The sequence below is a fragment of the Theobroma umbraticum genome, unplaced genomic scaffold, assembly GCF_002168275.2.
Source record: "Theobroma umbraticum cultivar Fairchild unplaced genomic scaffold, ASM216827v3 scaffold_204.0, whole genome shotgun sequence".
Lineage (NCBI taxonomy): Eukaryota > Viridiplantae > Streptophyta > Magnoliopsida > Malvales > Malvaceae > Theobroma > Theobroma umbraticum.
This window is the reverse complement of record NW_018397267.1, coordinates 4,733,957-4,803,172: the sequence shown is the minus strand read 5'-3', so window position 1 is coordinate 4,803,172 and position 69,216 is coordinate 4,733,957. Positions and strand designations below refer to the sequence as shown.

Below are 69,216 nucleotides of genomic sequence, written 5' to 3'. Positions count from 1 at the left end.
CCACAGATTATCAAGGGGAAGATTGGCAAGGACATCAATAGTGCCTGTAAGCTGGTTGTTTTGCAAATACCTGCATAAGGGTAGATAGAACATATGAGGAAAATCCACCAAATATACTTGTTCCGCAAAAGATTTTTCCGCTAGCACTTACATAGAGTTCATACTAGAAAGATTTTTAAAACTCTCAGGGAGATCTCCGGTAAGAGCATTGAAAGAGAGATCCCTGCAGCAAGGTATAGAGGTAACTGTTAACTTATTCATTTAGTTAAATAAGCTAAAAGACAGGCATCTATGAAAAGCTATGTAATGTGATTGGTGGCAGGAAGAACATCTTACAATGTGGAGAGGGAAGAAAGTGGTGCAAACATGTCATTCAATTGGTTCTGCAACTGGTTATGACCAAGATTTCTGCATTTCCAGAAATGGAAAAGAAAAAAGAAAAGGGTAGAAGGGTTTAAATTTCTATGGACCTTGTGTCAAGTAATTAATGATTGGAACGTTACTCACAGGTATTGAAGAGAAGGCATGTCATGGAAGACATAAGGGACGCTTCCAGTAAATTGATTAAATGCAAGGTTTCTGCATATAAAAGAACATTATATTATACATAAATCACTATAAAAATCAGAAATGAAACAGTAGCAGTAGGAAAGGAAACAAATGCACATATGAAGCATACAATTGCTGCAAGTTCGGAGGAAGATTATATGGTATTTCGCCTGCAATATTGTTATGGCTTATGTCCCTGCAGATTTTGTCAAATATCAGTATGAAGATAATCAAATGAATATAGAAAAAATCAACCCCCTATAAAAGATTATAGATTCTTACAGTTCCTTCAATGATGTCAAACTTTGAAGGTTGTAAATTGACCCAGAAAGTCCAAGATTCGACAGTTTACTGGTAAAAAGGACAATAGAAGAACATACTATAGTTAGCATCATCATGATGTAGGACAACACATCTCAAAGGAAATAGGGAATGAAGGAGATCACATTTCAGTGACACGTTGGCCGGAACAAGTAACACCTTTCCAGGACTGCCACATGGATCACCATTGCTAGAGGTCCATCCTGTTAGCTGCTGTGGTGAATTTAAACTGCTGAACATACCCACTAGAGCTGAAGCTGCATATCAAACATCCACAAATAGGATAAGTAACCCAGGGAAAATAGTAGATTATATTCACTAGCACGTTAGTGTGTGCTTCAATGCACATAATTTGTGTATTTAACAAATTTATCTTATTAGTATATAGATGTTTATCTATCCAGCAAGTGGCATAGCTGTTCCAAGAAGAATAAATTATTAATGAGTAAAATAATTAGTCAGAAACAATTTGGTTAGGAATATTGGATTCACAACAAAAGGGGGAAATTTGAAAAGGATCAATATTCAAGCAGAAAAATTGTATTTCTTTGAAGAATGTAAAAAAAGAAAAAAAACAGTGTGGCCAGGGAGGAAAGACCATTTTGCAATTAGACCATTTTGGGTCTAATTTACACTCACTATGCATATAGTCTACAAGGAGATAAAACCTTGTTAATCATTGTGATTCCAATAGGCAGACATGAGTGCCAGGAATTTTGAAGTTAATCTCTAAGGAAATCATTTCAATTGCTGATATAGGTTAGGCAAGTTATAGACTCCATTCAGGTAGTCTTAGCAAACATGAGTACTTGTCTCTCCTGACATACAAAAGCTATTCTCGGTCTTGATAATCCAGTCTTAACACAGAAACAATTGAGCTAATGCTATATCCAGGCATCATTGATTTGAAACCAGCTAAATGTCCAAGTTTGATCCTTCCATTCACTAACAACGCTGATAAATAAGAGCATAAGCCAACCATATTGAACGGCACCAAGCTGGAATTCCCACCGTATTAGACCTCATACTTGGGTTACTGCAGGATACCCTCCCATCTGATACTCCAATGTTATGAGCTGTGACTCCACAAGACGAACAACAAATCCTATTGATACCCAGGAAAAGCAGTGGGGAGAAAGATCGCACTTGGTCCAATTACCAGCATTCAGCGAAGACCTTAAATCACTACTTGAAAAGATTATAAATTTGTCCAGTAATCCATATCCTAGATATGAATTAAAATGACAACTAAAAAACCAAACTTTCCTCATCTTTGAACTTATCTCCATAATCTACAAGAACCCACCTCTGAAAAGCAAGGTCAAAACTTCATAACCAAAACTAAAAAAAGTTCAAAACTAGAAAGGGAATGCGATCAAGGAAGTCTATTTTAAGCCGCAAGCAGCTCAAAGCAGATAACATAACAGCAAGCCAACCAAAAAAGCGACACCAAAGATTACAGATTTGGCAAGAAAAAGGAAGCACATGCAGAATCCACAAATCTAAAACAGAATAACGCAGAAAAGCAAAGTAAGACTAACCATCTCCTTGATCTGTTGCACCATTGGCACATCTGGGCTTAAACCCCAAAATGCAGAGTGTGAACAGCAGCAAAACCAAACCTTTTCTCCAATTCTTCCTCATCTCTCTCCAAACTGGTCACCACCCAGAACCAGAACTGGCTTTGGTCTAAGACTGTCAAAGACCCTTTTTCTTATTCTTTCTTTTTTATAATAATATGATAAGTTTTTTGGTGGGACAAATTTTAGAGCTGTTTAGCCATAACCAAGTAAAAGCTGGCAGGCACGATTTGCCAGAAGAATCCAAAGCCACGGAAAAGCTTATATTTTTACATTGCCTATGGCTATAACATTATCATTAGCATTAATAGTGATATTTATATAGACATCACAAATTCCCATTTTTTGTATTTTTGTTTTTGTTTTTCCTTTCTGGTTTATAAGTGACTGACACTGTTAAAAAAAATGCAGAAAGGTAAAGAGATGCTTACGCTTTTGGTAGGTGTTCTGGCTTTGCTAAATACTCGTTCTTTCCCTTAAAATATTATCCAATACTAATAAAATAAGAGCCGTAACTTTCACAAGGCTTATGACACGCTTTTAGATTTGCCTTTGGGTTTTTTATTTTGTTTGATTGTCGTAATCATAATTATACAGATTTTGAAGGGGGTTAGAAAGTAGCAGTAGTTGGCCTCAAGGTTGTGGACCCATCTATATTTTATAAGGACCAGAAAAGAGAGACACAGAGAGATAATACATTGCTTTGAAGATTGAATGATTGCTAAACTTATTAAACAAACATTATTACTTTTAATAACAGTAAATGATTACAGTTGAAGGGGACAGTTAAACGCATAATTTATCTTATACCATACCATTATTTCTTGTTCTTGACAAAGTATTGTTCATCTGTTCACAAATTTTACATGGTTTTAGTTTTAGTTTTGTTATAGTGCTAGTCAACTACTTTGAAAGGCGTAAGTTTCGCCATAGGTTCTTGAATGATTAAGCTGGTTCCAGGATGACTAGAATGATGGCACAACAACTGTAGACATTTTTGGATTGTGTGAGAGTCACTGTCAGATTTAGGCATGGAGGTGGTAGAACAGAATCAGGATTGTTAGCCTTTGCAAATTGCACCGCACCCGTCCTTTCAATTTTTCTTTTTTATTCTTTAAATAATAACAATTTTTTGGTGGTATTAGAACTGTAAAACTAAAAAAATAATAAAAAACACTCAGAGTCGTTGAGCTAATAGGATTAAAAGAAAGTTGGGCAGGAATCATTAGTAGTATTTTTGTGTGGCAGACTTGTAAGGGAAGTTCATGGCTCCCACTAAAGCAAACAAACAATAAAAACCCCAAACAAAAGCTTTAGGTTGATATGGAATTATCAAGTAACAACACTAAAAATGTTAGGAGGACTTTGTGTGATTAATCTCAACCATTCATAGTTTGGTCTGTTAATGAAGTTACATTTCACTTGCCTTGTTTACACAAACTGCTTAATAAATATTATTTGCTCAACCTCACAATTTGGTGGGATTTCAAAGCTTGCATTAATTCCCTAATTTTTGTCACATGAACTTTAATTAGGTAATTAAAGGTGGGGACTGCTTGGTGTTTACATAGAGCTCAAAAAGTCAGACATAGGGCTCTCTTTTTTCTTCACACCCAAAGATGTCAAAAGCCATTTTCTGAAAGCTTTGGTGTTTGAAATCATTGTTAAATGGTATTACTGTACAATTTAATAATAAATTTTAAGTTTGAGGATTAAAACAGGGGAAAAAAGGGGAAAATGTTATTTTCAATATATATAATAATAACTAATTAAAGAAATATTATTGAAGAATACCACATGAAATACTTTCTTTGCTGGACTGAAAAACACGTTTAAATGTTGACTTTAATGAATAATGTCATTTTCAAAAGGTTTGTTGGAAAAATTGAAATGAAATGATTCCTTGAGCTTCAATATAACAAAAATTAAAGTGAACTAGCTTTGCTGTTCAAATCAACAAACTTGTACAAATTCTTGTAATGAAGGCAAGAGGTCAGTTTCTTCGAATGGGGCACCCCCGCCCGTTATTAAACAATGAAATGAAAACTAAGGTTGGACGAAATATAAACCCAAAAGAAAACAGGCAAAATTCCCGTTCAAAGAGATTGGACATGTGTTGATATTATATAAATAAATGGTTTTGTCAAAGATGCTGGCGCACTACGCCATGTGGCGTTAATTAATAGACCACATTTGTCTTTGAGATATGCTACGTTTGCAATTGAAACATTACTCTTACTTTGTGTCGGTGATCGGTGGCGTTATCTTTGTCCTTTTTTCCTTTTTCTTTTTTTAAAATTTGGTTACTTTCCTTTTTAATCCTCGTATTAAGCCAGTAATTATTTTCCGCATTTGAAAAGATATTATTACATAAATCAAAGAGAATAATATTGGGACTCCAAATATTTTTCCCATCCAATCAAAAAAAAAAAAAGAAAGAAATGAGGAAGCCCGGTGGCTATCTGTTTGTAGGTACTTGAATGCCAAATCAATAACAGAAATATATCATTTGTGTATTTTCACTATTTTGTTTACCGAATATTAGCTTTTAATCTAATTTTCTAAATAGACAATATTGCACACGATATTGTTAAAAAAGAAGTCCATTTCAAGATCCAATTATGGATTATATACGTTTGGGGAAATAAGGGGTTCAGCTCCTTTCTTTGTTTGAAAGGTATGAAATCCTTGGGCCGAGTCAATGCCAGCTTGAGCTTTGCTGTTTCTTGAAGATTGAGTCTAGTTTTGGGGCCCCAAAGTTTTGCTTCGTTCAAAGGGCAAGGCTGAAACTTTCAAACTGTTGGAGAAAAAAGGGGCCAAGCTCCAGTCAGGGAGCCCAATTTTACACCTTGCTTACGCACATAAGATTAGGATTTAGGAAGCTTCTTCTATTCTCAGCCATACATTTTCTCTTTTTCACCCCCTCCTTTTCAACACATAATTGCTTTTCCCGGTACAGAACGTACCTACGAGCTTCATTCTGGAAATTGGTTCCTTTAATATTGATAACGTACGTAATGCTTAGCTAACTCCCGTGTTCTTCTTTCATCCTAAAAGTTTAATTAGAATTAAGAAGATTATGAACTTGGCAGAGGTTTCCGTCTTTGAATCTCGAATCTTTAAAATTCAAAATTATTAAAATTCAGTTTCGAACTAAATTTGGGTTCAAAAAATTTTAAATTTTGTACATCTCGCTTCTTTACTTGGGATTAGAACATGAGTGCCAAAGACTGAGGTCTTGGTAAAACAAACATCAAACTAGATTTGTACTATTTCTAATGCAAATTAACAACTTACTGTTTTAAGGTTTTCCAATAAGTCTACGCATCTCCAACGATGACACCCTTTCTCTCAATACGTGCACAAGCAGTTTAATGGTGCAAGCTTTGAGAGTCATTCAAGAAATGATGCCAACTTGTAGATTGGTCATTTGGTCATTGTGTTCCATGCTAATGCTTACTTCTTCCTTACACTGTCGTTGGCTCAAGTTAGTTTCACGGTTTTTGTTTTAAGAAATCAGGATGTTATATTAAGAGAATAGAATGGAATTTGTGAAGTCCAGATTGATGCTAAGAATTTGTAAAAATCCATTATATGTAGAGATATATACTTATGAAATGTTCTTTTATACAAAATTTTAAAATCATTTTGAATTAAAACAAATAATATTTTATAAGTTGAGTGTAAGTTTTCGTGATTGATATCAAAATAATTTATTAAATTATCACGTTTCAAACTTAAAGATTTAAGATATGATAATATCATGTATTTATGAAATAATCTTATGACCATGTAAAGCAACAAATATCTTATCAAAACAAAAATCAAAATCTTCAAAATATCTTCAAATAATACATTTTACAAAAAAATTAAATTTCCTACACATTACAAATATTTCAAATTTACAAAATTTATAATTAATGTCAAAATACTCCTATCAAATCTCGCAAAAGTTTAAATACAGATATCAATCTTATTAAGACAAGCTTTGTCTATCTAATTTACAAAATTATAAAATATCAAAATCTGACACGTTAAAATCAAAGCAATAAATAAAGTATTTAAATCTTCTTATAGCTTTAAACATTTATTTATTTTTTGTTAACTGCTTTAAACCTTTAATTACATGACTAAATTCTCAAATTCTAGCCTTTTTTTTTTTGTTTCTTCTAAGCCTTTTCCATTTTTTTTCCCGATTCTTGTCTGTCAAAAGAAAGTAACGTACAATAGTGTAATAACTATGTGGCAGTTATTACAGAATTGCAGTCCACAAATTGTTGCCTAATTTGATATTGCCAGGTCGGAGCTAGGAAGAAATCTTGGGTGAAAAAACCCTATCACCCCATGCATAGCCTCATTAATTAAATTACCCATAGGTGCAAAATCAAGTTCTTCCATCTAAACGAACAAATATAGTATAAGACTAAAAAAAGCAAAAAATTTCTATAGGGAAAAATGCCTAGTGGTGTGCGCATGACATGAGCCTTTCTTTTTCTCCTATCAGAAAGAAATCCAATTCGTCTTCGTCCTATATAGATAAAGTCGAGAAAGGAATATGCACGGTGGGGTCAGCAAGTAAGGTTGGTAAAGGCCTAAGGCTCGAGCCATGCAGGTGGTGATGACGATTTTCAGATTCTAGGTGTACTTAACCGCAATCTGTTTTTCGGAATTTCTGATAGATTGACTGCAGACAAGAATTCAGTATTCATCGTTAGCGCTCTATCTTTAGCTACTTTAGTGTACACTCGCTTTCATTCTCACATGTATGAGGCTTGTGACTTAAGAATCGGGAATTAGAATTCTCTTTTACAGAAACTTTTCCGAGTTGTGCTAAAATTGCACACGTGACCAATCCTTAGCCCATTCTCCTGACAGGTTATAAATATAGCCGCTGTCCATGTGACAGATCAATTAATGTTCTTTCGTGTGTCTTACAGGAACAAACATCCTAAGATCTGAAGTTCCCAAAAACTGAAACAAAACACTTCGAGATTCAGTAAAGTGAAGAGAAAACACGATCATGGCTAGTAGCACCGAGTTCCGAGACACGAACGATGGTTCGCATGATGAGCTCAGGTACCTGATTGTAAGGCCAGAGAACGGTGGGATTTGGGACCTGATGAGGTACTTATTGTGGGGTGACATAGTGAGTGGGATAAGGTTCTTGGAAAGCTCAGACCAGGATTTGGTGGGTGGAGAAGCGGCTGACCACCGTTGGGTCATTTTGGTGTCCATCATAGCACGCAAGATCATTCACTTATTTAGCAAGCCCATGGAGTTCACTGGCTACGTGGTTGACTTCTTTCTCAATCTTATTTCTCAGAATGGCTCCATCTTTGGCTTATTACACAACCTTCTCCATGGTAATTCTCTTTCTAATGTGTCTTTGTTCCTTTCTCTTTCAGTAAGATACACTTGTAATATTGCTTACATATATATGTCATATTTGTAAGTAGATTGAAGCATGTAAGAAAGTGACAAATATTTTGTAATTAAGGTGGACTGCTGCATATGTGATTGAAGAAAAAATGGCATTTTCAGGATTCCAATTCTGAATTTGACACTGTTTTGCTATATATCAAACGCCCTAGACAGTTGAGATTGCCTTGATTTTGGTCATCATTTTTAAGATTAATAATTTAATATATCATAATTGCAAATTCTGTCAAACTTATGGCATTTATGGTTACTGAGATGACTGCGGGATGCAGGAGACGTAGTTATACCAAAGAGAGGCACCGAGACTTTTGTTAGTAGTATTGGACACTTAGATGAGCGAGTAGACCTCTACCAGGGCAAGAAGTTAGTGGAAGATTTGCATAATTCTGCTTCAGGGGAGGGAGTCAGAAAAGTTGAATTGGATGACCGAGCAACAATGGACCTATGGATGATGGCATCCAAGCTAGCATATGAGAATGCTGAAGTTATTAGGAATGTTGTGGTTCATCGTTGGAAGGCAAGCCACTCTATTCCTCTTCTCTGACCTCAATTTCAATTATGTTGTTCTGGTAATCGTCGATTCAATTATGAATTCTACCAACTTCTGGTGGCAACTAATGACTTTGCAATCAACACACCTGACATACGCAGACGCACTTCGTGGACTTCTACAACTGCTGGGATGGTAAGAGATGCATTCTGAATGTAAATTGTGTTAACCGGATTCTGTTGAGACTTGGAGATCTTTGCTTCACTTACCTATGGATATTTCCCTGTTTACTTGATTATTTTCTTTATGCTCCCTAGAGTCAAATTTGTTTGTTTTATAGGCCCCCTTACATTTAATCGTATATTAATTCCCTCTTTGATTGGCAATCATTTTTAGATTACCAAAAGGAGAAATCCACTCAAGTTTTTATGCTATGCGACAAGCCTAAGGATGCAAATCTAATATTGATCAGCTTTCGGGGCACAGAACCTTTTGATGCTGACGATTGGTGTACTGATTTTGACTACTCTTGGTATGAAATTCCAAAACTAGGAAAGATTCATATGGGATTTCTGGAGGCATTAGGTTTGGGCAACAGAGAAGATACTGCTACCTTTCATTATCTCCTTCAGAAGAAGAGGACAAAGCACACCTATTCAGAAGCTGCAGAAGTATACTCCTTAAACGCAGATGGCCACTCTGAAAGGTCTGCTGGTATTGGTGACAAGGACATCCTGCCAGAAATGGTGGAGATGACTGCATACTATTTGGTGAGACAAAAGCTCAAGAGCTTGCTTGAAGAGCACAAGAATGCAAAATATATAGTCACTGGGCATAGTTTAGGAGGGGCTCTAGCTATTTTGTTTCCAATAGTGCTGGTGCTACATGAGGAGATGAAGCTAGTCCAAAAGTTGTTGGGAGTATACACATTTGGACAGCCAAGGGTTGGGAACAGACAACTTGGGAGGTTCATGGAAGCTCATTTAGATCAACCGGTCCCCAAGTACTTCAGAGTGGTTTATTGTAATGACCTGGTGCCGAGGTTGCCTTATGATGATAAAACCTTCTTGTATAAGCATTTTGGGGTGTGCCTTTACTACAACAGCTGTTATCTTGAGCAGGTATTCACTTATCCCCACCTGTTTTACACCTTTTCTTAACATATTTAAATTATATCTTGTTCGCTTGATATTCTGTCAAGACAAATGGGTTTAGTATCAAATCCAGAATATCCCTTGCTTTTATATTGATCTGTTGATACGCTTCACATGTTTAATTAAATTGGTTAAACTGTTTAAACTGTTGGTTGAATCAAAGTCTTATTTAACACTGCAAACTACTGCTTCCTAATTCATATCATAATATCATTTATGTAGATATAAATTGAAGATATCATGAAATAGTCTTGTGTTGAGTTGTATTTACTGCTTGACATGACGGTGTAACCTTTTTCTGTGATAAATGCTTCATAACCTTCATCATATTGAGTTGGTTTCTTCTTTTGTTTGTTATTGTTTACAGATAATGGATGAGGAGCCAAATAAAAATGACTTTGGGATAACACATCTGATCATGGAACATCTCAATGCAGTTTGGGAGTTAATAAGAAGTTTGACGATGGGATTCACCCATGGGCCAAAGTATAAGGAAGGATGGTTCTCCATATTTCTCAGGATACTAGGATTGGCAATGCCCGGTATAGCAGCACATTGCCCTACAGATTATGTCAACTCTGTGAGGCTGGGAAAGTTGTGCACTATTCAGATGTCCTCCTACTAAGAATCTTCTCTTCCCGATGATTTTAGTGATGAGCCTCCAAGTATTCCAATCATAAAGTAATTAGTTCAACTGGTAATTGGTGTGATAATGTTGTGCTGTCTAGTAATTTATTTCTGTTCCTAAGTGAGGTTATTTTTTTCTGCAAGAAAGATTTTTTTTCTCTTGTTTGCATTTCAGGGTTTAGGGTTTAGGTTTTAAAGTTTAGGGTTTTTTCGTGTATCATTATTAGCATTGTACTTACAGTTTCTATCAGTATACTTGTCAACTATTGAGTTTGTTGCAAAAAAGATTTGATGTTCACTTCATATTCTTTGTTACTATAAAAATGTTTCACTACACAAATGAGTGCTAATGTGAGAATTATTGCATTAAACCTGCTGCTGTTAAACTAGGGCATCACCTCAGTTGAAAATTTAAAGTATTTGACGCTGATTAGATGAGATGAGCACTAAACCATATCAGAGTAGATGACATAAGTAGCCATATAAGAGCAGCATTTGCAGATTATGACTCAAGGTTACATCAGATAATGCTTAGTTCCAGCTCTGAACCATGAAGAATTAAAAAAAAAAAAACCTCATCAACGTCAAAATTCCACTGTGTCAGGCAGCTTATTATATTGGGATTGACTAAATATTGAAAAAATTTCTGGAAATGCAAAGAAAAATATTGAAATCTCTAGACAAGTAGTCCTGTTCTATATCAAAAAATTGCAACACATACTGAGAGATGACAGGAGTTGTTCACTTGAAAGGAGCCTGTTGATATGCATTGCCAGCCTTGGAAGCCAAAAGAACGAGTTCGCCATTCCGAAGAACCCTGATTCCATTTTAGTGACTCTTGAACAACAAATGCTGATTTCTTTTGGGATTATACGCAAAAATACTTATGTGAGCAACTGCTGATAGATTTACCTCCACAAGAAAACCGAGAAATACAATATTCACGTTGTTGTTTAGACAGTATGAGCTGATTGGATCATATTTAAATCCAATTTCTTGAGCCTCACAACCGATTCTATGTGACCTTTGAGAGTGTGTAGCTCCCCGAGTCTGCAAAAGTTCAAGGATCATATCATCGAGCTCAATTCAAAAGATGTTCATTGCTTACTTTTGCAGGTAATGCAGAAGAAATTCATATATCAATATAAGCGAATGCATCAAGGAAAAAATCGAAGTTACCTAGCTATTTCAGCACGCCGCCTGGCCTGCTCAGCTATCAAAGAAGATCTTGATTTTCTACCATTGAAATCCAAGTCTGCAGCCATCAAGCCCTGTAGACTCCTCTGAGAAAGAACCCATTGGGCTGCCCGGTCTTCTTTCCCATAGTCTTTCTTGGAAGTAAAAGCCGTCTGTTGCATATGGAGAGAATGAAAAGGTCTCTTCAAGAAGAGATTTTATACCCTAATAAGTGCCCAACAGGGAGCAGAACACTAACCTTTCTATCAAATAGGAGGTTCCAGGCTTCTCCACTCAAGGCGTAGCGAACTGTGAACTTGATAATATCGAGGGGTATGTAGAAAATTAAACTGTACAACCATATAACACCAGCCCATCCCCATCCAATGCCCCTAATATAAGCAAAGCTTATATGTGCATACACAGCAATCAAGGTAGCCACCTGAATTAGAAGAGAAAAAAAATTAATGGTTTAAAACTTCGCCGGCTTTGCCATTGTTTCTTAACAGACAAATTTTGCATAGAATTTTACCAGTTGAGCCACCACAAATGCGCACATCAAGAGAACACCAGGCCTCTCAAGGAATGACCAACTTTGACTGCGAGTAACAAAGATGAGAGCCTGGCTGATGATGCTAACTTGCAAATATACTGCAGAGGAAATTTTCTCACTACTGTCGGATATAGACTTCACATTGAAGTGAGTCTACAACAAAGCAGATTATCAGGAAACAGAATTATTTTCCCAAAACAACTGTAGTGGGAGAGAAAGAGGAAACAGGATTATAATAAGCTCCAATACCTCGAAGAACTCAGTGTCAACTACAATCCAGTAAAATAGGACGGTAACTAAAGCAAGATAGGTTCCAATGACAACGCCAGTTGCAAATATCTCATTAAGCTTCCAACTGTCAGGCCTTGGAGATGGCTTTACTCGATCTTTAGAAATAGTCATGATAGTTCCTGATTAAAAATCCAAAACAAACTTTTCATATTTATGAAGCCCTGATGTTCCTGATTAAAAATCAAAGCAAAGGTTGTCACAGATTGAAACGTTACCGTCATTGAGGATTGCAATTATCAAAACCATGAAAGGTGGGAAGTCATATTCCCATATCAGAGCAAGAAGCACAAAACCAAGCTGCAATGGTACAGTTATTTATGAACAACAGATGAGTATTTAAAACCTAAACATGCAAGCAGTAAGTCCAAAACGTAAACAGAACAGTTAGAAGTTTTTGAAAGTTATTTAACTTACCACAATACGAATAGTTATTGAGACAGCATATATCTGCACATTTCAAACAGTCTAGTCAGGTTTATCAATTTGAGAATCTAGGTACTAATAGAAGACAAACGTTTAACTTCTGACTTTTACTCCAAAATTAAGGTTTTAACAAGTTAGTGAAAACCAACAAGGCTAGGCTCTGCTTGGTAACTATCATTTAAGTGGAAGCGTATTGAAGTGTAAAAATTTGCAATGTGACAAGAGCCTTTGAGGTATTTTAGTTATAATATCTCTTTTCTTAAAGTCAGCCAGTGATAAGGCTATGCTTGATGATTGACTAGTACTTGCACTCTGGGTAAGTACGTTTCCTGTTGCCAGGATTTCATTAGTAAAGATATAAACGCTGTTTTTATTCAGAACAAAAGATTGATACTCTACCGTGTAGTTTTTCATCCTTTGGAATATAGCTCTGCTAGTCAAGACGGCACTGACTATCACACTTAAGCCAGGCTCAGTCAAGACGATATCTGCAGCACTCCTTGCAGCATCTGTAGCATCTGCCACTGCTATTCCAATGTCTGCCTTCTTCAAAGCAGGTGCATCATTCACACCATCTCCAGTCATTCCGACCACATGCTTCTTTTCTTGTAAAATCTTTACAATTTCATACTTGTGTTCTGAAAGTTGTATAGAAATATGAAGTCACGGGATGAAGCCATAAAAATAGGAATGACAGTAAACATACAAATACGTGTATCTCATCAATTTTTAAGCTACTGATCTAGTCATCACTTCACCAGCAAGTACCAGAGAGCACTTACTGCAATATTATTACTCAATCCTTAGAATTTATTTCTCTAAAACTGGTTTGCTAAATGTGATTGAATAAATATTCGTATATTTCTTGATACATACCGGGGAATACTCCAGCAAAGCCATCTGCCTTTTCAATAAGTTCATCCACTGGAAGAGCTTCATGCTCATCTTTATCACGACCCAACAATGATGAAGAAGGATACATGTTTGTCCCCATGCCAAGTCTTCTGCCTGTCTCTTTTGCAATTGCCAACTGATCACCTATATTAGCACATACAGAACAGATTAGCATTTTTCTACAACAATGCTGCTCCTTGAGTTAAAGGCATCTTGAGTTAGTCTATGAGTTCAGCCTCAGCCTGATTTAAATCAAGGAAGTGAGGTAAATTAAGTGTGGCATGCTAGAACTGCATTTGAAACAAACACATCACATTCCATTAGATGATAACATGGACTGATCTTTTTCTTTTCAATGCCCAAAATATTCTACTATGAATAATGTTTACGTCTTGCTCTTGAAATAAGAGGAGAATAACTTGTTATTCCAGGCAGCTTATAGAAGCTCATGAAAAACACAAACTCAAAACATGTGGAGTAAATGCTGCTAGACAAAGTAACTAGTCTAGTAATATTAGAAATTGATGATTTTAACCAAGCAAGCCCTTTTGAAATCATTAGTAATTCATCTGTACCTGTAATCATCTTTACACAAACTCCAAGGTTTAAGGCCCTACGAATGGTCTCAGCACTATCATGTCTTGGAGGATCAAATAAAGCCAGCAACCCACAAAAAGTCCAGGGACCTCCAGGGCTCTCCTTTGTTCTTTCTGGAACTTCCTGAGAAGATAATTATTCAAGTTAATAAACATGCTAGAAAAGAATTTGAATGATAAGTGGAAATTTAAATCCTTGTCCTATTTTTCTATGTCAGTACTGATATCATTGGTGACAAGTAGTTTCTGAACTAAATTTATTGGCTTAATGACAACCTCATCCAGAAAGATAATATACCTGAAAAGCAACTCCAAGAGCCCGCAAGCCCCTTTCAGCAAATTTGTCAATGATAGCATGCACTTTTCCAGCAATCTCATTTTTCTCTTGACAAAGACTTAGTATCTGATATTGAGGAGAACAAGAAGAAGAACAGAAGTAAATGTCCTGCTCTGTTGCAACTTCATTTACCATAACCAAATAGCTATAAGACAGCCCAAACTAGTTTGTTAAAGCAAAGCTACACCGAACTTGAGAAGAGTTAAAGGAACATAGGGGTAACACTTTCTTTCTTTCTTTTTTTTTTTTTGAAAATTATAGGGGAAACACTTAAAAGTGAAAAATAAAAAGAAAATCCAATTCTAATGACAGTAAAGTCGATTTTGTTGCCTCATAAAACTTTTAGTGCAAACTTAAGCCCAAGTTAATGTACCAGATACAAAATGTAAGGGCCAAGCATTTACAAGATTGATCAGCATTCATACTTTAGAATAAAAAACAGGGATATTTTTATTGCATGGTATTTGAAGGTGATTATGCAACAGAAATGATCCATCTCATAAATTTATGGTTGAATTTTATCTTGTTACTTCATATTTGGTTCTGGTTTGTTCATAGAAAATTTTTTAACGTGGTTCCCATATAAACTCAAATTAGGATTATCATCTAGCAAAAATTAGCAACCAGTTATCAAGGCATTGTGAGTCAACTCTCTTCATGCAGATGGGTACCTGTTCAGGAGCTCCTTTGCTGGCACGGTACCAATTACCATCAGGGTCAATGTACGTAATTGCAGTACGTTTGTCCACCGGATTAAACGGCAGAAAGTGGACTTCTTTGATATTTGCACGAGCCTGAAAATGCAAGGTTTCTTTCATTCTCTGAACATAAACATCAAAAAGAAAAAACAGAATAACAGAATTTTGAATTTTCTATATCTACCTCCTTTGGGTCTGAAAGCATGTTAATGATGGCTGCATCAATAGCATCCTGATTTTCCAGTCTTGATGCTCTTGCTGCAAGCAGAACAATCATGTCTTTGTCCATATCTTTGCAAAAAACCTGCACAAGACGTGAGCTTTGCTATTAGCCGTTATCTGAAATTGAGGCATTGCAAGAACAAAGGAGTACATACGCTTTTATAGAAAATAAAAAGCTACTAGTCATGTTGTGAATTATCAATACTGATATATCACTAAGTGTCATCTTATTTGCAAAAGTTTTGCAACATCATGGCTCTATTGGTATCGTCAAAAATGTTATTCGAATACACTCAATCATTTATTATTTCCTCTGTGATGCGTGGATAACTATAATCCACGGATATGAAGTCAGCTATTGTACCTCAACAAGGTTTCGATCAACAGTGAGGCGATTCAAGGTCAGAGTTCCAGTTTTGTCACTGCAGAGGACATCCATTCCTGCCATTTCTTCAATTGCAGTCATCCTTTTTGTAATGGCACCCTTAAAAAATGAACCAAAACAAGAGATTTGCAAAAAAGTCAGACTTGAGTATTCGAGTTTGTTGCTGTGCTATTTGATAAATGCTTTAGCTCATTTTTATAAGAAAATCATGGGCATTGAATTAGAGGCAAGTAAACAGAAACCATTCAAGAAAACCTTTAGGTACAATAACTACATTGCAGGCTTATAGCTATCAAGAGTTGCACCTGTTGAGAGAGTCGATGAGAACCAATTGCCAGGGTAACAGATAGTACAGTTGGCATAGCTATAGGGATTCCTCCAATCAGGAGAACAAGAAGGTTGTTGATTCCATCTCTGTATGGACGGTGCTGTATAGGGAACATTACAATTATTTCAAGAACCATCCCCACAGCAATAGAGCAGATGCAGAAATTCCCAATGGAAGTGAGGACCTGAAAAAATAATGATGCAAAGTGTATCAGATTATACTTCAATTCAGTTTCATTTATTGTTTTCATATAATTTTAGCCTGGCTAGTGCAGTCTTTCCTTAAATATGACAAAGTTCCAAATATCTTATCCACTATTATAGAGTTCCAACCACTGTACGGAAAATGAATGCTAAAGCTAAGATTCTAACCTATGCCCAAGAGTATAAAAATGCCACACATACAAGCAGAATCTATTCCTTACTAGAACTGTGAAGTTAATCTCATCAAGATTGATTTTAGGTAACAATTATGGTTAATTCATTAACAAAAGGCTGAAAAACATCCTGAGGAGTACCGATGGATCATTTGTGGAGGAAATTTTGGTAACAGTTAGAAATTGTTAAGCTGGAAATTATTACTGTCCTAGGATCACCTGCTGAAAGTGTCCAATAACTTCTGTGGAGTCGACTAAGTGTGCTGCTTTTCCAAAGAAAGAGTGAACACCAGTAGCTATAACCACAGCCTCAATCTCTCCATGCTTACAAGTTGAACCAGAAAATACTTCATCTCCTGTCCTCTTGGTGACTGGAAGTGATTCTCCAGTAAGGGCTGACTGCAAACACAAATTTTAGCCTGATCTCTTCATTGAAAAGAATAAATGCAAAAATCAAATAGTGATGTGATAAATATTAAAGGATAATAAAAGTGACGATAAAGCCTATCAGATGGCATGTTCTTTAATCTATAAAAAGCACATGCCTGATCAATTTTAAGAGGGTCTCCTTCAAGAAGGCGAGCGTCTGCAGGGATGATGTCCCCGAGTTTTATGCTAATTATATCTCCTGGTACTAAAATAGCTGCATCTCTCTCTTGCCACTGCCCATCTCTGAGAACCTGCATGAAAAGATTGTGCAAATTGACATATTGCTTTATGCTCAAAGGCATTAAAGAAATTTATAAAGTACCAGAAATAAGAGTTCTGTGAAAGGGTGCGTAGGCATTCCTCTCCAGAGGAGGTAATGACAAATTCTTGTATGAAAATAAAATTAATTCAGACAAATGTAAATTAAGGGCAGCAAAAAGAGAGGCATACCTTTGTTTTTGGAGCCAAATGAGCCATAAGTGCTGCTGCAGCATTTCCAGCATTGTTTTCCTCTATAAAACTAATTGTCGAATTGATAAGCAGAAGGCATATAATCCCTACAAAGTCCTGCCAGTCAGGACCCTCATCCTGAAATAAAGAAACAGATAAAGCCATCAGGATAACCATTAGATAACATAAGTAAACAGGAAAAAAGAACTTGAAATAGAAATTCAAGTTCTAAAAAGTGCTTGGTGAAAGATAAAACTTACTCCGCCATTAGCAAGGACAATTGCCATCACGGCTGCAGCTTCCATAACCCATGACAAAGGGTTCCACATAAAACTTAGAAACTTCAAAAACTTGTTTTCCTGCATCGGAATAGAAACTGGAAATTAGTCATCTACTCCAACTTGATAAATATGTAAATAAGCTGCTTTAGATACCAAAAATGGCTATTAAAAGGTATGTGGCCCAAAAAAGCCAAGAAGCTGGTATTTTCTATATGTTTCTCTTGCACTTTTTGGACTTGGGAAATGAAACAGTTTATGACTTTTGACATATCAGTAACAGAAACCTAGTCAATTTATGCTTATCAATGTTTACTGAACATTTGAGAGAATGAACTTTAGACGCCTTTAAAACTCCATTTGTTCAGGAAAGCTATCTTTGACTTGACTCTGTAATTTCCACTGTGCATTGTCCCAGTGCTTCTACAGAAATCAAATAAACTACCTCTGTATCCCAGCTCCATCCTATTAAAGATCTTTCCAATTTCATGACATGAATGGTTACTTTTCTAATTTGACAAGATCTTAATCTAGTGATAATTTTGGAGCACTAATACGCGACTAGATCTTACTCTAGTACTAGCTTTGGAGATTATAAAACGGAACAGAATCTCATGCCACTGCTGTTCTAGGGACTCCTCTACTTGCTTGAACTACTCATGAAATGATGAATTAATTGGAAATTCGGAACTATATATTTCCAAAATACTTGTGCTTACCGGCTTCTCTTCAAGCTTATTTGGACCAAAGATAAGCAATCTAGCTTCAGCATCCTCAGATGTAAGTCCCCCTCGGGATGTTCTCAGTTGCTCAAAAACTTCCTCTAGTGGTAAGCGTTCCTTTTAGAAACAGAGTGTTTGAAAAATGATTTAGTATCACACAATTCCAAATTCCAAAATACTGAAAATGCCATTTATCTGCTGTAGTACAGCTCACCAAATCAATCCCCTCCCTGTTGAAATTCCCGGGATCCAGCAAAGGTTTCTCAAGCTCTTCACTCATGATTCAAGCTGTAAAACAAGGAGCCAAGCCAAGATAGACCAAGATGTTATTCATCAGCATTACACATGCTTGAACTTAAATCTACCAATCGCTGCATATATATAATTAATTTCCATAAATAAAAAACCATATGAGATCAGGAATCATATCATTGCGGAAAAGTGAGGCAATATCATGTCCTCAAATTACCAGGTAAATTCTGTTCGGGAAACAAGTTTACCGCACTACTTGCACTTTGATAAGATTCCCAGCAATAAATTTATGCATAACCTTTCACTCAGACTGAGAATCAAACTATTCAAATTTCTACTTTCCAAATTCCAACGGAGTCATAAAAGTTACAACGCATTCAAACTCTATATGTTCTAAAAGAAAAACTACTACTATAACCTATAAGAAATTTTCAACTTTCAGTGCCCTATGTGAAGCTACTGGCCTGTCATGTGTTAATGACAGGAGTTTTGAAATAACAGTAATCAGATCGCATCGCATTAAGGAAAAACAACAGGAGAATTACGGATCAGAGTCTTAACTAAAGAAAAACTCATATACAACCAAATAGCTTTAAAATCAGTTTTGGCTATGAAGAACAAACAGAAGACATACTTTTATTGGAAAGAAGTGAGGGGTAATGCAGTAAAGCCTGCAAAGTGATGAGCTTCGCTTCCTCCTTTGCTTTGTTGAGGGGACTGCGAAGTGGGATAATAGAAGCTAAAGTCGACAAGTGAGGTGAGATGCTTAAAAAGGGACAGTAAGCCATGTTTGTTTGGCTGACCGGTGGTTGGCATATCTCACGAACAACACCTGATGCTAAATCTCGCGCCACCATCAGGTTTTTTTTTTTTTCTTCTTCTGAATAGGATTGGCAAGTGTTTCCAGTTCCTAGTTAGAAACCAAAAAAGCTGAAAACCGGGAAAAGAAAAAAAGACCGTTTGCTCAACTACCTTTCAAAACTTGCTCTTCCAAACCTAACGGTCACTAAGACCCCAAACCCAAAGCCCAAGCATGTTTGGACTTTAACCTTCTTACCTGTTATAACACATGGGTTTGGATAATAAAATGTACTGATTAATAATGGTTTTAGAGAGAGGAAAAATCTGATATGTGGACAGCTGGACATTGTAGAACATCTATCAATCAAATTAAGTAGTTGCAGATTTGGGAAGAGTTTCAAAAGGTCGGTCTCTCCTGCCTTGTGGGAATTCCCATGTTTATTTTATTCAAGTTTTCACGTTTTGGGCTTATCAGGGACTAGTGGGTTGGTGATGCGTGGCATGTGGTATTTGACTTCCGCAATATCAATCTTCCACAATGATTTTGAAACTTTTCGCATCACTATAGTTATGGTAAACATAGGGATTCTTGTTTTCTGAAATGAAATCGTTTAATTTATATTCATTTGAGTTAAATTTAAATAAAAAAAATATTTATATGATGTTTAATATAAACATGATAAAATTAATCTGGTGAAGCATAAAATCAAATAATAATGAATCAAATAACGTAACAAAGGAAGGCTGGTGCTTTGATTAGGAGGCTAAGCTAGTTAGATAGGTGTGATTGTGGTTTTAATATTGTTGTCACTATCATGGCCTATCAATTGAAAATTAATGAAAATAGATCCAAAAATTTAACTTACCATTCCAAATGGTTTGGTTGCAACAGAAAGTAGATGTGGGTAGGTCAAATTTTATCCAATCTCATGGAGATGTAGCTTCTTTTTCATTCATATGCATGAAGCAGTAACATGGAACGGGCTAAATAAATTTTGTTTCCAGCTATAAACTATTCAATATTTGACTGTTCTTGGACTCCAATAGACTTTAATAGCCATGTTACATCATTATATAAGTGATAATAAATCGTACATTAAGGTGGCGTTTGGTATCAGAAAAGTGAGAGTACATTCCTGCAATGTGTTCAATCAAATTACATTGCAGTGTTTGTTTTGCAACAGACCACTGTAATGTAAGATTACAATGCAATCACATTATAATTAAGGGATGTAATATGATTACAGTCCAAAACTAATGCAATCACATTACATTGTACTCTGCAATGTTCTTAAAGATAATTGTACCTTTTAACTTTATTATCTTATTAAAAATATCTTATATTATTATAATTAAAATAAAAAATATTAAAATAAAATATAAATAATAAGAATAAAATTAAAATAAAATAAAATATAAAAAATTAATTTATCATATGGTAAACAAATTATAAATATATAATATAAATAATTAAAGAAATAAAAATAAAATATAATAAAATATAATAATAAATAAAAAATAAATATATAATATAAAAAATAATATTTTAAAAGAAATGTATTATATAAAAAATTAATAAAAAAATTAAATATATTAAACTTATATTTTAATAACTAAAGTTAATTTTAAAAATTAATATTACATTCCCAACAAAGTATTGTAAACCAAACTCGCATATTATTTTTTTGTATTTTAATTATTATTTTACTTGCATATCAAACACTGTAATGTTATTTTTCTTATAATCACATTACTTGCAATCACATTACCTGTAATCATATTATATAGTAAAGTATCAAATGTCACATAATATTCATATTACGGCATGTTGAATCGTTTTATTTTGTATAACCTAAATCTTAAAATTTAAATTACGTCCTTTTCAAGTTAACTGATACATGTGCGACGTGGGCCAATTTAGTTCTTGCTTGGCCTTAAAAGTGGTAAGCCATAGTGGGCTCCCTCATGAGTCATGACTCAGCCTACCAAGATTGGAACGTTTCGACATGATAATTTCAAGCTCGAGCTTCTCAACTGTTTGATTCTAAGTTTATAGTCAAAAATAAAAAAGTTCATAGACTCTAGTTGTAACAGATTTTATGTTCATATGATTTTATTACATATTTATTTAGTTAGATCAACATGAAAATTACAAATTCTTTTGTGATTTGTGCTGCGTCAACACTCAACTGTGTATTTATTGATAATCAACCATTCCCAAATTATAACGAATGGGTAATAAATATATGCATGTATATTCCTTGCCAGTTTGAACAGAATCTCATAAGCCAAATACATAAAATGAATTTGCCCCGTGTTGTTTCCGATAGTACTTGTAGAGATCTTTCTAGATCTGATTCAGAGCCTTGTTTAGCTTGAATTCGCAAAACACAGTCATATGCTTGAAAAGAATGAAACATTTGGATCCTGGAAGAGCAAGATATCATTTGCTGAGTATATCTGGTATGCAAAGTATAATATCCAAGAGCAACTGACATGTTACCTCGTCACATGGAGTGCTTAATCTTTAACAGGGATAGTAAGGAAGAAGTTTACTCATGGAGATGATTGAACCTATCTAGCATCGAAGCCTTTATGCATGTTACTCTGCTCCGGACTGCTAATTTGTGAATTGGCGTTACCATCCAGGACAAGTTTACCCCGGTTGAGGGGATATTTTTTTGATTTTCTATGTTAGTGCTTTCTCTCCAAACAGTGTTAGTGGATGGTGATTTATATTTTATCTGGTTTCTTAAAAGCCGGCTCTCTCTCAAATCTCAAAGGGAGCACCTTCACTCATTTCATTATAAAAAGGGAAATGATAAGTATATTGATTTATTAGTTCTGTACGTCTACATTCTTCTGTATCATTATCTTACTTTGATGCATTTCCAAGTTGTAGCAAAACATCCAAAAGCGTACACCGTCGATAAAGATTGCGAGCAGAAATCTATGTAATTCTAACCAGATGTACTTATCCTTGTACTCGTTTTTAGAAGATTGAGAGATGATAGCTTTTGATTCACGCAAGCATACACATACATTGCACATAGATGATGAACTAGTGATCAACTTGTAAAGTAAGGCATTTGATAAAGAGCATGTTCCTCGTTTGAAGAGTTAACGCTACTCAGTTATCGCTTGATATTCTTTGTTTCTTCTGCATAGGAGCACTTTGTTAATTGTAAACATTGTATGCTATTCTTTATTAGAATCTAAGCAGAGCTTCAATTTCATACCACGTATGAGCAATAAGGATACCAATGGTCCAAAGCTCTCAGAGCTGATAAAGAACAAAACTTAACCCTGTTGCTAGCATAAAAAATGAAGACTTGAGATCAAGTCTCGGCCTTTTATTGAAGTTTTTCAACGTTTTTGTTCATTTATTATCTTATACTAGAAGCCTATAAAAATAATGTGTATTAAAAGCTTTAAAGAGGAAGTGCAGGAGATATCAGCAGTAGCATTTTATGGTGATGGTGACATAGGATGCATGTTCTGCATCAGGGACTTGAGCAAAGCATGTATGTCAATGGAGATAGAGGTGTCTCCATTGACTAGAAACACGATACATAGAAAAAATAAAGATTCCGTATCCAGATTTGTTGGAACGATCATATTCAATATACTTCGAAAATCTTAGCGATTAGGTTCAGCTGTAAGCATGCATTTCTGAATAGTCAACAGAGTAATGTTAGTCTGATGGTTTCCTCACAAAGTATGATCTTTTCCTTGAAGCAACCTTAGCTGTACAGTGTGTGGTTCAAGAAATTCACATAGTTTGTCTTATACCATGGAAATCGACAAGTGATAAGCAAGATAATGCAGAATCTTGGGATAACATCAATAATTTAATAAGCTCTAGGATAACAGAGTCAATAATAGATATATCCATGCAATAAATGAATACCGAAACTACTGAAGCACCAGCTTGCAGTTCAATTAGTTTTTATATAAGCTTTTGCTTTGGTATAGTCTTTGAACATTAGAGCAAAGGAGACGTAATCAAAGGTTGGTATATTTTCAATAGCTGAAACCATACGGGACACTGATAATTATATAACTTACTTCTTCAAAAAATAATTAGGAATGATTATGACTCAACCTCATTAATTAAGATTAAGATTTCTTGTAAGAGTAAAGTCGGTTTAGTGAAATTATTACTTGTCATGAGTTTCAATAATGGTGTTACTGTACTTGTTTATAAAAAAAATGGTGTTACTATACTCATTACTCAAATTTAATTATAAATAATAATTTTTTTTATATTAAATTTTAATTTTGTATTTTTATTTATAAATTACTTATAATTAATGTAATATTTGTTAAAATTTATTAATCATTTTAAATATGATTTTCAATTTCAATTTAGTAATTTCATTCTTATTAATAGTATAAATAAAAAAAATTAATTTTTTATCTTGAGTTTAAGTCGGATTGAGTTTGAAAATGGGTACCTTGTAGTTTATAATTAAATACTTGAATGCAGATTTTTTGTAAATATTAACAATGAGTTTGGATATTGCTTATAAAATTTAATTGAGATTAAATAGAATATCTTACCTTGGTTGCTATTCCTAAAAATAATATTGACATATTATATATAAAAAAAAAACAGTTGGTATTTTGATTCTTTAATTTCACACCCAACGAAATAACATCGGATGCTGACAGATTGATTTTCACCTCTTTCCTTCAGTGACAATTCCATTATTTGGAGGACAAAAAAATTGCTCAAGATTTTATTCCCTCGAGTGAGAAAACAATTCGTAAATTAAGTTGGGAGTATGAGCCACGGTGGAGAAAATCCAAGTAATCCAACCAAACCAACGTCCTACCTCAAAATTGAGGCCATTTTGCCGGGCCAGTGTTCCCATAAGCCATATCCATTGCCTTGTCTTCATTAAACAGCTCTCCACTTTTCATGCTGACCTTTGCCACTTCTCTAATCCACATTACTTAATTAATTGATTATCGATCTTCCTCATCGCTTCCAACCAATAAAGATTATTATAGAGGAGAAGGCAGAGAAGTAGTTATTTAGTTGTATGAGGCAATTATATTGAATAAGCAGTAAAAGCCTAAGGACCACGTTCACTCCCCTTTTGTATAGAAAACTATGCTGCATCTTCCATGCGAATGCAAATCCCTCAGTTTCTGAACCTGACCATGTTCACTTGCTTCCTTCATATTCCAGTTAACCTTTCTCGGATTTTGGGATTGTGATTGTATATATACTTCACCCTTAACCCACACGGCCCCAAGCTCTACGTTGAGCTTTTTTTCTTGTCTAGCTACTCTAGTAAAGTTTACTTTTGAGTTAGCCATGGCTGAGTTTCACTCCCAACAATACAACTGTGGAGTCAAGGCCTCGGCAAAGAGAAAGGGGCATGGCTTCTCCACCAAGTGTGCTTCCTTGGTTAAGCAGCAACGTGCTCGACTCTACATCCTGCTCCGCTGTGCCACTATGCTCCTTTGCTGGTACATTCATGGTGATGACTAGCAAGCCACATCCTCAAATAGTGTTTTCTTGATCAGTCCCATCTTCACCAGCGATGAATTTTATACTCTCCATTAATTGGGCTTCATCAATCATGCTAACCCTGTTTGGTTCTATGGGCTACGGTGTGGTATGTCTACAATTTTCTCCTAGTTTCCTTTTGTGTTTTTGACCTGATTGGAGCAATCCCGTTGGGTTTGAGGGGAACCGGAGAAGTTTATGGCCGCACTCTTGCTTTTTCATCAAGCTGACTCAAGCATGATCTTGGTGGAGTTGGTATATGACTCTTATGTAATAACAAAAGTTGTTTGCCTGTTTCAATTACGGTTAAATGTAAACTTTGTATTAGGCGTTTTAAAAGTATATCACTTTTTCTTTTTCCTTCACTTACACAACCCTTCGCAATTCATTTTGGGTAATTGGAGAAGTGCCATAAATTAAGCAATAGCCCTGAAGAAAGAATGGAGGAAACACTTACAGACTCACACAGGTAATGGTTGAGCTGTGTAATAATGTGTGTGATTGTCACTTAAGGATTACATGTAGTATGGCACGATCTGATAAATTCACGGAGGAGTCTGCTCAATTTGCCAGGAAATGACAGATGTTAGGCATCAAAGCATGAACAGGATTAGCGGGTGCCAGTTTTCAGATTGAAAATTATATTTTGCACAATGGGGGGACCAAAATGTCCTACGTAACTCTGCTACAATTAAGGCATAGTTTATGCATCTTGTGTCCTTAGCAATATATGTATAAACTTCTGTCTCCAAGATTTTCTATGCCTGTCCGAGGAGGGCATCAAGCAACCTACACAGTGAATAGTTTTCTCCGTTTAATCTTTTTCCATAATAGCTGTTTTTATGCAAGTGGAGTTCGAATATCAGGTGCAGTGGCCAGCTTTCGCATTCTAACAGTTGCCTACGAATGATGTGATGATAAGCTACTCTAGAAATTTGATGATATGTTTTTGAATATTTGTTTGTTTCATGCATCCACTTATTAATTATAAGAGGAGTGGAGCAGAGCAGACAAAATTGACAAAATGTAAGAAAGAGAAGAAAAGAAATCCTAGTACTAGGGTGGTCCAGAATTCAGATTGGCTTTATCCAAAACAAATATCTAAAGCCATAAGGAATTTACCATAAAATGGAAATCTATATTAGAATTGTTTTTGTGGTCTCAAATTGCAATTTGCTATGAGATACTGTTCTTACAAATAATCAGCACTTTCATCCTCTTCGGTTTACCAATGAGAAAGAAAAAGAAAGAAGAAACAGGATATTAATCAAATAATATGTCCTCTAGCAGATTGAATTCTTTATATCATAATTTACATTCTTTCCAAACTCACTTCATATAGCAGATTGGAGGAACATATATGAACTGTACCATTTCTTTATAACAGGGACCCTTTGCACTCGGTGTATATTATTTCAAACTTTGATGGCAGTGTGGGGACCTGGAAACTAGTTTCAATAGTTTCCAGTAGCCAGTTTAGCTCTCAATTCCTTTCTCAAAATTTTGCCTGATGGTGCCTTTGGAATGGCTTCAATGAAGAACACGCGACTAATTCTCTTGTAGAACACCACCTGCACCATTGCGGAGAATATAAGCACCATATCCAGGGTCATCAATCACCAAGGCAATATTAATAAATGTTTAATATTCCAACTTGACGTTTTAAACATTAGATGAGATTTCATTTGATCATTAAAAAAACTTACGAACTTGATCTAAAAGTTTTTATGTAAGTTCTGTCCCTCCAAAACTGGACCACTTTCACCATTCACAGTTATGAGCACCGCATTTAGCAAGAATGTTTTAAGTATATCTGTGTTTTTATTTCTTGCCAAAAATTAGCAAAACCTAAATTACCTGTTTGGAAATGTACTGCTTGATTTCATCCTCACAGAGTTGTGAATTGCCTGATCTGACAACAAATGCAACAGGAACTTCCCCAGCCGCTTCATCCTTCATGCTGCAAATTGCAGATAAATATTGTTAAGTAAGCCAGAAGACATCAAACCAAGAAAGTAATTATGAAACTATAAGCATGGATGGTTATTTCACTTACGCCACCACGGCAGCATCAATGATATCAGGGTGGGCAATGAGCATAGCTTCAAGCTCAGCAGGAGCAACCTGAAAACCTTTGTATTTGATCAATTCCTTCAATCGATCAACGATAAAGAGTTCATCATCATCATCAATGTAACCAATGTCTCCAGTATGTAACCAGCCTTCTTTGTCAATGGTCCTGGCCGTGGCCTCAGGGTCATTAAGATAGCCTGGAATATTCAGCAGACGTGGTTCATGAGTTTTTTTTTTTGCAAGAGTCGTGATAAATTCAAAATTGGGTGTAAACCATTTTTAGTGCAGAAAATGGAAAAGCATTTTTATTTTTACTAATTTACCTTTCATGATCTGATCTCCTCTAATGCAAATCTCTCCGGCCTGGTTTCTTGGTAGCGAGGAGCCGGTGTCCGGATCAACAATTTTCATCTCTGCGTTTCTCACCACAGTCCCACAAGCCCCGGATTTTATTTCAAATGGCTCCCTAGCAAATCCCAAGCACATTGCTAGAACTGGTCCCGCTTCCGTCATTCCGTATCCCTGTAAATGTACTTTGCAATTAAAAATAAGGTCCTTTACCTCGAACCGTCACATTCATATTCAATTAAAGTGCGTTAAAGTAGGCGTCGTCCAGTTGTTGGAAAAGCCCAAGATACCAAACTAAGCGGCAAGATATATAGGCAGCCGGCCTGCCTCCACCAGTTTAAAGCAAAAAAGAAATTATTAATGGAGCACTAAAGTTGATTAGATGTGTTGGACAAGAGACTTAGGTGATGATTGGCTAGGTTAAGCTTGATCCCGACATCGATTTTATCATGTTTAGTGGGGCTATAAAACATCAAACCTCGACCCCAGATTATTAATAGGATGAGGTGTCCTTGTCTATGAAAACTACTTAGGTGCCAGTATTTTCATTTCAATTTTCTTTGGAAGGAGGAGTTGGTGAAGGATTTATACAAAAAAGTAAACTTATGGGAGTACCATTTATTTTTTATTTTATCGTTTTCTTCGTATGGTAAGGCACAGAACATCAATCAGTGCAATCAAACTTCAGATGTAGATCATTATATATGACATATTATTAAGAATATTATTTATTGTTTTTTATATATACGCTTAAAAATGTGGAGGGTGCATCTTAAAACTTGAAGACTTGAGAAAGAAAAAAGTGTGTCATTCCTTTTTTGGAAAAAAAGAAGGAAACTTTAAGTTGTATGCCTAAAATTAATGTTCTCTCCCCCTCCCCCCTTAAAAGGAACATAAATTTTTCTTCTATATTTGTAAAGATGACTTAGTTATGAGAGTGTAAAATTTGAATTTGTGATCATAATAATATTTGTAATTAAACACAATTTCTAGCATTGATGATCACTTGATTCTCAACGGATGTGAAAAGATATTATTATAAGAATTTTATTAAATCAAAAAATGAAAAACAAGTTCTTTTAAAATCCGAGTCAATATAAGTATACATGCAAATGGAGATTAATATATCAAATGAATTTAACTTTCCAAAAAAAATTTATCAAATGAATTTGACTTGAAACCTTTGAAATGAAGATTTGTCAAAACTCTAGGTGGACCGAGTCTAACGAGTCTAACATGGTTGAAACCCAAAGACGTGTAAGAAAAATTTAACTCTCGTACCTGCCCAAGTTTGGCACCAGGAAACTTGGCTCTTACAGCATCCTCAAGCTCTTTACCCAACGGTGCCGCCCCGGACTTCAACATCCTTACAGAAGACAAGTCGTATTTTTCAGTTTCCGATGACTTAGCAATGGCCAAAACTATAGGTGGCACAATCGGAGCAATTGTCACTTTGTATTTTTGTATCAGCTCCAACAACAACCCGATTTCAAACTTCTGCATGATCAAAATTGCAGCCCCAACGCGTAGCCCGCAAAGCATAATTGAATTCAGCGCATAGATATGAAACATGGGCAGAGTACATAGGATCACATCTTCACTGTGGAAATACAAGTTGGGGTTTTCTCCGTCGACCTGTTGCGCCACGCTCGTGACTAAACCTTTGTGAGTTAACATCACCCCTTTGGGGAGCCCCGTGGTTCCTGACGAATAGGGTAGTGCCACGACATCTTCTGGAACGATGTCGACTTCAGGGAGATCATGCTCGTCAGCTTGAGTTAACTCGGAGAAATGTAAATAGCCCTCTGGGGCTGAGTCAATGCACATGATCTTGACGTCATTGTCCTCGGCAAATTCCTTCACTTTGTCAAGGTAGCAGGCCTGCGTGATTATGAGCCTGGCGTTGGAGGCTTTTGCTTGCTTTGATACCTCCGCAGGGGTGAAGAAGGGGTTGGCAGCCGTCGCTATGGCGCCAAGGTATGAAGCGCCGAGAAATGACAGCACAAACTCTGGAGTGTTTGGTAACAAAAGCATTATCACTTGGCGTTGATGGATGCCAAGCTTGTTGAGTCCTGACGCGACTCTGCGAGCTGTGAGCTCAACTTCTGCGTACGTGTACACCTTACCCGTCGTCCCATTAATCAAACAGGGCCGGGAGGCCACCTTCGATATGTTCTGGAAGCAATATGAATGTAAAGGAAGGTGCTTAGGGATATAGATATCAGGAAGCTTTGAGCGATAAATGATTTCCTCTTGTTGCAATTCTGCTTGGGGTGCCATCGGGGACTTTGGGAGTTGAGCTGCGCAAAGAAAAAATGTGTTGAAAATTTTAGGCTTTGTAAGTTATTTTGGAGCCTGAGAGGAAATGATAGCTAGCATTGATATTGATATAGCAAGCAGATTAAAGTTGGTGAGGACGGTTGGTGGAAGGACAGTATGGGGATTTGGGGGATTGTTGGAGGGTGAAAGTAGGAAAGGGGTGAAAGGACAATTGTGGAGTTCGTTGATTGGAGAAACAAAGGAGCATTCGAGGGTTGGTGAAGGTGGTTTTTGGTGGGGAGGATGGGGTCCATGTTTGGTTGTGAAAGATGGCAAGTTGACTCAGGAGATGTGGCCTATGTCAAGACGGCTTTTTACCTACCACAAGACGTCGGAGAAATTTGATTCTGCTGGACCATTGCCCTTTACCTACCACCACTCCGATTGTGCTAAGCAAGACCCAAAGCCCAGTCTCAGTTCCCTGAAGGCTCGAGCCTTTTCTAGTTTGCATCTTCATCAAGCCCACCTCCAATTTGTTGATGAGGCAAGTTCACATCATGATCGCGATGAAGATACTGCCATGGTTATTATTATTCTTGACATAGGAAATTAGGGAAAATACTATTCTTGACACCCCGCTTTTTAAATTTACTGCCATGGTTATTATTATTCCTTATTGTATTAGATCAATGTTGAGTATATGATTTTGAGTTTTATATATATATATATATATATATATATATACGTAAAATATGTCTAAGATGTCTTTGAATTGAAAAAATCAAACTCAAGAAGAAAAGGCCAAATCCCAACCGGAATACAGTTAATGACCATGGGTCATAGGTAGACTGGCCTGAAAATCAAATATTATCGGTGACATGGCATCTTTGACAGTCAGCAATGGACGCTGATTTTATTATTTGTCTGTCTTTCTCTTGTGAAGGGTGCCGTCAAGAAATGTATGCTCTGTTTCATGGAGGAAGTTTCATTTCTAAATAAAGCAATAAGGAAACAAATTTCAACAGCTCTTACGGAAGAAATGGGGAAAAATAATAATATGGAGTATTTTCAACAATCTGGGTGTGTCTTTTTCTTTTTATTTCAGCGACATCATTACGTTTTCATAGCCCTTTGTACTACATTTTGAGGTTTGAAAATTACTACGTTACATCCGCAAACTACCAAAATAAACAGGTAACTCACCATCGCAGTTCCACGTGCATTTATGATTTATTTACACAGCATGATGTTTTATTTTAGGTGGTGTTTGGTGTTTCTGTTGAAAATATTATTATTGAAAATGTAATTATTAAAAAAATAATTTTACAGTTTTGTACAATATAAAAAAATTATAATTATAAGTAATGTGATTGATAAGAAGATTACATGATAATGTTTGATTTGAAAATATTTTATTAAAAATGTAATATAAGTTTACAAAATTATCTTTATATATGAAAATATAAAATTAAATAAATTTTTATTTTTATATAAATTTTTAATTTTTCAATTTTATTATTTAAAATAATAAATAATAACAAAATAAAAATAACATAATATTTAAATATTTAAATATATATATAATTATTAAATATTTAATTTTACCATAAACTTATAAATATTAAAAATAATAATACCTAAAATTAACACACGAATAATAAAAACCACTATTCAAAAATTTTTAAATTTTTTTATCTTTAAACTTTTTAACTAATGATTTCTCTTTTTATTTTTTAAAGTAAATAGTAAATACTTTCAATACCAATTTTTTTTTTAACAAATAGAATCCAGGATGCTCCAATTGATTGCAACAAGTACATGCCCAAATATGCTGGGAAGGATGCTTTCCACTCAAGAGTGAGTGTTCATCCCTTCCATGTTCTGCGGATCAACAAGATGCTTTCATCTTCTTCAGACTAAAAACAAGATGCATTTATGTGCTAGTGCCGATAAGCTTCAAACTAAAATGAGGGGTGCTTTTAAGAAACTCCAGCAAACATGTGCAAGAGTTAAGTCTTGCTTTCTGTGTGTTGTAAGGACAACAACAACCATCATGTTCAAGAGGATTTCATTGAAATGTGTAAGCGATCGGGAAAAGGCAGATGAAGAGAAAATAGAATGGAAGTGTCGGAGGATAAGTTGGGAAAAAAAATATTTTAACGTTCGTTTTGTCGAAGGAAAGTAGTTTCTCACCTCGAGCGAAGGGAATGATATTCCCTTACTTCATTGTAATGATATTACAATTACAAACACTTTTCCTTCCCTTATTTACAAATCAAATATTGTAAAGTTATTACACCCATTTAAATTACAAGGAAAATAGAAGACTTTCATAATACCAAATGCCCCTTATATTTTCTTTTATGATTAAGTTACTTTATTTATTTTTTTAATTTATAATGGAATTATTAATTAAGCTTTTGTTCATTGTTTTTCTATTACTAATTTTTCCTACTTTTCCTTTTCATGTGTTTAGTTGTTCCTTATACTAATTATTAGTAGTAATTCTTCTCATTTTATTGAAAAAACATAATTATATTTCATAAAAATTCATCATACTATTCAAAGATAACATCAATATAATATTATAATTACAGAAAATAAGTTTTTTAAAAAATAGACTTTAATTATTTTTTATTGTGATAGTAAATGATAACCTCCAATTAGGTGGAATCCGAGATTTAAAATTGAAATCATAGACCAAGAACAAATCCCTCCGTAGGAGGGTGGACAAAATCAATTTCAACCGGGCCAACACTTGTTAATTTTTGTATTCTTACAATTGGAATTTTGAACTGATTCTCCGATTGAGAAGACAAAAGGAAAGGAGGCAGGGGTCATGCAATTCTTTTAGAAGTATAATGGCGGCAATTGATGAGGCTAGGATGACTGCTTAACCTTAAGCTGAATTGGTGGCGGTTGTTGTCGCCTTGTTGGGCGTCGGGTTCCTGGCTCCGACTGATGCCATGAGTCCGTAACCAAACCCGGATCCAGTGGGCCTCTTTTGACTTTGTTTAGCTAAAATTAATCGTCCTAGAATTGGTCAATGCTCATTTTTCCCATTTTCTGTTCTTTCGGATATTTCATAATTTCTGATCCTAGAGCTAGTCTGCCTAGGCAAATGGTCAAATTGAAATACTATTAAAAATACGGAACCAAACACTTTATTGAGACGAGATTCATGTCGAGGAAGAGTATTGGTCTTATTTTTTTTAGCGTCAGTTTAGTACGTCAATCACTCCTATCGACGATACTATTATATTCCAATTCTGTACTACTTCCAAGTTTTTTTTTGGCCTTTGCATGTGTGTGGAGCTCAAGCTATAATGAGGAAAAAAAATTATTAGGAAAAACATAATAATACTATTTATTTATTTATTTATTTTGTTATGGGTAAGTAAAAGAACCTTATTTAACTAATGATGTTATAGTATTTTTTCCTGGTTAAGTGAAGGGAATTTTTTTTGTTGTAAATAGGGAATTTTATCAAACTAAGTGAAGTATCTTAAAAAAAATCATAAATTTTTTAAAAATTAAGTTCACAAAACATCTTGATCTAAGTTTCTATTCAATGATTCTATTGTTTCAATTTGAATGTTACAGTCTTTCTCTTAGTAGGATAAAATACTATATAAACCTCTAACATTTTCAATTTTTTAAAATTAATCTTTTATTCTTTTATTGCACGTAAGAAATTTATATCTAAATAAATTTTTATATTATCAAAAATATATTTAAGATAGCATGTGACTTTCACAGTACTTAAACCCGTTGCATCTTCTACACATGTGAATGTTAATGTAATGTTTTTTGACATGATAAAATTGGTTGAATGAAAAAAAATTTTAACCCAAGATGTTATAATTTTAATCGACAAATTTCATCATATTAAAAATCATGTTACCTTCAATGAGTGCAAAAGTGTTAATTGGTCATGAGCTTAACAATAGTTAAAAGATCACATATAAGAGAAATGACATTTTTTTGTTCATCTTGAAATGGCTTATCTAAGTAAAAATTATAAAATAAGAACTTATTGAGTAGAACAAAAGGATGGGGGTTGATTTGAAAAGTTTGAGATAATTTAGAGATTTATTTAGTATTTTAATTATCTTAATTGGAATGAATTTAATCTCTATATTTTAATTAAATTGATTTAAGGATAATTGATAATAGTATTTAAATTTTGCTTTTAACTTGGATGATGTGACATTTTAATGATGACTAAGCATGTTGAGGTGGATTAATTTTTTTGGTACATGGCCCGTATTAATCTAAAAAGTATCATAATTTATTTCAATTAAATAATAATTAATATTTTTTGAATTTCTAAAAAAAACAACTTTAATATTTTTATTAAAAATAAAGATCTTTTTACTAAAATGTGCCATGTGATAAAAAAAATAATTTAAATTGACATATCACATCATCAATAAAAAATTAAATAATCAAATTTAATTGAAAAATTTTAACATCGTTTATCAATTGTTTTTAAGTTGACTTTTAATGAAAATACAAAGACAAATTCAATAAAATTGAGGTAATAGGAGTAAGTAATGACCAAGTTCAGACTTTCACCAATCATCTTAATATTGAGGATTGATGCTTATTTGAACAAAAAGGAAAACTATATAAGTTCCAATAAAAGAAAAAGGAAGTAAACTCAAATATTTAGTATTTAAAATCCATTAAATTGGTTTGATTCATGAGTATTTATCAAGTTCGGTTTATTGGACCAAGGACTTCAATGCTTACCATAATTGAAAGATCTAAATTATGTTTTGTGTTTATACTCCAACATGCCTCAGAGCAATTCGCAGTTCACACCCATGAAAGTACAAATTCATCCAATTTCAGTATTCCGGAAGAAAAGAGAAAGATGTTGGGCCTTAATCTTCTTGGAACAGACATTAGGCTAAAGGGGTACACATTTCTTGACCAGAGCATTGGAATATGGGCTCTTACCAATCTAATCCAGGCCTAGAGCGGTAAACTTCGAAGTAGTTTAGTGGCGAGAAGAAAGCAAACTGCTTGCGAGCCAAGTTTTTGAGACAAAATCAATGGGGCAACAGCTTTATGTCGAAGCCGGACAGATGGTCATGTATGTCAGAAGGAATAAACCTCTAACGAAGTAGCAACTAGTAATCGCACAATGAAAGAAAATTCGTTTGAGCCAACTTTGAGATCAAGTTATTGGGACATCAACTGTGTTATAATTAGACATCTCTTACATTACAAACTTATAATTAGACATCTCTTACATTACAAACTTGTGTATATTACAGAAATGAAAATTGTAATATTTTCTCAAAAGAAGAATAGACACAGACATTGAAATTTAATATAAAGCAGCAAGTCAAGTAATATAACAATGAAAAAGAACTTCTTATCAGCTAAGTTTGAAACCAAGCTTGGGACATGAAATTGCATGTCATATAACTGTCATGTTTGTCAAAAAGGGGTATAGACTGAACCTATCAGCAACATACTTCCAACATTACCCTCCAGCGAAGTAGTTTGTGCCCAACGAAAGAAACTTCTTCTTAGCTAAGTTCAGAGAAAGCTGTTGCGAACCAATTTATAAGTAGCAGCTAGACAGATGGTCATGTTTGTGAAGAAGGGCGTAGGCTGAATTAACAACACAATAGTAACATGGGAAAAGAGTTTGCATTTGATCTAATCTATGGAGTCGGGAACGCGAACGAAAACGAGATTTTGGAGCTCTCATATGCCACATTTGCTGAAGAGTTGCAGCTCCAGGAGATCCTCAAGGAGTCCATGATCGCTTCTGAAATTACCACAAATGAACTATCGTCATTGTCATCCCCCTTACCATTACCATCAGCAATATCGACACCGCAAGCAATTTCATCGCCTAGTTCCGAGCAATCTCTGGAAGAGTTAGAGATGGAAGAGTTAGAGAGAGGTTAGTCATCCCTAAGCATCTTTGATATTTGCTTTAACAAGGTTTTCAAACTTCAAATGATTTTCTATAGATTGCATAAAGATTATGTAAGGAGAAAGATACAAAATAACGCTTAGTCTGTAACATGTCCAGCTTTTAACTTCAAGATTGTAAAAGATCAGGAAGATGCAGCTGCTGAAGCCTTCAACAAATCTGCGTGTCCTGTCTGCCATAGATTGTCCTTCACGGAATGTAATATCCCTCAGGGTTCAGGGCTTAATTGCCATGAGAAACATTGGATCGACTGGGATGAGATAGGAAGAGGGCAAGCCGAGAGTTCAGGTCTTAGTTGCAATGAGCAACGGAGGATCAACTGGGATGAGAAAGGAAGAAAGCATTCCATGGCGTGGAGTCCTAGATGGAGTAGACCAACGGGGCGTTACCAGCCCAAGTTCAAGGGAAGAAGGAAGGGAGATATTCCACAAATCACTTCCAGGTCAGTGTTTCTTAGAATTACCACTTGATTTATGGTAGAAAGTAAAGAAACTTATTTAAAATAATTCAACTTTATCTGATAAACTGTGTTTAGTGAAGAAAATTTGGTTGACATTTATTTAAATCAATGATCCAGCAATGAATTTCATGCAAAAACGAGTTCGAGGTTTGAGAACGTTCTTATTGCTGGTATTGGTAACAACCAAGATCCCAAGGGAAAAGGCAAAGCAATAGATGATGACTGGTTGCTGGTCTCTAAGAAGAAACCCAAAAGCAGAGCTGGAAGTGGTACTGCCAATCGATGGGATCCTCTGCATCCTAATCCTTTAAAGGTTTCAGAAGATAACAACAAAAGAGTTGTTAAGGTAAATGAAGTTCAGAATATTGTTCCTGAAGATGATTATGATGCCTCGGATGATGAAGATGACTTTGATTCCGATACAAGTCAAAAGAGCCATGAGAGTCGCAAGAAGGGTAAAACGTTTAAGGAATTTTTTGAGCGAATAGACGCGTTGAATATTGAGGAGATTGACGAAACCGTGTGGCACTGTCCAGCATGCCAAGGTGGCCCTGGTGCCATCAAATGGTACAGAAGCATCCAGGACCTGATAGCACATGCCAAAAACATAGGAACAAGAAGGGTGAAGCGACACCGGGAGCTTGCAGAGCTTCTAGAGGAGGAGCTACGCAGGAAGGGAACTTCAATTGCTCCTGCTGGCCAAATAGTACTTGGTAACTGGAAAGGTTTAAAAGAGGATGCCAGAGATCATGACATAGTTTGGCCTCCCATGGTTGTCATTGTGAACACAATGACAAACATTTATAAGGATGGAAAGGTAAGATTATCAGGCTTTCTTTTTGTTATGAACAGTTGAATAATTTGAATCTCGGTTGTCTTTATTAATGCTAGGTTTACTTCTGATTAGATTGAAAAGGTAAATTCTTTCATCTGATAAGCAATCTGAAATTCTTTGTACTGTATTGGATTTCAGTGTGTTGGCATGGGAAGGCTAGAGCTTCTTGAGCACTTCAGCTCGTATCCTGCTTTGAAGGCTGAACACTCCTATGGTCCTCAAGGTCACCGTGGTTTGAGTGTCCTGATTTTTGAGAGCTCAGCAGTAGGTTATTTAGAGGCTGAGCGTCTGCATACGAATTTTGTCGAGCAAGGATTGGACAGATCTGCCTGGAATTCCTGTTCAGACGTGATCCTGCCTGGAGGGGGGCGCCAACTTTATGGTTTCATGGCAGTTAAGGAAGACCTGGATATCTTCAACGAGCATTGCCAAGGTGCTCTCTCCCTTCTGTCTGTCTTTTTATATACTGTTGAAGGTTTTAATTAGCTGTCCTGGATCGTTCAACTGAATCCTCTGCATATAGAACAACTAACATGCATAAGATTTACTCTTGCTTCCAGTTCGTCTTCTTTCCAAGTGACATGTTATTCTTATTGATCAGGTAAATCAAAGATCAAATATGAGCTGAAATCGTATCAAATGGCGGTTCTGAATGAAATCAAGAAAATGAGCGAGGACAGCCAACAGCTTATCTGGTTGAAGGACAGGCTTGCAGAAGAAAGAAAACGTGCAAAAACTTTTGAACAATCAGTTCAAAACCTGAGTAGGAACCTGCAACAGAAAACAAGGGACATCCATATATTTAAACAGAGAGTCCAATCTCTGCATGAACAAAACAAGGAAGAGGTAATACTTTGACAAATTCCAGATAAAATTTATTTTAAGAATTAGGTTGGGACTAATGGAAATAAGTACTATTGCATTTTAAGTTACTTTATTGGTGTCTGAAAGAGTTAAAAGTTGAATGGTGTTTCTCAGATGGGCTGCCAAGAGAACTTTTACAAGGACCAAATCAAAATTCTTGAAGCAGGGGTGAAAGAGCTTGAAAAGTTGCAGGCATCAGATGCAAATCCTTTGCACAGAGAGGAACCTGAACCTGCCGTGGCCTGCCCGATGGAGGAGTACACTCCATATCAGCACAACAGCAACCACGATATTGACGAGGATCGAAGAGCGAGAAGCTCCCGCCAAAATCTAATGAAAGTTGGAATGTGGGAATAAACAACCAGCTTTAAGAATTTAGAGCAACAAATTAATGTAGCATCCTATATCCCTGATGACGCCTTGTATATTTTCGGGGATAGATGGTTTATAGATTTTATGTGATTGCTGATTACAAGTTTCAGGGATAGATGGTATCCCTTGTTTCTAAGAACCAAATCTTCTTTCCTAAGTTTCTTCATGATGGTAATTGAATGGATATCATTTGTTTGTTGACTTGCCCGCCTGCCAAAAGTATAGAAAATCAAAACTGAAGTTCTTTGCTGTCTAGCAATCTACGTCACCATTATTGGGTGCTTAATAAAGTGAGGATATAAAGATGTACTGAGTTAATCAATTTTTAATTGAATGAGTCAAAAGTTAAAAAGAATAAAAATTAATATATTGAATTTAATTATTAATAATTAAAAAATTTATAATGAATAATAATTTTATGTAACATATAAAAAAAAAAAAAAACCTTATAATAGTGTTATAGAAAATTTTTATTTGAGGATGGTAATATCTTTTTTAATATGAACAATTAAATTATTTGTAATAAACTTATCATTTATTTTGTTTCGAAATTTTATCTTTCTCAATATAATCAATTAAAAAATTAATATAGTTAATATCAATATTTTATTTTATTATATTTAAGTTTATAACATCAAATATTAAATTATAATGCATAAAATATAAATAGTTAAATACAATATATAGAATTAATAATTTTTTTATATTCAAGATAATTTCTTTTCAACTAAATATAAAATATAAAGCACATTAAAAACATATACTCAAGATAATTTTTTCTTATATAATTAGAATTAATAAAAAATAATATATTAATAAAATTTTAAACAATAACCAATAATGTAACACTATAATTTATATTTGAGAATTATATATACAATAATTTTTTATTTTTTAAAAATTAAAATTATTAAAAATAAAATTTACATAACAGGAAAAAAAATTATGACAAATAGGAGATATAACCTATATAACAAAAACAATATATGGTTGATAATTCATATAAATTTTTTAAAAAATCTATAAAAACTTAAAATATATGAGCAAATAGAATATAATTGAAAAACATAAATAATAATAATAATATAAATAAATAAATAAAATAAAATTTTACCTTTTTATAATTTCATAATATAAGAATAAAAAAAAGAAAAAGATGGGTGGAGAAATTTAAAAATTCAAATAAAATTTAAAAATTTGAATGAAATTGAATAAAATTTGTAAAATTATTTTTTTATTTTTTAATTATATTAATTATTTAATAAAAATTATTTAAAAAATATTAAAAATACATGATATATAAAACATTTTAAAATTTTTGAAAACCATGGCCCCCGTTACAAAGGGACGCTCCGCCCCCTGGATATAAATGTAATTGGAAAGCGAAACATGAAATTGAACCCTGACTTGCAGGGAAGCACAATCACCAAGCCGGTAGTTTTGCCCACTTTCTTGTTTTCTCTTGGGAATTTAGTCACGATCAATAATAGTTGATCAACCAAGGCTTTAATTCCAGTTTTGACATGGACAATAGGTACTTCTGCCTAGCCTAGGTGCCGCCAAGGCCTCGGACAGGGAATCAGATGTATTTTCTTCTACGCGTGGGGTGTTCACCTTTCCAGCACGCGGCTAGTAATACTACTGTTACATGCGTGTCGTACAACATTTGAGGTGTTCAATTTTCTTTTGTTCCTTACTTTTTAATTTGGTTGGATTTTACTTTTGAAAATATGTGATTAATCATAAACACACAACTTAAAGTATATTACATAATGTTAGTGGATAACATTCTGATTAGTGATAATCAAAATTAATATAGATGAATTATGTATTTTGTTAAATTTTAAATGAGAATAATCATAATCAAAAAGAAGAAAATAGACAAAAAAATAATATTAAAATATAACATGAATTGAGTATACGAATCATTGGCAGTCTATGGAAAGACAAAAGTCCAAATAGATTTACATTGTTATTTATTTTTTTTCTTTTTTAATGATTATTATAAATGTAGAAATAAAAATTACTATACAAAGTAACAACGAGTATTAAGTATCTTGGAAAAAGTGAGTTTAGTTGGCAAAGCGGAAAAGGGATAGTAACTGAATCGAATAAGGGATGTGCCTAAAAAATTGGATTGAATTTATTACATCTACTTACTACACATTTTTAATAAGGATAGTCTTCCAACTCCTCTCTAAAATGTATTTTGTGCAGCAGATGCATCGAAAGTTGGCTCTAACTTCTAAGTCCTCAATTTTGCTATCTGCCTTTTTTCTTTGATTGATTTATATATCATATATATTATTTTGTGACGAAATCTATTTCATGTTTGGTAAAAAAAAAAGAGAAAATAATGATGAGAGAATAATTAGGAATTAAAATAGATATAATTCCAAAAATATTTTTCAAATTAATAATTGATTGCTTCCACAATTAAAAATCTTCAAAAATTTATTTTGAAAAGAATTTTAAGGAAAGTGCATTTTTTCCATTTTAGTTTTCTTGATAAGAGAACCAAGAGATTATTTTCAAAGGAATCTTTAAAAAAAGTAAATACTTTCCGATATTAATTTATTTAATGAGAGTATTAACAGATGTACCGTCTCAAATGCAATATTTCTTATAACACTTTTACACCTATGGAATAAATAACACGATCATGCTTTATTTGCCACTTATGGCCAATAAAAGAGGTTGTTCTACATAAAAATCCACAAAAGAAAAGCCGTAGGCACAACAGTCAAGTGAATAGAAGTCAACATGTCAAGCTTTATTGAGTGAGAGAGAGGGAAGGGGGAGAGAAAGAGTCAAAAAGTTTTGAGATTACCTTCTTAGTGAAGAGTTCAATCTGGAATGGCACCTTAGGCGATGAGTTACTTGAAAGGTCATGCTACTTCCTCCATCTTGTTAAAAGGTTACTAAACCCTACCTTGTAGAGACAGAAGACCAAATAAGCCATGGCACAAATCATACCAACCTCTGATCTTGATTTTGTGGATGATTTTTACTACTCAGCACTCTTTGATCAAGATGAAGAAGAAATCTTTCCTCCTTCTGGTGACAAGTATGCTGAAGAGTTGCAGTTTCAAGAGGCTCTCATGTCATCTGCAATCTCTTCACAAATGACAGCCAACGTCTCCAACCCATGTATCATCCATGCTTCCTCGCCAATATTAATCCAAGCCATGCCTCATCCAGGCATATTGGAGATGGAAACAACGGAAGCTGGTGAATCCTCGTTAAGCTTCTGTGAGATTTGTGTTGAAAGGAAAGACAGTGATCAGATGTTCACTACCGGAAGCTGCGTTCACTCTTACTGTTCTGATTGCATCAGCAAGCATGTTTTGACAAGGGTTGAAGAAAGCATTACGATAATTACTTGCCCTGGAGTGAATTGCAAGGCTGTCTTGGAAATTGATACTTGTAGGCCTGTGCTTCCCGAGGTGGTAGTCCATCGCTGGGAAGATGCTCTCTGCCAAGAGTTTATTAACACATCGCAGAGACTTTACTGTCCTTTCAGGGATTGCTCAGCCCCATTGCTGAATGACAATGAAGGAGAAGATATTAGAGAATCTGAGTGCCCCTTCTGCCACAGATTGTTCTGTGCCCGGTGTAATGTTCCCTGGCATCCGGGGATTGAATGCGAGGACTATCAGAGGCTTAATGAGGATGAGAGAGGGACGGCAGATTTCATGGTGAGGGATCTTGCAAAGGAGAAGAAATGGGCTAGATGCCCCCGCTGCAAATACTATGTGGAAAGAACACAAGGTTGCCCACATATGACTTGCAGGTCAGTTAAAATTCTACGAGTTTCTAACACAATTACTTCATCAATGATTTTGAATTATAATGCTAGCTCATAAGGGCAGCGCTCTGCAGTATCATTGCTCTTATCTTAGTTGAGCAAATCCAAATTAGATGAAATTAGATGCTTCCCAGGAAAATGTGAATGTTCCTCAGGTTTAGCTAAGGGGCTCCGTTTGAAGTTACCCGGGGTTGGGATAGGTAGATGTTATTCTTCAATACACTAAATGGGATAAATTTAATTCGTATAGATGTGTTTAAACTGGACTCTTAGAATTATGGAAATGAGACATTGTCTTATCAACAGAATTTTCTATTTGGGTTGATCCAATTCTTGTGCAAGAAAATAATTTTAAAAGGAGTATTGCGGATTGATGAGGGAGTTGATTTTATGGTTGTGGTTGCAGGTGTCAATTCCAATTTTGTTATGGTTGTGAAGAAGAGTGGAATCCAAATCACGGTGGCTGCCAGAGGAATTAAGAGTACAACAGCAGCACAGTAAACATTGTATCCTTAAGTTGATTTTAGTCTTTGAAAGCTGTTTGCATCGAAATGGAAACGAGAATCTGTTCAGAAGTTTAATTTGGCCTGGTGTTCTAGGTTGCAAAGGTCAAGAAGAATAACTGTACTAATTGTTGTGAAAAGATGTTTGTCCATTGAAGTTTGTTCTCAATTAGCAGTTCATTTTCAAAACAGAATTGACTCTGAAAGCCTTGTTTGTTTTAATGATTTTGTGGTAGAACTGAAGGTATAAAAATCATAATTTTGTGACAATTTTAGAAGTGTCATATCAAAGAAAAAGCTCTGGAAATGGACAAGCAATTTCGCTAAAGCAAGTGAAAGCACATATGAAACTACTTTTAGAACAATGGTTTAATGGAAAAGGATCCTAAATGGCATTCTTTTTGTTATGGAACTACTCATATTTAGGCGCGATCAAGAGAGGAGAATAAAAGCCAAAGTGAGTCTCGTTTCGATTTGGTTTCTCCTCTTGTAGGAATCGGTCTTCCCTTGCAAACAAGGAAAGCGATGCTTACGCTCTAATAGATGGCACTTTTATTCAGCCAGGGGTTTAGACGCAAGCCTGAGCAATATTGCACCAGCAGTGCCATTACCCAATTCCATATACTTACCAATGGAAAAACGGTGCGGAGAGTAAAATCACCTGCATCTTTTTTCCCATATGTCAATTAGCTTGATTGAAATTTTCATATCAATTATAGTAGTAGTCGTAGTAGTCCAAAGTCCATTTGCAACAGACATACCTCATGCATATGTGCATTAGACCCATCCTAATATAAGTTCAACCCGTGCAGGCTTAATCACCTTTTCAGCAATTTATGCTTTCCCTTATTTTGTTTCAAATTTCAAATTTCATTATCTTATAGGACGCGCATAAAGTAAAACTTATGGTAAAGTCATGAATATCTCATGAGAATCGAAAATTAATAAGATTTTAAAAAATAGTTAAATAAGTTAAGTAAAATAAATATAAATATTTTATTCATTTAACAAACAAGATAAATACTCTATATTACTTATTTTTATTGATTTTCACAAATTAATAAATCTACCATGATTAAAATGTTAGTATAATTAAGTCATATCTTATTGTATTAAACATATTTTGTTAATTTACGTATTATTTCTTTGTTTTTATATAAACTTGTACCACAACAATCATAAAATTAAGATTATCATTAATTATTATACTTTATAGCTAAAGTTTTTAAAACTATAAATATTAACTTGAACAACATAATAATGAATGTAAATAATAAATATTTTAAGAAAAATAGGTAAAGAGTGTAGTAGGTTTGATGTTCTTAGTAAAATCTACCCATCACATATGAGTAAGTAATTAATATTGTACAAAATAATAAATTTAGTTAATAATTAATAAATAATATACAATAAATAAAGAACCAAATAATATTAGTTTTGTTTACGATTTAATAATATTAAATATATTATATTATATATTAATATTTAATATATTATAAATATTTAAAGATATTTTTATTAATAATTATTCATTATATAGTAAAATTTAATATAAATATATTAAAGTTTATTATCATAAATAATTATTCATTTATTAATAAAATATAAAAGTGTTTAAACTTTTCTTGATATAAGGGCTTGAACTTGCGTGTGGATGGAAAGTAAAGCAAGTCTTTGTTAATTGTGAGTGAAGGAATAAATGTATGTTTTTTTTAATATTTAGATTTTTGTATATTTTATAATTATAGATAAAATTTATAAGTTTTAATATTGTAATTTATAAAAAAAAGTAATAAAAGTTTGATCCATTAGTTTAAAATTAAATTAACTGAACCAATTTTATACTTAGTCAGTTTAATTTTCTTTTATGTTTGATCGAATTTGATCACTTTTTTAAAAATATTTAGTTCGTTTGATTATTAAGTATGATGGACCAAATCACTCAATTCACCCATTTGCTCACCCTATATGTACTTATTCTTCTCTTCCACTTACATTTTTAATTATCATAATTTATTTTAAGCTGATTAGGATTTCTTTTACCCATTTTACATTAAATATCACATATTTTTTTCTTATTCTCACACATTTATCAAAATATTATTTTTAAAAAATATTGTTTTTGTAACGTTTATATAATAATCATAGAAAACTGAAAAATCATATAAATTTAAAAAAAACAAGGAAAATGGTTAAATTAATAATATTTATATTTATTTATGTTTTCAATAGCATGAAAATCTTAAGGATAGAACTCATACATTTACTTGCATCATTATGCAAAGCATGTATATCACTAAAATTTTGTTCATCTATTAAGAAAATTTGAATCCAGACACCATAGTTTGTTTTTTGCAAGCAATTTAAACTTACTTTCATAGTTCATAGTATCCTTATATTTCTTTTACAGCACAACCGTTAATATGAACCTCTTTTTTTAATAATTAAATGAGAAAATTATTTGGATTCAAGATTAGGATTTTCATATTGACGAAACCTTTTTTCAATTATGAAAAAAGAAAAAGGAAATTTAAAAATTTTAAGTCTTGAACTCAGTTCCATGGGTGCTCTGCACGCCAGCAAAACTTCCACCAACACCAGTTCCTGAATCACCACTACCTCACCTGTTTTGTGTTACATGAAGTGTACAAATAAAAGCACAAGATAATTAATTATGTCTTCTGGGTTAAAGAATTGATCCTGATCTTTGATCAAATTTAGCGTGACCAGTGCATCTAGTTGTTAACACAAACACACAAGGTCTTCGGCACAGGTCAAAAGTTTTCTGCGTGATTGGTAAGTAGTAAGTACCTTCCTCTCTTTCTTCGTTTTTAGATTTGGGCGATGACTGAGAGTAGTCCAATCAAATGTTGACCCAGCTGTCCCTAGAAGGACAACTTCGCAGGCAAGTGGCAAAAGTTTTTTATGGTGCACAGATGAGCAAAGTGTGAACATATGCATGGCTTTCTACATGGAGAATAGGATATTAGGATTTGTTCTTTTCGTTTCAACGCTAATGTACTTCACGCGCCTAAAAGAGTTGACTTCAAAAAGCACGAGTCCAACTCCTTATCCATTTGCGTTTGTTTTTTCTTTTGGCCAAGTTGAAAAATCAAAGTCAAGTCCATCGCTCAGCTCTTAATAATTTGCTTGGATCATAATGGAAGTTTTCCTAGCAAGTTGCGCGAAAGTTAAAATCAGGAAGGGCATCTTCCTAGCAAGTTAAAACTTAGCTTCGAGGTTAAGCCATTTTATAAAGCCTGGTTCTAGTAGCGACTAGTTAAATAGCAGGAGAAAGAAGATTGGGACAGTAAGTAATTGCTTGTAACATGGGAACAAGTTCATCTGATTTTGATTTTGCAGAAGCGATTTACTTGTCAGAAGTCCTTTATGGAAACGGAGGAGGAGATTTACAGCAATTAGATGCCAAGTTTGCTGAACAGTTGCAGTTTCAAGATGCAATATTTTTCTCAGTCAAAAAAACCGGGTCATCCTCAACCTCAAGGCCGATGAATTTCCAGGCAACCTCATCGATGCGCAAGCCCAAGCCAAGGGAGTCTGCAACAAATGCTGGTGATTCCCCCCTAAGTTACTGTGAGATATGTGTTGAAAGAAAAGAAAGGCGTCAAATGTTCCCGGTCTCGGGTTGCTCTCACTCGTTTTGTTCTGATTGCATCAGCATGCATGTAAAGACAAGGCTCAAGGAAAATATAACTATAATTATGTGTCCAGGGGAGAATTGCGGAGTCATTTTGGAACTGCCAGCATGCGGGCCTCTGCTTCCTAGGGAGGTGGTCAATCTTTGGGAGGATTTACTATGTGAAGAACTACTTTGTGCAACGGGTGGACGACTTTACTGTCCTTTCAAGGATTGTTCGGCCTTGTTGCTGAATGATAACCAAGAAGAAGTCATCGCAGACTGTGAGTGCCCCTTCTGCCATAGATTGTTCTGTGCCCAATGTCACGTTCCATGGCATCCCGGGATCGATTGTGAGGAGTATCAGAAACTGGCTGAGGATGAGAGAGGAAGAGAAGACCTCATGGTGAGGAAGCTTGTCAAAGAGAATAAATGGCGTAGGTGTCCCAGTTGCCATATCATAGTAGAAAGAACCGAAGGTTGTCCACATATGACTTGCAGGTCAGTCAATGTTTTATAATATATTCCTTATTAGAAACTTTGAATTATGCGTGGTTGCTTAGAAATCACTTAAAGAAATTTGTGATATTTCTGTTTGAAACTAATTTCGTTTGAAATTAACAACGCTGGATGGGAAGGCAGGATTGAACTAAAAATTCCCAAATTGATTGGAACCTCATTACATCAACCGTTAGCTCAATGTTAGAGATTGGTGCAAAGCAATAGCTATTATAATAACTTTATCTGGTTAGGCTTCTTCTTTGATCTTCAAGCTTATTGGGCATTGTCTACGCTTGTGGCTGCAGATGTAAGTTCGAATTTTGTTATGCGTGTGGAGCAGAATGGACTCAGGATCATGGTGGCTGTCAGAACAACTAAGAGACCAAATAAAGCATGAGAAGGATAATATAAGAATGCGTTCAATCTTTGGAAGTGGCTCTTAGCATCCAAAATAGAAACGAACACAATTTGTCCTGAGAAGTTTGGTTTAGGTTACTGTTCTAGACCAATAAGCATACAGTGTAATGAATAATTTGTGCAACATTTGTTACTTTCTAAATGTCATTTGGCTTTATTTGCTGCTATCTGAAAGTAATTTGAAAAAGAACTGTTTAAAATTGAGCACTCAATTTACTACATTACTTTCAATAAGTGAAATTCAGGTTAACTTATGAAATATATCCTGTTTCAGGCTTTCACCTGTATGTATCATTTTAAGGCATTACCATGGGATAAGATCTGAATCCACACGTCTTGATATATACTAACGAGGACATTAGAAATTAACCTAATTACTCTACATCATCAGAAATAAATGTAAGAACATCCAATACTTTGATGACACTGAGGAACCTGGAAAATTCTATGTAGAGGAAACCACAACAAGGGTCAAAATTCAGGTCAAGGCCACTAGGTTTAGCCTCGTTTTAGAACCTAGCATTACCGGGCTTGGGACGTTGATCTACATCAGAGAGAATTTTCTTGCCGATGGCTTGGATCGTTAACTAGATTTTAATTCTACCTAATGTCCGAAATAACCAAATAAATCAGCCATGTTTTTCCAAGCCCTAATTAATCCAAATTCCTCATGAATTATGTCAACCTGACAGCAGCCCATTCATTGACTCCATTCAGATTGTGTTACGGGCACGAAAAAGATTGAATCCTTGCACCACTTCAAGCTACTCCCTTAACTTGAAAACAACGCTTGAGTGATAGTTCTGATTCTTAATTGGTCCATGCTTTATCACACGCTGTATTACATCTTGGGCCAAGGACGTCGAGGTTGTCCTAGACGTTCACAACGGTCTCATATGAGTTCAGTTACTAACTTCAGCCTTTTGGGTTACCCAAAGGCTGCTGGAAAGCAGAATCACATAATTGTAAGTTGTCTGTTTGTGGCGCCAAATATTCCAAACTTGCCAACCTATCCATTAGAAAAATAAAAATAAAAAGACCACGTAACGCAGGAAACTGCTAACAGAACCCAGAACCCAGATGGCACTCGTCAGAGTTCCTTCTTCTTTCCCTTCCATACTCCCTTCAGTCTTTCCGAAGCAACTCTTGTCAGTTTCTTCCTCCTTTCCCATTTCTTGCTCTTCAAAATCTACTCCCAATCAAGTCAAAAATAATGATGATAACAGTAATATTGATAATCCCAAGGGACCCAAGAGATTGTCAGAGCAGTCTTCCTGGGAAGCCAAAGATTCAGAAGGGAGAGATTATCTTTACAGGCTTGGCAAAGAAGCTGATAACATGAACATAGCCGTTGGTGCTAGAGCTGGCGTCATTGATGATCTTTTTGCTGGGGATTTTCTTGGCAGAGACTGTAATTTTACTTCCTCTTGCTTTTCTTGTTCTTCTATTTGACTTCTGAGAAATTGTTCAAAGACATGAAATTAATTACCTTTTTTTTTTCTTTTCTTTATAGCGGATATTGTGTTTGATTACAGGCAGAAGGTGACGAGGTCATTTGAGTATCTACAAGGGGATTATTGCATCGCTCCTGCATTCATGGTAAATATATATGTTTACAATTCATTGGATATCTTTGGAAAGTTGAGTTAAAGGTTGTTTTCTTTTTTTTTTTTATGATTCAGGATGATAAGTTGACTAGAATGTGATTAGCTTTAGGAGGTCTTGTTTCTGTTCTAAACCAAATGGAATTAGCACAGTAAATTGAAGTGGCCTTTAAGGATTGTAGATGAATTTTGTGGAATTCTTTCAATGTTGCTAGAAGTTAGAGTTGCCAATGTGTTACATTCTGGACTTGTAGAATAGGTAAATTATGAAGATTGCTACGTGATTTCATACTAGTTTGTCTCATGTTCACATGCTGCTTGTTATGTGATAGATCTATTTTTGTTTGCTTACATACAAATTTTCATTCTACAGTTGCTATTTTTGGTCAAATATTCACCTCTGCAGCAATTGGCCTATAATAATCTTTAATTCAACTTTACCATCTGGTTTGAATTTTCATTTTCTAGTTCTAATTTTGCTTTAAAATCAGTTGGAATTGACATGTCCATACTTACTTTCGCCTAAGTTTCTGAGACTACTGCATCTGCATAGTCATCTACTTTTTTACCCAAAATGTGGAAATCACAATCTAATTGCTGCTGTTATCTATATAGATAACAAATTGTTATTGCATTTCCTTTTCTCCCTCCTTTTTGTCTATCATGATTGATCAGAAGCTAACATTACATTGTGTTTGCTTTTCTCATTGACAGGATAAAGTTGGTAAGTTCTATGAAATTGCACAAGGATGAGAAAATTGCGATGAATGATACAGGAGCAGTAAGAAATCTGGCAGAAATGAGAAAATTGTGCAGACCTTTAATTTTTCTGTTTTTAGAATATCCATAGAGTTAGAGGTTAATTTTTTGCCATTATATGTTCTAATAGGAGCATTCTACTACTGATGATGCTCCACTGTTATCTGTCATTGTTTACCATGCCATTATCTTATTATCTCTGATGTATAATCTTCCACTTGCCAACCTTCTATGATTTTGCAACTCAACAGTGAGTTTTTTAGATAATGACCTGTGTAAATTTTGCCACTTACGAAATATATGTATCGTTTGTCTTCTTGCATAATAACTTTTTTCCCTTTTCTATTACTGCAGTATGCCACATCGTGAAGAACTACCTTGCTTCTCTTCTCAATGTGAAAATTCCTTTGATTCTTGGTATATATTGAAAATATCAAGTGGCATTTTTTTTTCTTTTGGTTGGAAAGGGGGGAGAGAGCTAAAAGCTTAGACATACTTGCTTGTCCTTAAATTTGTGGTCAGGGTTGGTTCATTTATTCAAGTGTTCCTTCTACATGACTCCATCCTTCTCATTGTTATCTTGATCATAATTTCCAGAATGCTTATATAGGAAAAGAATATTTCACAACATTAACTATTTTTTTTTTTTGACAAACATTAAATATCTTATGGGTTGCAGATTCTCTTTCTGACTTGTGTTTCTTACAAAATCAGTATTGTCTAACTCAAACATTGGCATTTTGTCTTACAGGTATCTGGGGAGGAAAAGGACAAGGAAAATCATTCCAAACTGAACTCATTTTTCAGGCTATGGGGATTGAACCTGTAATTATGTCTGCTGGGGAACTAGAATCTGAAAGGGCTGGTAAGACAATTTTCTACTAGTGTGTTTCCTTCTTCTTTTTTCTTTTTCCTTGTCAAAATTATTGTCAAACATGCTCTCGATACCTTTTTCTAAAAAAAAAAACTCATTTTAAACATGTTTTTTTTTTCCCGGGAGAGTTAATGTTCCAAAGAAATTCCATTATCTCTTCCAACATGATTTTTTACAGAAAAAGCAAAAAAAATATACCCAATAAGTGATTTTCATTTTTCTTGCCTACAAGTTATTCTTTGCTGAGATAGATATGTCGGACGCTGTCTTTCTCCAAGTATGTCAGGAGATTCAGACCATTTAGTTACTTACTTGATTTATTCAATTATTCTTTCCTCAACAGGAGAACCAGGAAAACTGATACGTGAACGCTATAGAACAGCTTCCCAAGTGGTCCAGAACCAAGTTAGAAGCTTTACCACTCTCATTCTTGATATATGTATGTCTGGGTTTATGAAGTTTAATAATGCACTTCTATACTGATGGTTCAATGCATGTGACATTAGCCTTTGGATAGTTTTATTTAATGTGTCAAAGAACATATTGTTCCTCCATTTTTTCTTGAAGTACATTGTGATCCACTTGCATGATAACATGGGATCTTTATTCAAGTTTCACTTTTGGTATGAAGTAGAGTTGAGAAGAGCAGAGAGCGTGAGGGGACAGAAGAAAAAGTTGGTTTTATCTTAGCCTAGCTTACTCTTTGTCATGAATAAAATAAGTATTTAGTCTCTGGATTTTCTTTCCCTCAATATTTGAAGACATGTACTTAAGTAGTACATTGTTACTGTCAAAGTCTATTGATTTGAAGGATGGCTTGTTAGCTACTTCAACTAAAAGTCATTTGCACATGCTTGAAAAATTTTGTGAATGATCTACCAAATTAGATGAAAATGTCCAATTGAGATAGTGAATTCTATTACTTCCCAGAGGAGAGTTGGACCAAAAAAAAAAAAAGCCTCACTATTTCACCATTGCATGGGCTTATACAGCTACCTATGCAGCCTTTTGATTATTGTAGATTGTAGTGCTTCAACAAACAAGCAGTCAATGTGGCTTTGTTGCCAGCAGTTCCTATACATCTATGATTTAAAGGAGTTCTTTAGTGCTTGACAGAGATTGAAGAAGGCTAAAGTTGTTCCATTGCAGTAGGAACCAGAACTATGGCAGACTTATTAGTAGAGAAAACAGAACAACAATGATCACAACATTGGGCACTTGCAATTATGTTCATGTTATTGTGCTGATGGATGTACCACATCATTATTAATGACTTTCTGCCATTTTTCTGAATGCACGTCTATTTGAATTTTTTCTGAACTAATGCAGGGCAAGATGAGTTGTCTGATGATCAATGACATTGATGCTGGCCTTGGTAGATTTGGTGAGCTAACGGTTTCCTTGAGCCAAAAACCTTGAACTGTACCAAAACATGCCTGATTAAGTTATATTAATTCATTTGATAAATAAGTTTTTTTCATCTTTTTTTATTGGTTAAAAGTTCAGTTATATACTGATTCATGATAATGACATTTATATAATTTTCTCATCTTATCTAGGTAACACTCAAATGACAGTCAACAATCAGATTGTTGTTGGAACCCTAATGAATTTGTCAGATAATCCAACCAGAGTTAGCATTGGACAAGATTGGCGAGAATCAGATATAACAAATAGAATCCCTATCATTGCCACTGGGAATGATTTTTCAACCCTTTATGCTCCCTTGATTCGTGATGGAAGGATGGAAAAGTTCTACTGGTAAATGATATAATCCAGAATACAGAGCCCCTTCCCATCCCTTTCCCCCACGCACCACCCCTCAAAAGAAATAAAAAAAAAAAAAAAGAATGAGTACTTTGCCTTGAATTAGATCATAGTGTTTAGATAACTCCAATTTATATGAGACAAGTGTCTACTGGCGTATATAGACATGAAATATGTCTGCCCCAATCAAGGCACTCTATCCATATTGCTTGCATTGATTACTTGAACAGCATCTATTCATTGTAGTTGTGAAAAGTTATTTATTTCTCAACCTACTTAACACTTTTCCACACTTCATGTTTATGTGATAAATTTCATTTTCTCATTCTTTGCTCTTCTGCTTTTGCATTCGTCCCTCGTTTGTCGTTATAAATGGCAACAGATTAAATTGTATACTTTCCTTCTATAGAGACTCTGCTTTTACTTAAAATGAAATTTCTCCGAACAACCAGCAGAGTCATTGTCATTTATCCCTAAAGTTTTTTTAACAAATGTTAAATGTTCATGAGCAACATAGTAGTAGTTTGGCTTATTACGGTTTATTGAAGGATCCATTTGAAGTTAGAGTCAATGCTCTATTATCACAAATTTTCCATTGTTTAATTGAATCTAGATTATAGAATATCAAGTGGTATTATACATGGTGCTTTATTGATACGATCACATTATGGTGTTGTGGTGGTTTAAAGAATTATCATCATTCTCTAACGTATCATTTGTGATACAGGCAGCCTACCCATGAAGATATTGTGAACATTGTTCACCGAATGTATGAGAAAGATGGCATATCTAAGGATGACGTTGTAAATATTGTGGATAAATTTCCCAATCAAGGTATCTTTAGATCCTTCATGATCTCCATGACTAAATTTTGTCACACCAATAGCACATGCATAGACCGAACAATGATGACATAGGATTTAATCATGGATTCCCTGTTCTTGCCGGGCTTAAAAAATATGTTATTTATTTATTGAATTTTTTCCATTTTGGTTATTGGACAGCCTTGGACTTTTATGGAGCTCTTAGGTCTCGAACATATGACAGGTCAATTGCTAAGGTATATCACTCTCCAGTTTGGTGTGTAAAGCACTCACAATCTGTAGACTTTCTTCTCTTAAATGATTCTCATACCTGAATTGTGCAATATTATTGCTTTTACCTTGCTGATTATTGCTGAATATTGTTGGTACAATGCTACCATGTTGGAAGGTATCTAATACTTCCATCCTGTTTTATGCCATCAGTCCATATGGACATAAATTTCTCGTTCCTTTAAAGCAAACAAGTGATTTTATGTATATTCATCATCTTACTCCTTTTCCATTACAGTGGATTGAGGATATTGGAGGAGTTGAAAAACTTGGACACAAGCTACTTAGACGAAGAAAGAATGAAGAACTCCCCTTATATACTCCTCCAAAGGTTGTATAATGAAATCACAGATCATCTAATTAATTTCCATTCTAACCTTTTAGAGACAATTCATATGCTGTTAACAAAGGTTTCAAGTAAAATTGGTTATACATTTATGATACCAACAAATGCAGTACCAGGTTTCTTTGAATAACAACTAAAGACAACGTATAGAAGCAAAAGAAACTCTCAAAGGCCCCTGAGCATTTGGCTCATTGATTGGTGCATTATCCCCCTATTTAAAGAACAGGGTTCGAATCCCCCTTCCTCAATTAAAAAAAAAAAAAAGAAAAAGAAAACTCCCAAAGAAACTGTGTCTTCTATTCAGTTGGTGGAAACATTTGTAGAAGCTAGTGATTCTGTTCTATTTAATTAAAATTAAGTAGATTTCCCTTTCCAGTCTTTTGCTAATCATTGACTTTTGGTTGGTGCTTTATATTAACACATCTTGGTATTTAATCTGAGAGATGGTGTAGTAAGTTGAAAGGACCTAGGCTTGAAGCTTGCATACGTCAATTGAGTTTTTCTGCTGTCTTCAATGTGCAACCTGTATGATTAACCGGACTCTATGTTTTGTTGAACAGCAAACGGTAGACGCTTTACTTGAATCGGGATATTCTCTTCTCAGGGAACAACAGCTAATAACGGAGACTAAACTTTCGAAGGAGTACATGAAGAACATGGATGACTGAACAGTAGTTTTTTGTTTTTGTTGTCTCTCTCGTGTTTCTGGTTATGGATATATGGAACTTAAAACTTTCCATTTAAAAAAAGGATATATTATGGGATTACACTAATTTTGGCTTTCTATTACCTCTCTGTCAAGTAAGTATTCACCATTGCAAGATGACAATTTCCCTGCAAATCATGTGATTGCATCTTTATTTACTTGTCAAATGTCAATCACCATGCGTTTAATATCACGGTAATTGTAGAGTTACTTCAAGCTATGCTAATAGTAAGAAAGCCAACCGACAGCTAAGTCATTTTGGTGTGGCCAATGATGATTGACTAGATAGAGTGCAAAAGTTTGCCTTCATTCCAGACCCCTTTCTGGGCTTCACATGGGCCAAAAAAGTAAAGGCCCTTAGCAAGGCTGTGACAGCTTATCATTAAAATGGAAGAATAATTCTGTCTTATGATAAATTTTTGTGAACCATGACAAAGAAATAATAAAATGTATATACTTAAAACAAAAGGAAGAATGGGTAGTCGATGTGGTCATTCCCAGCCATACCTGAGCCATGGTACCTGGCTTATCTCTGCTGATCCAAGGAGAGTCACGAAAAAGACTCTAAAAGAAAACGTGCTTCAAAGTTTCAAGGCTAAAGAACACAACATCAAATGCGACACAAGATCTCTATGACCACATAGGAGAGGAGGGCACAATTATCGGCTGAAGAAGCCAACAAATTTACAAGATAAGAGGTTTTTGTCAATGCGACGATACATTGTTTGGGAGCATTTGCTGATCTTCATTCTGTAACGCTCCATCCATACGTGGGTGGGAATTCCTTAATTTCTTTTGGTGATTGAAATATTTGTCAACAAAGTTTGAAATTATTTTTCTTCTTATTAAAATGGAAGTGTGAGATTTGGAAATCTATGCCAAGATACACAATTAATACAGACATGAAGAGAAATACTTGAACCTCCTTTGATCATGTTGGAAAAGTAAAGCATGTTTAAAGTTCGAACCCACCATTTCATTTCAGTTAACTTAATCTGGGTTCCTTAATCATGACGTAACCTATCCTAATCATCCATCTAATCAGATGTTTATGTCATGTAAGCAATTCTACAAAGGAAGAAAAGGGCTTAATTTGTACAATGACAATATTCTTTTCCATTATGTTAGTGCCAAGAACAATCCGGTGGAATAATCGAATCCGATGCATAGTTTTGAACAGCTAGCCTAAAATTTCCCACTTCCACCCACTCAATCTTGGCACTGAAAATCACCCACTTTCGAAAGCCCTTGGAGAAAAAGGGAAAATTGTCAACTTTTCTTGTCACTTGGACATTCCAACAGCTTCTAGAGATGTTTATGGGCAGAGCTTTGTACTGGAATGGGGACTAAACTTGGGTTGACAAATGACAATGCTTTAACAAGAAAGAAAAAGCACGAAACTTGCTCCTTATCTTGTCTAATTAGCTTTTAACAAAAGGCATATAAGGGATGAATATGATAAAGGGATTTTTGATTCTTTTTTTCTTTATTGAAGAATTCAATTTTTTCGTTCGTCGCTTCACATTTATCATTTAATATGATTAATGACTTTCGATTTTCAAATAAACCCAATTAAAAGATATTAGAAAGATGTTTAATAATTGAAAAAGGTTGATTTTCCTTTTTATTTTTATCTCCTTTGATTAGATAAGTTTTGCTAAGGGAGAATGCGTAGAGTGATGCTTGGCATGCTGTGGCTCAGGTCGATTCTATTTCTCTCATTCAAACAATATGGTTGGCTTGGATATGGCATCTCAGCTGATGCCAAATTTGCATTTCTGATGAATGGGATTCTACCTTTTAATTGTGCAATGAAGGATTAATTACAAGACTGCTTTCACACCCTTCAATTTTTATTATGGTTGACATTATTAAAACCAAGAATACTCCCAATAAAGTGAAGGTGATGGGTTAATATGATTTTACGATTGACTCCATTGAAATTCTGATCTGCAACTTGATGAGAATTATTCTTGTCATCTCTCCATCCATTTTGGCCTTGAGGTTGACTTTAATTGGCCTATTACGTTTCTTTTCATTGCTGGACCTTTACAAGGGTTCTCGTGGAAAACATACACCCAGAAGAACATCCCAACAAACAAGGACATGCATTCCTCGCAGACACTGCATAAAGGCTGCTTGAACTTAATTATGGTATATACATAGATTTGGGGAATAAAAAATCTATTTCAGGTTTTTTTTTTCTTTCTTTTGGTAAGTAAAAAAATCAGGGATGGAATCTATGTGCCATGACCTTTTCACAACTGCTTTTGCTTCCTTAGCTCTTTATTTCTGCATATTTTGTCAGGGTTTCCCGCACCCCAAACCAACCACAGCAGTCTAAATTTGACTAACTTTTTTATTTTATTTTATTTCAAACGGACAAACAGTGTTCTAATTCTAAGTTTGGAACAGCATATGAAGAAATTTGAATTATTCAATATCTTATAAATTAATCATTCCCACATTTATCACATGAACAACTGTCGCTACTACATCAAATATCCATCCAAATCAAACCTTAATCATTACGAACAAGACAAATTAATGGCTTAAGGATTATTTTATATATATAACTTCAGTGGCGTGTGTATATGTATGTTCTTTTGAAGTGACCCACAAAATAATTGTCTTATACGTTAATGAACGGTTATATATATTAGTTTAATTTTTAATAATATTAAATTTTTTATTATTTATATTGATATAATATTTTTTTATTGATGTAACATTGAATATGTGATGATATGACATTTTTTATCTATTTCACAACATTCTTTTTACTATTTTAAATTATAAAATACAGAAATTCAATTTTTCTCTGTCTCATAACATTTTTTCTCTAAATCTTAAAAACTTATTTGTATTTTTGATTTATTTATATTTCAATCATGTTTAAAACTATTAACTCATATTAGATAATTCCGTATTCATACTTATAAAATCCATGTAAATATTCGATCATGTCATATCGATACTATCATTACATCATTCATGAAATGCCATATCATTATTACCATGTTATCAAATTCAATGTCAATTTATCACAACCCAAATCTGGGACCATGATCAATGCAAATATACCAATTAGAGTGACTCTCTTAATCCATGCAAGTCTAAAATAAATAAATAACCAAATGCTCATATGTGCCTCATAGGACTCATCACCATGGAATCATATGCAAAATAAATATAAACATGATTGTAGCATATATCAGAAAATACCATATCAATTTGCACACTCATGTGCACATAACGTGGATGCAACATACATCACAATCCATTGCATAGGCCATTCTGTGATGAATACATTGCATAAGTCATTTCATGGCAATTATCTATAATATCAATTATTACATGACATAAACAAATTTATAATCTATAATAGTCAAATATAAAAAACTAGACTAAACCAGTAGAGTACGATTTAAAGTTAAAGGGTTGACGTCTACTGGATGCCATGACAATCTCCTACCAACATTGATTGTAGAAGTAGCTCTTACTAAAAGACAATGAGCCAAACAATATATTGATCTGAAATAACAAATGTATTTTATATGTGTGAGTTATAAATATTTCTATAAACAGATATGGGACGGGGAACAAGCTAATGGGGAAAAGTATTTATCAAAATAAACTTTTAAAAATAGGCAAATAAACATTTATCAAATGTTTGCAAAACCAATCTTTTTCAAGTATAACTATAAGTCAAACCCCACTTCTCCAAGTGTCATTATATAACAAACTCACTATTTCTAGTATATCAAATATCCACATGGTCTCCAACTCAATGTCTGTCAAATGAATCAAGAAACATGTGTCCATTCTAACTCCAAGTTTGTTAACTTTCAAACGATACAAAGAAACAAATGTTTTAATAAAATATAGTTTAAAAAATGTTTCACAAGTCTTCAAACTAATTTTTAAAGTTTATAAACCGATACAATTAATTTGGGTGAAACCAAGTATTAAAACTCAATTTAGTAGTGTTTCAAAAACATAAAAGAGATTTACATAGGTTTGGTTCTGAAACAAATCACTTTCTGATTTAGAAAACCTTTTAAAATTGTCAAAACTCAAATTAAACCTGATTTATTGATGCTTTGCTCAGAAGTATCTATAGATTTGCTTCATTTATTGATAACTAAAGAACATCTATCGATAGATATTAAACAGAATATAGTTTAAAGGTTTCTAGAAGCTATCTATTGATATTTTTGAAAAAGTATCGATAGTTTTGACATAAAACCTAATTTTTTAGTCTAGAACTCATCACTAGGTTGATTGAGCAAAAAAAAAAAAAAACCTTATCACTAAGACCTCAACCAAGACTAATAACCATCCATAGTCAAGTAATCAAAGTTCAATCATCAAAATAGATAACATCCATAGTCTAAATCCAACACATTAGACATCAACTCAATTAAACGTGGAGCACTAGCCAAGAACAATCAAATCACCTAATGTCGTCACACTATTAAGAATAGTCCATTGCTTATAGCTGACAACCATACATCAAAGGGTAAAACTATGTTAGCTACCAATATCCATCGAGTCTCAAGCAAATTCTGCCATCAACTCAAGCTACAATTCATTGTGCCCAATGACAAGCGTTTACTATCACTAGCTACAGGTCTTTATCTGGATAAGCTCCACCAATCACATTACAAACAATCCAATGTTCAAAGTTCATTTCAATCAAAAGGTGAATTCAATAACCAACATATCATAGAGGTTGAGACATAACAAAATCAAGGTCAATCAACCAAATTTATAATCTCATAAATAAATGACCAAAAATACTATGATATCATATCAATATTCAAAACCATCAATCATAGACAAATGAAGTGTTTGAGATGTTAAAACTTTGACAGGCTTGTTTTTCATGCTTAAAACTATTATATATTATACTTATATACATAATTTATAACTTTCATCAAAACATATTTGTAAACCATTGTTCATATCACAAACTCATTAAAATTAATTTATATGCAAGGTTGTAAAATAAGCATGCTTAGTTATATTAAAATACTTAAAAATGCTGTATACCCACATCAATGAAGCATGCCTCTTCTCTAGCACATTTCGTTGAACACTCGATTTTCAAAAAACTCAACTTTTTTCCGACAACCCCTATTCACAAGGTTTCCATCATAAATACTATGTTCTCCAACAAAACTTAGACTAATAATCATCTATTATATCACAAATATTTTTCAACAATCCTTGAATCTACAAATCAACAGCTACTCCAACTTTAACTAAAGGATTTAAACTACCACTAGCTAAAGTTAATAGCAACTTTACCTTGGTGAGTTTGAGAGTTCCAAAACCAAATCAAATCTTAAGATTTCACAAACAAAAATGAATTTTCAGAATCCATAAGTTCAACAAATCAAAACCATGAGTTTAGAGATTTAAAAAGATGAAACTTTAACTTCCAAAGTCTCAAAAATCAAAATATAAGTTTGAGAGTGACTTTGAAATGCTTCAAATCCATAAATTCGATGAACATGAGAGTTGAGAGAAAAAAGAATAGAAAGTGGTTGGGTTCTTAATGAAAACCACATTTTTAGCCAAACAAAGTAAAGTTGGATTTTTAAATGAGTACGAAAAGAGATCAAAATAACCTTTCTTTTTTTTTAAGTCTACACCTAATATGCACCCGAGCATTTAATTCATTGGTTGATGTATTATTCTCCTGCCTAAAAAACAAGATTCGAATCCCCTCTTCCTTAATTAAAAAAAAATAAATTTACGCCTAATCTATTAATAGATAAGATTTGCCTCAGATTGTTGTCTATTGATAAATTTGCTCAATCTATTGATAGACGTTATTCAGAATCTTTTTCTAGATTTGATCTATCGATTATGGTTCATAAAGAAATTTTAAAGATCAAAACAATCTCATTTGACCCCCAAAGATCCCCATCCTTCAAATAAACACCTTTGGTTATCAAAACATGGAATTTTTATATCAAAATAGTATAGAATTTAATTTCAAAAACTTTAAAATTACAATTCACCAAGTTAGGTAACAAATCTAACATAACTTGAGAAGTGAGGTTCCACACACATCAATAAGGAAATACCATATCAACACAACTAAACGTCATATCAGTATAGATAATAGAAAATTTTTAACACATTAAATTGACATTTTTACTTTTGGAAAGTACATGTACTTAATTTTAACAAATTATTATATAAAAACTAAATCTACTATTTTAATAAAATATAGGAACTAATTGTATAATTTGACCATATATATGATACCCATCATTTTAATTTGGTGTACTTCAAAACTTTCAATCAAATCAAAGCTGAAAATTCCATAACGAAGCATAAAATTCCACAATGGATTTTCAAATCAAAATCTGGATTCAGAAGTTTCATTAGTATTTAGTTTGATACCTGACCAAATTCATTTAAATCAAGTTATTCATTCACAAGGATCAATCCCTCCTTTTTTAAACAATAAATAAATGAATACATTAATAATTAATTTTTTTTACTTAAATAATTTTTAATTACATAATAAAAAGTAATCATTTTTCATTCTATTAACCTCATTGTCCTCCTATTGTTGTGACTTCAAATCTAAAATTTTTAAATTGATATTTTAAATTTTAACGATTTATATATTTATATATATTATAAAATTGTTATGGTCTACACCTAGGGTAGATATAATTTACTAATATCCATTCAGCATGGCAATAAATATGGAAGAAAAGAGTGATGATTATTAACCAAAAAAGGGGAAAAAGAAGCCAAGAAAGGATAATGATTTGCCATCAGGACCACACGAGAGAGTGACCAAGAACAGTGGGGCTGCCTAATTTGTTAAGAAGGTTGTATTAGGTGTGAAGAGCCTTCCAGACTTGAAAAGTTTGTAAAAGTGACATAACCCACCACTACTTTTTTTTCTTTTCTTTTTTATTTGTTTGGTTTCCAAGTTGAAGTTGACGAAACCCGCACGGAGCCATTAGCTCACCATCACATTCATAGCCCTCAGAAATAGAACAAGTTCAATTTTTTCAAAAACGCTTTCAATTATAAAGCCAATTGGAACAACTTGGTCTCTTTTGCATTAATGAGGGCAATGGATTTTAGTTTTACTTTACACAAACCTCATGCAAACATGTCATTAATTAAATGGAAAAAAATGGTTACAATAAAAAAAATTCCATTTCAAATCATTATTTTCATTATAATACGTTCTATTGTTGTTTATTAAAACTTAAAATGCTAAAGAACTTGACAGAGTATCAAAAAAATAATATTTCCAAAAATTTTAAATTATTTAATAAAATTTAAATAAATTTTTTTATTATTTCATTATGCTCAATCAATATCATATATTTTTATTTTAAATTAAATTTATGTAATCAAATTAATTAACTTAAAATTTAGATAAAGAGGGAGTAGCATTGTGTTAAATTGTAAGCTTGATAATTGCTTGATAAATTAAGGACCGTTTAGTGACAGGAAAATAACTTGTTGGGAAAAAAATTTTCATGCGTAATATTTTATAAAAAAATTTAATATTTTTTATTATTTAAATAAAGTATAAAAAACTTCACGTTTTAACTTTTAGACATAGTTTTACATGGGTCTATTAGTATTAAAAATGAACAATTTATCTCAAAAGTGTAAACACCCTTAATCATCATTAATAAAAAATATAAAAGAATTAAAATATCTTTTCTTCTTTATTAATTTAAAAAATTATTATTAAAAAATTTTATAAAAAAATAAAAAAAGATTCAAAGAGCACTAATTGGTGCTCCCCAACTCTCTAAGGAAAGGGTGCATCAATTGATGCTCTCTAGGAGAGGAGAGCACCAATTAGTAATTTTTAAAATTAAATAAATCATAAAATTATCTTTTCAGTATTATTACGTTATCAAATTAACAAAAGCACTAACGATTGAAATTATGTATCTATTTCAAAAACTAATGACTCGTTTAGAATTTTAATTAAAACTTAAGGGATGAGATATTTTACTTTTAAATAAACTGTCGCAAAACATTTTTTATTGTTTAGATCATTTTGTAGAAAATTTTTTTTATCCTCAGTAATGGAGTTATTTAGATGTTAAAATGATAAATATAAATGGATTACAAAACAATAGTACTATTTGGTTTTCATATTACAATTAAAAATGAAAATGAAAATAGAAAAAATAATAATGATATTTTCCAAAATTTTTAAAAATAAGCTCTATTTTTTTAAAAAAAATTCCACCAAATCATTATCATAACACTATAAGAATACCAATATTAATCAATTGTACAAAACATCAAAAACCTATATTTATAAATGTTTATTCATCAAATGACTATCATTGAAATATTTTTTGTTTTAATTATTAGTAAGATTTATTTAATTTATAGATAAAAATATTAATTACTTTGAATGATTCGTTTAGTAATCTATTTCTTTAATTTTAATAGTATTAAATAATTTAAATATTAATATTTTAAGTTAAAAATATTTTAAATTTAAATATTAATATTTTTTATTTTTAAATATTTTTAATTAAATATTAATATTTATCAAACTTATACTGTTACTCTTAGCATACGAGTTTTTTCTTTTTCTTTTTAAAAAAATGTCTTACACATCTTAAAAATATAAGACATTTTACGTGATTAAAAGGTTTTTTCCGTTAACTTGTAAAATGTCTTATATTTAAAATAAATTTTTTGTTTTTTAAAAAAGTATAAATCTTAAAAAAATATTTAATGTCAAAATAAATGAACCTTTATTTATGGAAAAGAAAAATCATACGCCAGCTTTCTGCCTCAAAATAGTCAAGGGGTCTTGGAAAAGGATAACAGCCAAAGATGAGTCACTCACCACCAAACCAAAATAATTGTCGGTAGAGACAAAGATTCTCTTAAATGTTCATTGTATTATAGTATTACTAACATATACTTATATATTCACTTTGGTGGATACCATCAAATATTGTTTTTGTAGGAGTAGTCTTTGATTAGACAATGAAAGACTAGAGATTATCTACACCTCCAATTCTCTTGATGTTACAGCTCAAATTTTCGAGGAAATTTAGGTCCATATATCAACTCATGGCATAAAAAAAAAAACCATCGTATTAAAGTTATTCTAAAATCGTGGGTTTAGGGTAAAAACAATATTGTTTCAAATTGGTTGTCTGCAACTAGAAGTTGAAAACATTAGGTTCATTGAAGCTGTCGATAGGGGACGAGGGAGGAACTTTCTTACCCTCATCACCAAAAGAGTAGTGAGAGGAGGAAAAACATACTTGATTGGATTGTTTTCACGTGAGGAAAACAAGAGAAATGGCACGTTCAACTTTGAAGAATACTTTTCCAATTAACTTAAAAGGGCAAAAAAACTTCCTTTTACAAGTAAAATGATTGATCTCGGATCCAATAGGCGCCAACTATTTCGTACAATACTTGTTAAAAAAATCAAATTAATAGTAGTAATAGCTATTACCATCAATGCCAATTTTAGGATTTTAAAAGTTTTTTTTTTCTTTGAGTTATGCTGGCAAATATATTTTTGGCAAATATATAGTAGATTTTCTAACTCCGGCCCCGAAGGTAAAGTTCTATTCAATGCCCTCCGCAATAATAGAAATCGAAAAGAAAAACAAAAGAAAATGGTTTGATGGCTTTAGAATGTAGAATTTAAAAAAGACAAAGGGGATATGGTCAAAAAGATAAAAGAATCCTATGATCATACATGTCCCAATCCCACTGGCCAAACCCTTTGTCAAAATGAGATCAGGCACGTATGATCATCAATCTTTTGTCATGCCATATCCATTTTCCTTATTAGCTACGTGGCCAAGATGCTTGCCGACACTAACCTTTCCTAGCCAATAGATTAAAAGGCAATTTTATTTTTTTAAATTTCTCATTTAGTTTTTTCCTAAATAATTCAAACAACTAAACCGCCCACCCGCAAAGCACTCGATTGGACAGAATTTGAATTCACCTATCAAAGTTTGACGAGTTTTCAACGCTTAACTCAGATTGTAGGGCAAGTATCAAACGGTGTAAAGCTAATTAATGGTTTCACCTTTTGTAAATCAATATTGAATTTAACAACTTACTATACTCATCATATATGTAAAATTTTAAAACAATATTTTATTATTATAAAATATTATTAATTAAATTTAAATTAAATATGCTTGATAAATATGAGTAGAATATAAAATCCGACAATTCGATTAATTTAATACAAATCGCATGAAAAATCAGAGATATACCCATCTAAGAGAACCCTTTTCAAAATAAAATGAATCCCGACATAAAGCAAAGAAGATAAAAGGTGAAGGAGAAGGTCCAGTTAAGATGAACCACGTGATGCCTTTTTAATTTGATGATAATGAGGAGTTTTTTTTAAAGAAGAAATGGCTTTTTATTTTTATTTTTTTTAATTTTTTCACTTAGATCAGGCACATGCTTTTCTCTTTGTACAGTTCGTTTTGTTCCCTAACAAATGTACAAAAACAATGCTGCATTTGGAATTTTGATAAATAACTTCTATAAGTAACTCCAATATGTATATATGACTTATTATATATTATGATGGAGAGATTTCCATCTCATAATGTTTAAAATAAATTTGATACGGTTAATCTAAGGTTGAGTAGGGGCTTAAATTTTGGTCAAAAAAAATCTTATTAATGGAATTTCTTTTAAGATTTATTAGTATCGAGAGAAAAAAAATATATGGAAAAGAATCATCAACTATGTTAATAACACGTAAAGTCTTATTATTTTACTTTATAATTTTTTTTATTTTATATCCACCGCACATGTAGATTTAATATCGAAATCTTTAATTATGTGTTCAAGAAATTATTATAAAAGAAGAATTTATATAAAGATTTTTAAGTCAAGTTTCAAATAAAAATTAAAATGAATAAATTGATAGAGTTTAATAAAAAAATTAATAATATGTTAAAAATATAAAGGATACTATTTATACACAAAATTTTAATTGATATTTGTTGAACAGAAAAAATTCTATCATAATTGTTAATAAAAGGTAATTCGTTTTTCAATCACGAAACCAATAGTATTCATACAATTTATGTACATAAAATTTCTTTGAAAAACATGAATTATCTCTCATTCTTTTAAATTCCTACTGATGTTCACCTTCATATCCCCTTTTGTTTGAATTATATGTATAAAATAGTAATTTTTGTATTGAAACCTAAGTTTAGCCTAAAAATCTTGCTTTCTTTAGTATTAGTACTTGCAAATATATTCCAAGCTAACTTTTTGCAAACCAATTAAGCATAAATATCAAACCGTCCCACGATAATCTAATATCCAATATTTGATAAGACTATAAAAAGTCCATACAGTTTGTTAACTGCCGATTGAATGGGATAACAACAAAAAGAATACAAAATAAAATATGACGGAGATTTATTCTTTAGTACTACCATGGGCGACCAACCGTAGGAAAACAAGTGTAAGCTTGGTCTTCTCCAACCAAAACCAAACCCCGAACCAAAGTAACTTAAAATAATAACCACCTCAAGTATATATCGGTCACGTGTCGGTGGCCCTTTGCCCTCTTCTCTCTGTAAAATCGCAGTAGTACTCCTCGCATCCCACCTCCAATTATAAACTCACTTTTCTCCCTCGGAAAAACATTAGCCTAACTTCCGCTTTCCGAGGATTTTATGGTTATGTTGGAGCTACTACTAAGCTCCTCCAAGCTTCCTTTCTTCTTCGTCATCTACACAAAGGCAAAGCTATAGCTTTTTGTTTCCTTCTTGTTTAATTCTCTTTGTATTTGTAGATATCGGAGAGAGGTCTGGCCGGGTTCAAGACGATAGCGTTTAGAATATTTGGTGGTGGTGGTGGAAAGAGGAAGAAAAGCAAGAAGAGGATTAAAGTCAAGGAAAAATTCATGGATTGGTGGCATAAGATGATCTTCCCTGTCAGAAGAGTTTGGTTTGCTGTTTCCGCTCGTGTTAAAGCTCGCAAAAACGGTGCGTTTTTTTCCAACTCGTATAACATAACCCATTAAACTCTCTCTCTCTCTCTCTCTGTCCGTTCCTGTTGTTCTTTGTTTACTACGACCTTTTTGAAATTTTCTATTTGTTCTTCCTCCTCCTTGTTCTTGTTATAATGAAAGTTGGTTTATCTTTGTGTGTTTGGGATTTATCATTATTATTTGTCACCAAGCTATATAAGACCATGTAAATTTATTCTTTGATTCCTTTTATCTAGCTTTTTCCCTCACCTAGCTCCCATCTCTCTTTGTGTTTTCCGTTTTGGGTTTGGATGCAGCGGCTTTAATTGTTCCTCTGTTCTCATGTTTTTCATGAACTTTACTCGCAAATTACTACTATTATTAGTGAAGGAGAGGAGATGGCTCTTTGAATTTTTGTTCTTGAGAGTATGTGTATAGTTCTAAAGTGGTCCCTTCCTTTTTCATCAATCACAATTTCTTTGTCATTTTGTTTCTTTAATGTCAATTGTCACGTCAAGATTGTTGAATGGAAGGTCCATAGTAGATAAGAGAGTTATGTCTAGATATTCATTTCCAGTTTTTATAATCGCTACCACCAATATAGATGTACATACAAGTCTTAGCTATCTACTCTAAAATACAAAGAAACCTTTTAATTATTTCAAAACTTTAATTTTCCTTCGGTCATAAGACTGGTTAGGGGCCCATGGGGAGACCATGACCCCATCCTTTTTTTTTTCCCTTTTTTGAAAACTTACTAATTAACCACATATCAAAATCTTGATTTGGAAGTCACTTAAGGAGAAAGATTAGGTTAAAAGATTATTATTAGTATTCCATTAACATAGAACCATCCACTAAAATCCACCTCAAACAAAAATATACGTAATTTTGACGACCATTAAATACTAAAAATAATGTAACACAATCAAAACCTCTTTTTTGAGAAAGTATAAAATTAAAGCGTTAAAAAGGAAGATAGAGGAAAGCTGATTGAGGATATTTAGGAAAGTTACCATCTAATCTATCTGTGTGGATGTTGTACGCAGCAGACCGCATTAATAATTATTGTATCTTCAATTATTGAGTTACATAAAAATAACAAACAACCATATTATGCTATTTAATAGTGAAATTATTTAAATCATAAGTGAAAAATGATTCAGATGACCGTACCATGTTGTCAACATTATTGCAAAAGGAGATATTGAACGGATTACCCTTCTTCTTCTTTTTTTTTTCTGTTTGCATTTTATGCATATAAAAAAATCAAGGATACACAGCTTTGAAAGATTCCATTAATGGTGGGCTATATCCACTAAACTAAAATCCACTTGAAGACAAAGCATGTGACGTTATGGTAATGTATGAGAGATTGAGAGATTATTGTTTCTCATTGACTTTTAACGCTGCAACCCAAACCCGTAGTGTCCACTATGAAACCATGGCTTCCTTTACCAAGAAAACACACATAAATCTTCTCCGATTAGCAGGAGGAAAAAGAATCAACCCAACCTTTTTTTTGTTTTCAATGCTAGGTTTACTTACTCGTACAAGGTAAGTGGCACCAATGGTCCAGGCGCCGAAAGGCCGGGATCATCATCTTTTTCAGTGCAACTTTTTGTTGGAGTTAGCAATGGCCTGAAAACAATATATATCACTTTTTTTATTTTAATCAGAAAGTTAAGAGCACAAATACAGCCCAGATAACTGATATTTGCGGCCAGGAACACTCAGCTAAGAGCCATCACAATTAATGCTAAACACGACTACTGAAAAGATACTCCTAGACCTTCAAACAAAGGGGACAAAAATATCTCTACTTATATTCCTTGATTGTGGTTTAGTTTGTTTTTGTCTTAATAGAATATGATAAAATATATTATCATAGAGAGGATTGCTAACTAACCTTTTTTCTTCATGGTGTTGCTGCTGGCATGCAGGTGCAGGGCTTTTGAAGCTTCATGATGATGTACAAACTTGTGGATACCAAGATGTGCAGGTGATGTGGGAGATGCTGAGAAGATCAGAAACAGAGCTGATAGCTAACAATGCCAAGCGCAAGCAACGACCTTTCTGGAGAGTTTTTGTGTGGTCTAACAACAGTTCATCCTCATCTTTCTCGGCAAATCGTGCCTAACTTGATACCATTTGGATACTACTACTATTATAATAAAAAGTAATAATGTGTTCTTAGTGTCCTGCAACCTGACAATGGCATCATAATTTTAGAACCGGACAGCCGACATTGCAGTGGCATGGTACAGAGCTGTTGCAACTATGTTCAAATCCAAATATAAGATGATGTATCACTATTACTTCTCCTGGGGGTAAAATATATGCTTTCAAATGACGAAGTCATTTTTGTGTATCTGTGATATTTTGTCATGACTTGTAATCAAATTACAACACAGATAGCTTCATCAGTAAGCTCAATTTCACTCACTGGTGTACCTGCAGCTATCGCATGTGCATGTATCAGTGGATAAAGAAACTAAAAGTTTAATTCCACAAAATGAGTAACAAAACATGTTTGGCAATAGAAAATGATCACAAACAGCACCTCCCCACATCTGCAATTTGCACTGACCTTAGAGCTTATTCTGAAGTCTGAGCCAAGGCCCACACAACCGTCCCTTTGCCTGGGAACAAAGGCTAGTGGATTGTACAACAGACGATTTTGCTTAATTTTGCTCCTGCCTCATTGCATTAATAAAAGGAAAGGCTCAACATATCCGAAATCAAATCACCGTGTATCATTGGGGCATTAACTACGCAAAGATTTCATCTTGTTGTCCATGCTATTTGATAAAAAACCCAAACCATTGCTACACAATAAATGCAAATATTTGACTCAACATGAACTTGTGATCATAACAAATTCTTACAAACAATTTACCATGACTAATAGAAGAAGCATAAAAATCATTTTCTTGAAGCACCCAGACATTTAGCTATATATTTGTCCATTTACCTTTTGCCCCATGCCAATGGCATTAAGGAGTAACGCCAAGCAAGTAATACAAACTTTGGGCCACTCTCTCCAATATAGAAAGCTTCTCTTCGTTATTGTGTGCGCCTTTAATGAAGCAGTCAAGCAGAAATATGCCAAAAATAGACAGGAACACGTT

The 69,216-nt window shown here is 33.7% G+C and overlaps 10 protein-coding genes across 11 annotated transcripts in view; 7 read left to right on the top strand and 3 right to left on the bottom strand.

The window, feature by feature from the left end:
- LOC110424011 (protein STRUBBELIG-RECEPTOR FAMILY 6) overlaps positions 1-2,855 on the bottom strand; it is a 7,242-nt gene extending 4,387 nt beyond the window's left edge. Inside the window, exons 1-8 of one of the 2 annotated variants that reach the window (XM_021438470.2) lie at positions 2,412-2,855; positions 996-1,127; positions 832-900; positions 680-745; positions 508-579; positions 337-408; positions 152-223; positions 5-70 (exon numbers count right to left, since the gene is read on the bottom strand). In XM_021438470.2, coding sequence (XP_021294145.2) covers positions 5-70; positions 152-223; positions 337-408; positions 508-579; positions 680-745; positions 832-900; positions 996-1,048 — 470 coding nt within the window. In that variant the 5' untranslated portion in view covers positions 1,049-1,127; positions 2,412-2,855. Of the gene's footprint in view, positions 1-4; positions 71-151; positions 224-336; positions 409-507; positions 580-679; positions 746-831; positions 901-995; positions 1,128-2,411 lie in introns of those variants that run through there. The other variant, XM_089784809.1, reaches the window with a different exon arrangement.
- A 4,737-nt stretch (positions 2,856-7,592) lies between these two features.
- Positions 7,593-10,389, top strand: LOC110424701 (alpha/beta-Hydrolases superfamily protein). The gene is made up of 5 exons (XM_089784931.1): positions 7,593-7,813; positions 8,162-8,406; positions 8,541-8,574; positions 8,776-9,500; positions 9,901-10,389. The coding sequence occupies exons 1-5, from the start codon at positions 7,723-7,725 to the stop codon at positions 10,156-10,158; spliced, it is 1,353 nt and encodes a 450-aa protein (XP_089641057.1). The 5' UTR covers positions 7,593-7,722; the 3' UTR covers positions 10,159-10,389.
- Positions 10,390-10,643: 254 nt separating this feature from the next.
- On the bottom strand, positions 10,644-19,401 carry LOC110424450 (ATPase 10, plasma membrane-type). Its single transcript, XM_089784768.1, has 22 exons — positions 19,205-19,401; positions 18,533-18,606; positions 18,316-18,435; positions 17,579-17,677; positions 17,319-17,456; positions 16,981-17,119; positions 16,659-16,834; positions 16,041-16,247; positions 15,715-15,834; positions 15,313-15,432; positions 15,102-15,224; positions 14,392-14,496; positions 14,073-14,217; positions 13,480-13,641; positions 13,003-13,241; positions 12,595-12,627; positions 12,396-12,477; positions 12,139-12,299; positions 11,869-12,042; positions 11,596-11,778; positions 11,340-11,509; positions 10,644-11,210 (listed from the first exon to the last, which is right to left on the bottom strand). Exons 2-22 carry the CDS (start codon positions 18,596-18,598, stop codon positions 11,114-11,116), a joined length of 2,859 nt encoding a protein of 952 aa, XP_089640894.1. The 5' UTR covers positions 18,599-18,606; positions 19,205-19,401; the 3' UTR covers positions 10,644-11,113.
- Positions 19,402-24,280: 4,879 nt separating this feature from the next.
- Positions 24,281-25,672, top strand: LOC149526706 (small polypeptide DEVIL 19-like). The gene has a single exon (XM_089784941.1). The coding sequence runs from the start codon at positions 24,698-24,700 to the stop codon at positions 24,872-24,874; it is 177 nt and encodes a 58-aa protein (XP_089641067.1). The 5' UTR covers positions 24,281-24,697; the 3' UTR covers positions 24,875-25,672.
- Positions 25,673-26,009: 337 nt separating this feature from the next.
- LOC110424451 (4-coumarate--CoA ligase 1-like) lies at positions 26,010-29,681 on the bottom strand. Its single transcript, XM_021439014.1, has 5 exons — positions 28,595-29,681; positions 27,289-27,487; positions 26,949-27,162; positions 26,750-26,852; positions 26,010-26,463 (listed from the first exon to the last, which is right to left on the bottom strand). Exons 1-5 carry the CDS (start codon positions 29,591-29,593, stop codon positions 26,347-26,349), a joined length of 1,632 nt encoding a protein of 543 aa, XP_021294689.1. The 5' UTR covers positions 29,594-29,681; the 3' UTR covers positions 26,010-26,346.
- A 5,406-nt stretch (positions 29,682-35,087) lies between these two features.
- Positions 35,088-38,263, top strand: LOC110424161 (uncharacterized). The gene is made up of 6 exons (XM_021438677.2): positions 35,088-35,498; positions 35,631-35,973; positions 36,109-36,808; positions 36,965-37,259; positions 37,428-37,672; positions 37,805-38,263. Exons 1-6 carry the CDS (start codon positions 35,225-35,227, stop codon positions 38,045-38,047), a joined length of 2,100 nt encoding a protein of 699 aa, XP_021294352.1. The 5' UTR covers positions 35,088-35,224; the 3' UTR covers positions 38,048-38,263.
- A 2,521-nt stretch (positions 38,264-40,784) lies between these two features.
- Positions 40,785-42,666, top strand: LOC110424459 (E3 ubiquitin-protein ligase RSL1-like). Its single transcript, XM_021439024.2, has 2 exons — positions 40,785-41,855; positions 42,277-42,666. Exons 1-2 carry the CDS (start codon positions 41,023-41,025, stop codon positions 42,347-42,349), a joined length of 906 nt encoding a protein of 301 aa, XP_021294699.1. The 5' UTR covers positions 40,785-41,022; the 3' UTR covers positions 42,350-42,666.
- Positions 42,667-45,555: 2,889 nt separating this feature from the next.
- Positions 45,556-47,095, top strand: LOC110424207 (E3 ubiquitin-protein ligase RSL1-like). The gene is made up of 2 exons (XM_021438736.2): positions 45,556-46,511; positions 46,817-47,095. The coding sequence occupies exons 1-2, from the start codon at positions 45,703-45,705 to the stop codon at positions 46,887-46,889; spliced, it is 882 nt and encodes a 293-aa protein (XP_021294411.1). The 5' UTR covers positions 45,556-45,702; the 3' UTR covers positions 46,890-47,095.
- An 870-nt stretch (positions 47,096-47,965) lies between these two features.
- LOC110424006 (P-loop containing nucleoside triphosphate hydrolases superfamily protein) lies at positions 47,966-54,203 on the top strand. Its single transcript, XM_021438465.2, has 12 exons — positions 47,966-48,339; positions 48,442-48,527; positions 49,247-49,256; positions 49,646-49,708; positions 50,043-50,156; positions 50,509-50,570; positions 51,495-51,549; positions 51,725-51,926; positions 52,660-52,766; positions 52,937-52,992; positions 53,265-53,357; positions 53,933-54,203. The coding sequence occupies exons 1-12, from the start codon at positions 48,009-48,011 to the stop codon at positions 54,038-54,040; spliced, it is 1,287 nt and encodes a 428-aa protein (XP_021294140.1). The 5' UTR covers positions 47,966-48,008; the 3' UTR covers positions 54,041-54,203.
- An 11,376-nt stretch (positions 54,204-65,579) lies between these two features.
- Positions 65,580-68,456, top strand: LOC110424792 (uncharacterized). Its single transcript, XM_021439483.2, has 2 exons — positions 65,580-66,101; positions 68,029-68,456. Exons 1-2 carry the CDS (start codon positions 66,020-66,022, stop codon positions 68,223-68,225), a joined length of 279 nt encoding a protein of 92 aa, XP_021295158.1. The 5' UTR covers positions 65,580-66,019; the 3' UTR covers positions 68,226-68,456.
- The last annotated feature ends 760 nt before the right edge of the window (positions 68,457-69,216 follow it).

What these genes read in the sequence shown, in the direction of transcription:
- LOC110424459 (XM_021439024.2), top strand. Translation starts at nt 41,023, where the DNA reads ATGGCACAAATCATACCAACCTCTGATCTTGATTTTGTGGATGATTTT. An exon ending in TGCCCACATATGACTTGCAG is followed by an intron (nt 41,856 to 42,276) that starts GTCAGTTAAAAT and finishes TTGTGGTTGCAG; the next exon opens with GTGTCAATTCCAATTTTGTT.
- LOC149526706 (XM_089784941.1), top strand. Translation starts at nt 24,698, where the DNA reads ATGGCTGAGTTTCACTCCCAACAATACAACTGTGGAGTCAAGGCCTCG.
- LOC110424161 (XM_021438677.2), top strand. Translation starts at nt 35,225, where the DNA reads ATGGGAAAAGAGTTTGCATTTGATCTAATCTATGGAGTCGGGAACGCG. An exon ending in ACATTTATAAGGATGGAAAG is followed by an intron (nt 36,809 to 36,964) that starts GTAAGATTATCA and finishes ATTGGATTTCAG; the next exon opens with TGTGTTGGCATGGGAAGGCT. An exon ending in ATGAACAAAACAAGGAAGAG is followed by an intron (nt 37,673 to 37,804) that starts GTAATACTTTGA and finishes GGTGTTTCTCAG; the next exon opens with ATGGGCTGCCAAGAGAACTT.
- LOC110424792 (XM_021439483.2), top strand. Translation starts at nt 66,020, where the DNA reads ATGGATTGGTGGCATAAGATGATCTTCCCTGTCAGAAGAGTTTGGTTT. An exon ending in TGTTAAAGCTCGCAAAAACG is followed by an intron (nt 66,102 to 68,028) that starts GTGCGTTTTTTT and finishes GCTGGCATGCAG; the next exon opens with GTGCAGGGCTTTTGAAGCTT.
- LOC110424701 (XM_089784931.1), top strand. Translation starts at nt 7,723, where the DNA reads ATGGAGTTCACTGGCTACGTGGTTGACTTCTTTCTCAATCTTATTTCT. An exon ending in ATTACACAACCTTCTCCATG is followed by an intron (nt 7,814 to 8,161) that starts GTAATTCTCTTT and finishes TGCGGGATGCAG; the next exon opens with GAGACGTAGTTATACCAAAG. An exon ending in TTGTGGTTCATCGTTGGAAG is followed by an intron (nt 8,407 to 8,540) that starts GCAAGCCACTCT and finishes TGACATACGCAG; the next exon opens with ACGCACTTCGTGGACTTCTA.
- LOC110424451 (XM_021439014.1), bottom strand. Translation starts at nt 29,593, where the DNA reads ATGGCACCCCAAGCAGAATTGCAACAAGAGGAAATCATTTATCGCTCA. An exon ending in ATTGATGCTGCCGTGGTGGC is followed by an intron (nt 26,853 to 26,948) that starts GTAAGTGAAATA and finishes TGCAATTTGCAG; the next exon opens with CATGAAGGATGAAGCGGCTG. An exon ending in AGCAGTACATTTCCAAACAG is followed by an intron (nt 26,464 to 26,749) that starts GTAATTTAGGTT and finishes GCAATGGTGCAG; the next exon opens with GTGGTGTTCTACAAGAGAAT.
- LOC110424006 (XM_021438465.2), top strand. Translation starts at nt 48,009, where the DNA reads ATGGCACTCGTCAGAGTTCCTTCTTCTTTCCCTTCCATACTCCCTTCA. An exon ending in GGATTTTCTTGGCAGAGACT is followed by an intron (nt 48,340 to 48,441) that starts GTAATTTTACTT and finishes TTTTCTTTATAG; the next exon opens with CGGATATTGTGTTTGATTAC. An exon ending in ACTAGAATCTGAAAGGGCTG is followed by an intron (nt 50,157 to 50,508) that starts GTAAGACAATTT and finishes TTTCCTCAACAG; the next exon opens with GAGAACCAGGAAAACTGATA.
- LOC110424207 (XM_021438736.2), top strand. Translation starts at nt 45,703, where the DNA reads ATGGGAACAAGTTCATCTGATTTTGATTTTGCAGAAGCGATTTACTTG. An exon ending in TGTCCACATATGACTTGCAG is followed by an intron (nt 46,512 to 46,816) that starts GTCAGTCAATGT and finishes TTGTGGCTGCAG; the next exon opens with ATGTAAGTTCGAATTTTGTT.
- LOC110424450 (XM_089784768.1), bottom strand. Translation starts at nt 18,598, where the DNA reads ATGAGTGAAGAGCTTGAGAAACCTTTGCTGGATCCCGGGAATTTCAAC. An exon ending in TTGTCCTTGCTAATGGCGGA is followed by an intron (nt 17,457 to 17,578) that starts GTAAGTTTTATC and finishes TCTTTATTTCAG; the next exon opens with GATGAGGGTCCTGACTGGCA. An exon ending in ACCTCCTATTTGATAGAAAG is followed by an intron (nt 11,510 to 11,595) that starts GTTAGTGTTCTG and finishes CATATGCAACAG; the next exon opens with ACGGCTTTTACTTCCAAGAA.